We start from the raw sequence: 72089 nt of genomic DNA on the forward strand, positions 1-72089 counted from the left end.
GATGTTTGGGAGTGTGGAAATCTTGCGTACAGATTTATGACACAAGTGACACCCAATCACTTGACATTCAAAGTCTGAGTTCCGCGGAGTGCCCCACTCTGCTCTCTCACGATGTCTAATGATTACTGAGGTCTCCGACATGGAGTACCTGGCAGTAGGTGGCAGCACAATGCACTTAATATGAAAAAGATATGTTTTTGGGGGCGTCTGGATACTTTTAATCACATAGTGTAGGCGCATGTGCCACCAACTACAGCTGTTGCCCCTAAGACTGTGCTAATGACGCCACCCCTAGAAGAACACTGGCAGAAACAATATATTGCACTGAAAGACTATCTTCAAACACTCAGGCCAGCTGCATCAAATAGTGTAGTGTTTTGATGTGAAATAGTACACAGTTCCATGTCCTATTCAAAGAAAAGCCCTTGTCTTTCTAAATCAAATCATCTGCCAGCCTAATTTCAATTCCCTCTTTACAAACACTACTCCTAAACCCAGAAGTACTGGCAACTATCAAAGTCTTGTCAAATTTCATCCTGTGCCCCTCATTTAAACAATATTCTGCTAACACCGATTTTGTCAAACTGTTGTAGCTTACTGGAATGGCAATATTTCTCGCACCTGTCCTGAACTGTGCATACTGAATGTCCGAAGGGAGTCTTCCCACAGACACCGGGTTTTGTATACACCATGCTTCCTAGTCCAAATCACCTTTGACAGTCAAGTAGTGCCCTGATCTTGGAAGGTGGACAGAACACTTGCTTCATGCTGAAACTCCTTATAAGTCTTTCAGTCTTTAACAATACACCCCCAACAAAAGGAAAAGAGGCCACAGATCTAGGCTCCTCTTCATGCACCTCCAGGATGGTCCAGATTACATAGCCCAATGAATCTGCTTCTGAGTATCCATTTTCTTTAAACATGGCTAGCCAGTTTGCCAGTTTCTATGTCAAACTGTCCACACTGGAAATAGCATATGATCTGCATGTCAGAATCCTAAGGATGCCATGCGTTTGCTGGGTGGATGGCAACTCTAAGCATGCAGATAGCGACCGTTACCCTAAAACGAGGTGAATCTGACCAGGTGGTGTGAATCCGATCATTTACTTACTTGCAACATTTAGATATCTGAATGCAGTGTATTGACAAGAACACCTTACTGACCATTGTTGTGAATTATCGACAGATTTATCTGCAAAGATAGCATATTGGAGCACATGGTAATAAATGACAATGCCAGTAGATATGCAATTCATGTACTGCCCTTGTAAAGTAAATACATCAGTATGAAACCTGTTGGCATTATGTATTTCCAGTGTATTATTGCTTCTTGTAATATTTTTAGTTGCCTATGAACATCTCAGGTGCTGCTGCTGTTTCATTTTTAAATGAACTGCTAATGCTGCTTATGCTATGCATGCTAATTACAAAACTGCAGTTTTGTAGGGTCGATCCAATCATGCAAGTATAGCAAGGATGTTCTAAATCCAACCCAGAAATTCAACTATATGTCGTGAAGACTGTAAAATCGGGAAACTTAAGGATTTGTAAAGCTTCAGAAAATACGCAGTTTTTTATACAATATTGATACAAATATAAAATAGACGGCCAAAGAGCAATAACTAATAATGGTGAATAAATCCAGTTGAAAGAATATTGTAATGTGCACAAAGATGATTTTGTTTAAGGAATAATAATGTTAGGAACACTGTACAGGCATCTCTTAACCAAGCAGGGCAAACTGGAAAAAAAAAAAAAAAAAAAAGAGTTCATGATAATCGATAGAGTTGTGGGTCGGTAAAATGTTTTCTGAAATGAAATAACAAACCAACAGCTAGAGTAAATGAAAAATGTGAAGAGGGAAAAGGCAGCAGTTACTAAAGAAACAGTGAGTGATTATATCAAGTTCCTTGAAGTGTCCTTTAATTGTGTTCCTCCCTTCAACATCGTAAACTATGATGAGACCAGCTTTAGTGATGACCCTAAACAAGTGACTGTAATGGTGAAGTGAAGTACAAGAGATCCTGAAAGGGTTGTGGATAGTATTAATTCAAATATCAGGGTAATGATAGCAGTGACTGTCGACAGCACAACCCTCCCACCATACACAGTTTATATGGCAAAACAACTCTATGACTCTTGAACAGATAGAGCTTCAACTGGTGCAGGTTATAATACGAACAAAAGCGATTCCCTTGATCTAACAGTGTTTGAATCATGATTTATTCAAACTGTCTTCCATTACATCTGGCTTTTAGTGAGACCGAAAGTTATTATAGGTTACAATCTCTCAAGGCATCCATCACTTAACATGATTAAACTGTGCCTGGAACATAACATTCAATTTGTGCTTCTATCACCTAAGCCAGCCGCTTGATGTGACCTTTTTAGACCCCTAGAAATTGCCTGGAGAAATAAGCTAGATGGCTGTAAAACGAATACTAGACGGTGGCAACAAAATACAAATTTCCTTGGTTGTTGAAAGGTGCCTGTATGTTATATCTGGGTTTTGAAAAGTAGGAATTTCTCCTTCTGTCCTGATAAGGTCATTTCACAGATTTCAGACGAAACTAATACATAACACAACAAGGACTCACCAGAAGTTTTTTGGACAGCAGACTTCAGAATGTAACTGAAACGCATTCATCCTAATGAAAGTATTATTGGCAGATATTTCAATGAATGTGACGGCACTGAAAGTTGTGTGTCCCTATCTTGTGATTCTGATTCTATCTCCAGAATATCTAACAATAATGTAGAACAGCACCAGTCAAATGAAAATGAAGGAATAGGCAAAAAGAAGGATAGGGATGGCCAAGAGTTCAATAAAAATGATTTTACCACAGTGAAATTTTTTATGAAATGAAGGTTCAGGTTTTTACTGATAAACTTGATAACCTCTGTAATGACACTTATGGAATGATGTTTCCGAGATAAATTTTTTGATAGTAACATTTACTTTGTCTTCCTAAAAATTAAAGACATAACTAGGTATAACAAGCCCAAATCATTAAAAAAGTTGAGACAGAACATAGAAGGTGAGGTAAATATATATTTGAATGCATAGATATTTATGATACCGAGTCAATATCTTTCATGCTGATTCTGAAATCTATTTTCCAACTTTCCTGAATGCAAGTGTTTTACAGCATTAATGTTGGAATTTAATGTACCTTTGAAAACTTATGTGGATTAGAAAATTTAATATGTTGTTGTAAATACACCAATGTATTCTAAAATAGTGATCTGATTAACTACACAGGACAACTGATCTTGTTTTTGCATAAGAAATAAATTAGTGATCAGATTCATGCCACGGGCGAAGTGAAATTGATCAACAATTAAATTAATATAATAAATGCAATTGTGAATTAAAAATATACTAATACTTGAATACACCATCGTCAAAGTTGTACAGTTAACACTTCAGATTCGTATTGCAGTATCATTACAGTAAATGGTTGACATCTCAAAAACTGCTTTTTTTTGTATGTATCAGCTTTAAGTAAACACTATGTCCCAAAGTACCATCACGTTTCCTGTAAACCATGACAATAAAAAATGGAAGTCTCCCATAAGAGAATCACTTCCCCATGGCCAAACAAAAAATGTATTGTCAACATGTCTCCAGAAACATGTTGGTTGCAAAGCTCCATGAATAAACTGGCAACTATCAGCGATAAAGGACTACCCATAACCACTCCACCGTTCTGTTCAAAAATGTTTCAATTAAATGAAAAATATGTGGATGTCAATACATGATGACAGATAGTTATCAACTCTTCATCAGTTTTTCACTAATAAAACCCAAGGAGCCTTCAGAAGGGCTTATGTGAAGAGAGATACCACATCAAAGATCACAAGCAAATCTGAAGGTTCCAACTTCAAAGACTTCAGCCTTCAAATAAAATCTACTGAATTGTAGATATGGTTTTCACACTTGCCAATGTATGGGTTAAGAACAAATGTTTTGTATTTTGCCCAGTTATACGTGGGTGCACACAAATTATGAACTATAGGACGTAAGGATACCCCTTCCTTATGTATCTTTGGTAGACCATACCAGCTATGCGGAACGACAGCATCAATATGTTGTTTTTTGCGGAACTCTTCTAAAAATGTACAGATTTTCACAACAGAGAGAGTCTTGGGCTTAATCTTTTCTGTAGGTCACTACTACATCACCACCACCACCACCACCACCACCACCACCACCACCTGTAATTCAGGACACTGAGTAATGAATCCATTTTAAGGATGTAATCATCTCATGTCGAAACAACTTTGGTATTGACAAACTGCCTATTGGCTAATGTCTCGGGTTCTTCGGCCGACGTTCATCTAATGATTTTTCTGACGTTTTGCCAGCACGAGTGGCTGGCATTTTCAAAGCTTCACCCTCCATTGCCGGTGGTGAACTGGAGCCGAGCTCGCGGCTGCAGACTATATGTACCTGGCGCGCCAACGTCCGAGGGCTTCTTCGCGGTCATTTCCGGTGCGGTTCTCCTCTTGCTACCTGCGACGGTCGTTCGCTGCAGTACGGGAAGCCAGGATCCGTTTACCTTAAGGCTTTCCTCTTTCTTGTTCAAACTGTTGGTGTGTTTTTGTATTTCTACAGCTTCTCTGAACAAGCGCGTGTGATAGTGCTTCTCTACAGCCAGAACTTCCGTGTCGGCGAATTTTATTACGTGGTCGGTCTCATTCAGTGTGTGCTCTGCCACGGCCGATTTCTCCACCTGCTTCAACCTGCAATGTCGCTTATGCTCTTTGATCCTGGTGTCAATGGATTGTCCAGTCATTCCGACAAACTTTTCCGCATGTGCATGGTATATAGCATATTCCCGACATTGCGAGTGGGTCTCTTTTCTCCTTCGCCAATCGAAGACACTCTTTGATCTTCCCTGGCCGTTTGAAAATCGTCTTTACACCATGTTTGCGCAATATACGGCCGATTCTGTCTGTCACTCTGGGAATGTATGGCAGAAAGGCCGTACCCGACTTTGGTATTCCCCTTGTGAGCTGGTAAAACTACATCATTCCTAACGGAACAAATAGCTGTTCTCTCTCCACAGAAGAGATGTTATTTCATGGTGGCGAAGACCGATGGAACATGCGGAACACTTCTTGCCCAATTTCTTCTTCCTAGTCTTCAGAGAAGCTGTGTAGTGCTTGTTCTAAATAACAGATAAATTCTGTAACAGGAAGTCTCCTTGGAGTGAGAGTAAAATTTAAACGTTTCTCCAACACCACCACTGTGGGCCCCCACATCTCCTTATTTGAAAGATTAATCACGGGGTATCAATGTGTATCCCTTTCTGGCACTGTAGGACGAGGTTAAATAGACTTTCCCTGGGAGTGTATGAAGGGGAACATTGATCAATGTACTTCATGCCTAACACTGGGGCATGTTGTTTAAGACAAATAATTTTAAGGAGTTTTAACATTAAGAATGTTTTGTATCCAACTTCCGATATTTGGGGAATACTTAGCTCTGACAAAGATGATTTCAGACTTAGAAAGCTTAGCATATACAAAATTCCATGTCAATGTGTAAAGGCTTAGATCAGCCACTTGAATTGCACAGCACTGGATGGGCGTGTAAAATACTGCTGTCACATGATACTACAATGGCCTGAAAAATCAGCAGAAGTGAAACATTTTTTAAATGAGGCACATGGGATGAAATTTGATGAGACTCTGGAAGTACTGGCAACTACCTGACTCTCATCAAATTTCATCAACGTACACATGGGTTAAGAGGCAATTGAAATTTGGCTACCAGGCAATTTGATCAATAAAGACAAGGGTTTTCCTCTTAGTAAGATGTAGAACCCTGTCACTGTACTCCATGCATGAAAACACAAAACTCTTTGATGCAGCTGGACCAAGTGTGAGTGTTATGTATTGTTGGTACCAGTATTCTACTATCAGTGGCACCACCAGCTCAGCCCAGTCTTGGGGACAGCAGCTGTGGTGGGTGGCACATGTGCCATGTACAGTATAAAGGGGTATACATGACAACTATTTGCAGCACTGTCACTAATTTTCAATGGGACTCAGCTGCTGCAGAATCGTCTGAGCCTCTGATCTAGACAGTGCTGTATTTTTATGCAACATGACAATTTAATGTTTCTGATACTGTTCCTGGGACTTATTTATTCATTGTCTGCAATATTTCAAGTCATCCTTTTTATGAAAGAGTTAATATTCAAGATAACTTCTCTAAACACAAAAAAACAGGCATTTTAAGTTCAGTTATGTGTTCAAATATTTCAGAAGTGTAGTCTTTAGATTTACAGAACCTCTATGAGATAGGAGAGCACTCCCAATAAGCAAATGTCTGGTTAGATCAGAAAAGTGTATACAAGGGTATTTATGACTGGCATATTTTTTATCCTCTTTTTAGAAGATAAATGTCAGAATTCAGTTTTTCTTGTCATACTTTCATGCACCAGAAACAACATTACTACAGTCTATACTTACTGGATAAGGAATCTCAATCTCTGAGCAAAGTTCTTGTTACTTCTTAGATTTTCGGAAAAAAAATTTTATGTGAAGCAAAACAAGAGAATTAATTTTAAAAAAACTTGCATGTGATATTGAGACAACTACAAAGTACACAGAAATTTATTTTTTCAGTTTCACAATTCACAAGATCTCTGGATTTTAAAAATTTAACATAGTCCACTAGATACTATCAAGAGCATTGTTTATTAAAAGCAAAAATATTGCCTTTTTTTTAAACATTAGAATCACACTGAAAGTACAGTTAAGAAACCATTTAAAGTAACATTGACACTGGCAGCCAGTTTCAGCTACAGAAGAATACTCCATCACAAGTCAAAAGCAGAATATTTCAGCCACTTAAGTACACTAATTTAAACACCTCACAATGTCAAGTTCTTACATTAAATGAAAAGACAAGTATATTTGTTTGACTATTATTTTTAGTCTGATACCAGTGATCACTTCTTTTCTTAAAAACGAATTTATTTCAACATTTGTTTGGCCAGTGAACCATGTCAATTGTATCCTATGATATTACAGAAGACGATACTCAGTGGCTATAAGAACTATACGAGGGTTGAAACATGCACAATACAGAAACGAAATTTTGGAATTGCAAGATCAATGGGCGATTTAGGAGCTGCAGTAAAAAAAGAAAAAACGAAGAGGGAGTGAAGGTAACCACATGATGCTCAAACAGTAACTCAAAGAAGAAACTTACAGAAAATATAAATACAGCAATAAATGAAACTGAGTCCTGTACACATGAAAAACATGCTGAAAGAATAAGAATCGACTGCTCATTTAAATGTGCATGGGGGAAAAACAGTTCTGGACACAAAGTGACTTAAACAGGTAAGCTGAACCAAATTAATAAAAAGATATAAATATAATGACTAAATGAAGTGAAAATAAGAAATATAATTAAATACAGAAAAATGGGAATATACTTTTTCACAACAAGGAAGGACAGTCATTACAGTTGTGTGTGAGTAGCAGAAAGAAGAACTCTTCAAACTGCAAAATAAATGAAGCATACATCAAATTATAATCAGAGATGTAGAGTAAAAGGGAAAAACAAGCTGAGAAGTGGGGAAGAGTCATTAGTAATAGATGAGTTTACTGAACATTGTAATTTCAACATTCCTGTAAACACAAGTTATATAATGGCTGTGGAGTCACTTATCAAGAATTTATTAGATAAGCTTATGTTACAATCAGGTGAACAGTAGCAGCGAAGTTGATGTTCAGTAATTGGCTTCCCTCTGCAGAGCTCCAAACAAATGGTACTACAGAGGGAAACAATGGATCTAACAAGGCAAGCACTCTCTCCTGTCTACAAGATACTATTGTTCTGTCAAAACAGGATGTCTCAATGACAACACATATACTAGTCAATAACTTTATGGCCATAATTTCAATGTAGAAAGACTATTTGTAGAATAACAAAGTGACAATTTGGTAACTTATGAGACTCCATCTTATTGGAAGAAGTAAAATGTGGATTAAAAAGGCACAAGGTACAGTGCTCAAAGTCATGGAAATAACGCACAAGGACAGAAAAGTGGGCACATATAAGTAAGAATGGCATTAACAATAGAAATATGGAAGAAGACATTGGGTAGATCAATGTTTATAAGCAATGCAACCTCTATAAAAGTAGTTAGCTAACTTATTAGATGCATGTATTTTTATCATGAGTACAGTGGCAGTTTGAAAAGTGGGAAAAGCCCAGATATTTACATATGCAATGGGATGATCTGATACCTGTGTGGGACAACCCAACAAGTGAGATTATTCCTGCAACAGGATTCTGTATCTTTAGTTGGTCCATCTATGACTTAAGGGAGAGAACAATTCTTATAAAACAATTTAAAATTGTCACTGAAATTCATTAACCAGTGGTTGCCTTCAATACTGCCACAGGCTCTAAAATGAGTATTCCAAATGTCAAAGAGCATGTAACTGCTGTTTAGTTCAGAATTTTCAAAATATTTACATTTAGTTTTCTCTAAGTTTGTAGAACATAGACCTTTTAAATTTGACTTGCATCTTAGGATATAAAAGCACATTTCACATTAACACAAAATGAAAGAAATAAACAGTAGCATACTAAGTTGCATTATAAATAGTGGTCTAATAAAAATTAGTTGCACTAAAATTGTAAGACACTAATAGTACCCAAAAGTAATACTAATATTTCTCAGAAATTTTTAAGTTTTTCAAAAACATTGTTCTTCCTCTAAAATCTCATTATCACCATTTTTGTGCTTCTTACATGTGACATTGGATATAACCACAGCTAAACATGCAGCCAAAAACCCCAAATGAGGCTTAGTTTCCAATAAAATCACTAGCAAAGATTAACAATGAAAATTCCTCTATCAAACTCAGACCTGTCCTCAAAACTCAAAAATGCTTGAATAACAGTATGAATTCCTTGACTCTCACCCACCCAATCCTCAAACACAAGTAATGTCACTTGCACTTGTGGCAGAGACTGAAAGAAATTTTCTATTGGAGTTCTATCCTGGCCTGTGTAAATAAGAGACAAGATTAATAAAATCTTGTGTCAACTTATCATGGGCACTGGTAGTTGGCACTACTACTTCATTAAATTTAGATCTGTGATATAATACATTAGCAGACAGTCTATCCGTTAAGAGGGTTGCTTTCTTATCTGATGATGTTTCTGACAACTTTATGCTACTTGTACACTGTGCTGACATATCTGTGGATTGCTTTAACCTTTGCTTTCTTTCTAAATAAGATGAAAGTTTGGTATATGCTTCCTTTGCTTCCCTTTGACCAAGTGATGCAGCATACTTGAAAAGTTCTTGAGCATGAGAGAGGTCCTTTGCAACACCACCTAAACCATACATATGAAAAACACCAAGATTGTATATTGCAGTTGGATGTCCTTTCTCTGCAGCCATTCTGTAATATGAAGCTGCCTGCAAAAGAATTTTATACAAAAATAAGTTAATGAAAGAGGATAATGGTAAATGAGTAACAAAATAAGTTATTTATATAATGTGCGGTGTCTGTTCTTTCAGACATGTCTGAAAGAACAAACACCATGCATTCATATAACAGGTTCACCTCAATGGTCAATAAATCCACCACCTTCAGTCTGGATGCACAACTACGTTCGATTTCCTGTGGGAATATCAAAACAGCGAGCCTGGAGGGCATGGACAGGGACTGCGGATAGGTGGTGCTAGGTGGGAATGTGGGTCAGCCAAGTGACATGCCAAGATATTCCATGTAACTGCGATCAACACTGTGGAAAGCACAGTGGCTAATGCGACTGCCTAGTAAGCAGGAGATCCAGGTTTTGAATCCTGGTCTGGCACACATTTACACTCGTTGTTACAGATTCCACATAAAGTCCCAATGCAGTTGAAATCAACAGTTCCTTCCTTCCCCCCGCCCCCACCTTCATTTACATAAAACCAATTATATATTAATAATTAATAGGGTTGAACAAAGATTTTCAAAACCAGTGCCCTATCTTTTCTTAAAACTTCCAGGCTGAGAAGCTGTATCAATGCAGGAAATTACTCATTAACATTACCTCCTTGTCTTCATTTGTGAAGATGTCATCCACAAATGTGGATGAAACATTAGAAAATATTCTTACATATAAACCTCAAGTTTCAACAGAAATCAGTTAATGAAAAAGGCCTTTTTGTAAAAATACACCATTTTAGTGTTTGAATCCAGTTTCCAGCACTGTTGTGCTGAATTTGGTGGGACATTCTGTTCCAAACAATAATCTGCCAACTTCAAATTACACTTCTGAGAAACTGAGCTGCCCCCCCCCCCCCCCCCCCCCCCAGCCCACATGCATGCACACACGCACACCTAGTAGCATGTAGCAGGAAATTTGTCCTGATGGAGGTAACTAAACAGAAAAGTGGCAGAATATATCTACTTGCATGATTTTTTCCCTTTTTTATGTTGGACTGTAGCTTACTTTCAAGTTGACATAACCGTGACAAATTTTGGGCCTTTTTCGCTAAAGGTGGTACAGCAATGCTAGAAATTGCTTGGATGTAAACAGAAAATTTTTAACATTATACCACAGTATATATATATAATAAAGGATGCTCCAACCCACCTGAGTCAAATCCTTCTCTACACCAAGGCCCATTTCATAGCAAATGCCCATATTAAATATAGATGTTCTGTTGCCCAGCTTTGCTGATTTTAGAAAGTATGTAGCTGCTAGCTTCTTTTTTCCTGATTCCATGTGCTTCACTCCAAGCTTATTATCAACAGCACCAGCAAGTGCTTTCTGAATTTGTGCTAAATTGTCTGTAGCTTCATCCAGAGCCTAAAATGTAGAAGAAACTTAATATAACATAAAACTTAGTTATTTCACAGTTAAAGTATGCACAGTGTTTCAGGAGGAAACATACAATAATTAAAACCTGACTGGCTGATTGTATGTTATTTCCCCTTCAGACTGTTCCACATCAACATAAACACTATTCACAATAGTTTATGATATAACACTTTTTGGCTTTTAATGCATACTGATATGACACAGAAATTGGGAAGAGACCATATTCATGCAGTGTTTAATGTCTTTGAATACATTGTTCTGCAACAGACTGTTCCAACAGTGCCCCACAGAGCAGAAGCACTCCAGAGAGTTCACTGCAGCAGATTGTAGTTCACATGGGGGTGGAAAGTGAATTTACTTATCCCTGGTTGCATGACGCCATAACTGATGCAACAATGTGCATTCAATAACAGCAATGGCTAGTTGTGGAAACCATGTCTCAATTGGAGGCTACATTTCTATTTACTGATAGGGATGGATGTCCACAGTGCCTGTATGTCACAAAATGCATAATTCTGCTACAAAGTACAACATACAGTGTCAATGTAAACATCCTCATGTAACACGTTACAAGCAGGTAGAAGGCAAAGCACATAGTGTGTTAGTAACCAGGCTTACGAACAACATACCAGGAGACTCAAATTTAAAAAAGGAATTTTTAGGACAGAATTTATAGTAATATATGAGATTAGTTCACATACTGTATTGTGTTTATACTTTTCAAGTGAATGATAGTGAAGGAAATGTGAATGAGGCAGCAGTTTGAGCAAGCTAAAAAGTCGCCACATTAAAGCAACAAATGACAATTCATTTTCAGTGGGACCTCTTGTAAAATTGTATATGATAGCAGTTGAAGAATGTTTGTTTTTGAGGGAGCTGCAGGCAATTCAATGGGTTTGCCTTTTGAAGCGAACAGAACCTCATCAAATCCTGGATACGGCAGAAAATTCTGAGATGCAGCTCAGGAAATAAAGCCGAGAACTTAATTGTCTTTTCGCTTGCACTTGACAAAATCACTGATCTATACAACAGTGCTCAGATTTCAGTAACTGTGCATGGTGTAGATGGAGCTGCAAGTAACGGAGAAACTCTGGGATGTGGTACCGCTCCATTACACTGCTCTAGGACTTCGCATATTTGTGAATCAGTGGACAATATGAATTTACCGTAAGATAAACTACAGTCTGTAGCCACAGACTGTGGATCACAAATGATCTGGCACCTTCAGGGTTTTGATTCTGATTTAAAATATACTCCTAAAAGTGAATTCGAGAAACATGTTTTGACGGTTCACAGCTTCTTTCACTGAAGCACTGTGCGCTAAAACAGTAGAGCTAGGAGGCATAATGAAAGCTCTGGTCGAGTGGGTGAATTTTGTGTGGTCTCACATGGCAAACCAATGTCAATTCAAAGGATTCCTGCAAGATACGGAAACAGAGTAAGGAGACATATCTTACCACAGTACAGTTCATTGACTTAGTCAGCAGAAATTTCTTGATGTTTTCTTTGTCATTAATAAGGACAATAAGAGAAACTAAATGTAGAACAATTTACTGAACGTGATAAGAAAATATGTGCTGTTACTGAACGTGGCATGCCATAACCATCAAAAACAAACAGTTCTTTTCCATGGAAAAAGTACCCATCTGTCCAAAGTAAACTACTCTATGTGAAATCGGATGAAGGTAATTTCCTTCCAACATAGTGAATGGAAACATATTTTGAGAATGGCCACATGACTACCTCTTTTATCTCTTGGGCAGAAACTTCATCAAGGCAGTTTTAGGTGGAAGGCGTTTTGAACATAGGTAGCACGGAATACCAACAGAGGTCTGTTCTGCATTTACGGCACTGCCAATCTCAGCAAGAGATTGGGGTAATCATTACCAAACAGTCTGTGTAGTCCACTTTACATTGTGTTGTGTGTTCCTCACTGCTTTCTTTTCTTATTTCAAAATGAGTGAAGAAGATACTCCAGGTCCATCATGGGGTTCTGGTGCTACTTCTACAACCCTTAAAATAATCAGCGATTGTTACCATCACGATGTGACAGCTTCACTTTTAGAGAAGCATAAACCACAAATGTAGGTTGCTAGCTGTGTAAGAGGCAGGTGGGATTTATTCCCCTGAATTGCTCCTCTTACCACGGCAGATTAAGTCTGCATTTGTTCATGCTAGTGGCCAGCTTATGTTGAAGTGTCTACATTATATCACAGTTTACTGTTTTCAGAATTCACTAACTTTTCTTCTCAGTGATACTCTATTGATCTTTTTATCAGCAAAGAAGTGATTCTCTGTTATTGTATACACTAAAACTTGTCTGTTGAGGTGTCATGTGGTAACCTACCAACGTACATCACCATGACTTGTTATTTGTAAACACTGGTGCATAACCTGGATAATTATGAATTATTCTGAGAGCTGGGTATTTTTGCTGGACAGACTGTAATGTACTAAGTGAGCTGGAAGAGGAGAAACTGGCTTCTTGTGATGTCTCCATCAGAGAGCTCGCAATTTTTTTTTTTTTTTTTTTTGCTACATTGTTATACTTTTACAGTCTAATATAGCTTGTTGTAAGACATCTCCAGTCCAACAGGAAAAATTTTACTGAAGAACACTGGCAGAGCAGGACTTTATGGGGTTCACCTCATTTGACATCAAGCATACAACTCTATTCAGTGACAGGAGGCTTGTTACCACCTGAGAGTGGAGTAATGTGGCTGCAAAAATGTGACAGTGAATGTTGACCATTACAGCTACTAGGGGTAGAAAGGCTACTGATGTCATGCTCAAACTGCCAAAAATTACTGACAACTGTTAACTAAAGCCAATGACAATGTAAGACAGATACTACAGTGAAACTTAATTTGTTTATTAATTATTACACAATGATATGCAAACATTATTACTTCAATATTAACTAAAACAACCATAAAACAAATTATTTCTGAATGTTTGTGAAGATGTGCACAAACTGTTATTCAAAGTATGGAGAGTTCATAAAGTTAGAAAATGCCACAGCAGTTGTCCTTGTTAACATATACACATAAGGTTGAGTTTTAACCAACACTAATGTGGAAAGCAATGAGCAATGCTCCATATGTGCTCGTATTAAGTGACACATCAGTGTCACATCTCATAGTACTTTCTTCCAAATTTACTATGATTAGCAATGTTATGTTTTTATATGTTGAATGTTGCAACTAGTGTTTGGACTTTTCATGGGCACATGCAGAGGATGTGCAAAATGAATGTGACATCCTAAATCTAGTCCATGTCATTTGTATGGTAGTCTATCTGCAATCTTTGTAAAAGCCACTTACTTGTTTGTTTTTATGCATAACTAGGCTGCAGACAGCAATGGAGCTTATGTTGAATAATAAGTGGGCAGAAACAGACTAATAATGTGCTGCATCGTTTGCTCTTAATCTCAACTTCCCCCATAGCTCTATTTCATCCAATGTAGTTTGTACAGTGTAGTGAGAGTAGAAGTCAGTATTCCTATAGTGGATTCTACATGAGAGGCAGGTTGCATCTTGACAACCTCTCATTTTGTTAAAATGTACTCTCATATTGTATGAGAGTGCTTTTAATACAATACACAAGTCTTATGGTAGTTAAAGTCTGATGATACTCCAACTAAAACCAAGGATTTCTCTCCACACAGACATATACAGTCAGGTTTAAGTTAATTTGAGATTTTTACTTAAAATGAGTTTAACTAAACCAAGATTTTAAAACTAGTTAACAAAAAGATTTATTTCATTCCACATCCAAATCTGTGTTTCTTGGTCATCAGAGAAGTGACGCCAACCACAGATCATCAATTCATGACATAACATCTAATGCTATGACCCATTGTTTTGTAAAAATCTTAAAAGGGTTTTGTCAATTTTGGTAGATTTGTACACAATGCAACAGAGGTAAGTGTTTATCTGGAACTTTTCAGCTTTTAATACTACAAGGATCAAGCATTAAATAGTTAATCATGATTCATTTGCTGAAAAAATAACTAATTATCAGTGTCATCTTTCCATGGTACAGTGGCCCATGAAGTATCATAGTTGATGAGATAATAAAGTGAGACTTAAGAGGAGAGCCAACACCTCTTCCACATATATTACCACCTAATTACGTCCATTACTGGCAATGTTACTGCTGTGATAGTATTACTTCTGTAAAAAAGAAAACCAACATCTTCAGTCACAAATATTGAATTTTATTGCAATACACAATGCATTTTGAACCCTGGGAAAGGGGGGGGGGGGCAGCTCAACTACAGCCCCCAAGGGCTTGAAATGCATCATGTATTGGAATAAAAATCAATTTGTGACTGAAGGCAGTTTGTTCTCATTCATTTTCATATTAACATTAATAACCACAGCTGAGGGAGATGTACCTTTAATGTACTTTTCTGAAGAATATTAATAACCACAGCTGAGGAAGATGTACCTTTAATGTACTTTTCTGAAGAATGTGACTATCTTAACTGTTGTTGTGGTCTTCAATCCAGAGACTGGTTTAATGTACCTCTCCATGTGTGCTACTCTATCCTGTGCAAGCTTCTTCATCTCCAAGTAACTACTGCATCCTACATCCTTCTGAATCTGCTTAGTGTATTCATCTCTTGGTCTCCCTATACGATTTTTACCATCCATGCAGCCCTCCAATACAAACTTGGTGATCCCTTGATGCCTCAAAACATGTCCTGCCAACTGACCCCTTCTTGTCAACTCGTGCCACAAATTCCTCTTCTCCCCAATTCTATTCAGTACCTTCTCATTAGTTACGTGATCTACCCATCTAATCTTCAGCATTATTCTGTAGCACATTTCGAAAGCTTCTATTCTCTTCTTGTCTAAACTATTTATCATCCATGTTTTACATCCATACATGGCTACACTCCATACAAATACTTTTAGGAAAGACTTCCTGACACTTGAATCTATACTCAATGTTAACAAATTTCTCTTCTTCAGGAAACACTTTTCTTGCCATTGCCAGTCTACATTTTATATCCTCTCTACTTTTACCATCATCAGTTATTTTGCTCCCTAAATAGCAAAACTCATCTACTACTTTAAATGTCTGATTTCCTTATCTATTTCCCTCAGCATCACCTGATTTAATTATACTACATTTTATTATCCTCGTTTTGCTTTTGTAGAATTTCATCTTATATACTCCTTTGAAGACCATCCATTCCATTCAACTGCTCTTCCAGGTCCTTTGCTGTTTGACAGAATTACAATGTCATCAGCAAACCTCAAAGTTTTTATTTCTTCTCCATGGATTTTAATTCCTACTCTAAATTTTTCTTACATATCTTAATTACAATGACAATACTCTCAAACTCTCTGTTACTCATTATGGAACCATCACACACAAGGGCCAACCTGCTGTAGAGCTGAAAACATGTAATATAGCTCTTAAGTATAAAAAATCTTTTTGGCTCTCTGGCAAAGTGTCACACTACAGATCCAAATGTCTTAGTTTTGACCCCCAGTCAGTTCTACGAGTTGTGTGTCATTTTTCACTTCTTTCAGCTCTAGCAATTTTTGTTAATGCAAAAGATGCCAAGCTGTACAGCAATTCAGAACCCACATTAAACTGCAAGTCCCCTTGTAACTGGCTGAGTAAATCGTGCCATATACATACAAAAATCATCAAATAATTGTCTTTATTTGGACCACATTATACAAAGTAGAATGAATGTGAGCAAAATTACTTTTAACTCTTAACCGATTCCAATCTGCTTATAAGATATAATGACTATGGATTTCATTAAATATATGTAAAGAAACAGATTATGAACATAGTGTGCACTTTCTTACCTCTTGCACTGTTAGTGTACTGCATGCACTATTTTCAACTCTGTGAGCTGTAGTCTGAGTGGAGAGACTGTCTTTTTTAGCTACTCCAACAATTGGTTGTGCAATGGTACTTCTTGTCACTTCATAACTGAAGCTTCTGTTAGTTTTATTTATTTCAGTACTCGGCTGAGCAAATACCGTTCTTGTCAAATTGGGAGCAAGTCCTGCTTTATCAAATTTATTTCCATCAGACGGTAGAATGCACTTTCGGAAAAATGGCTGGCTCATGCACCATCCTATGGCCAATGCTGTACTCTATAAGAAACAAAACACAATGCATTATTACATGATAAAATTAAGAGTTTATTCTCCTGTATAAATTTAATTTTACTCCATTTCCACATTAGATAAGCTACTCCATCTTCCAGTTGCTTAATTCTTCCTTCCACAGTGAATCACATTCACGATCTTATAAATGTATTTTGGATTAACTGAAGCATTCAATACCACTTCACCAATTAAAAAACTGTCAACTTACAACCTAACCTAAACTTTGGACCATGTTTCCCAACAGTACCAGTTGCATGTCAACTATCATTCCTTTTTGGCCACAACAAAGCCCTGGCTAATTGTCTAGAGGTCATAACTTGTATAGTAGTATGGGCATTACTGTGTTGCCTGCATTCAATATGCAAGGCAAAGCAGGTCTAGTCACGGTGTGTGCCTGCAACCACTAACCACCTTGTCAGTCGTATAATGGGGATCGAGTGTGGGGCGATATATTGCACAGAACCTAATGAGGGCATCTTCAGACTATGCTGGTTTTGAATGTCCTTTATTGCCATTTGATCTCTGTAGATATGGCCACTGTACCACAGCTGCCACCAATGCTGCAGGACAGTGTGCCAACACAGTAACTGCCACCCACTATTCCAATGGCACTAGTGGAGATACATGCATCCATCAATACAGATACCATCCAGATCACTAGCAACCCAATGGGCTGGTTATAAGGGGTAGGTATCTAATTGCTTTGACATATACAGATATGTGCTTCGGAATAGGTGACACTGATGATAATATCTAGGTAGCACCCCCTTCAAAAAGAGCAAATTCCACTAGCAACCAGATTTTCACTCTACAACCTCTGATGTTGAACCTGCATTAGAGCATCAGCACTGCCTGTGCCCAGCATCATACAATAACATCAGAATCTGCTACACAGAGATACACTAGATCGTTTATCTGAAGCCTACTGGTATCACTGATGAGTATAGGAACAACTGCACATACTATGGCCTCGGCTGTTACTCGGAGTCCCCTCGGAGTGGATTAGTCTTCATTTACGAGACTTCATTTATTGCACTAGTTATTATTGGGCACTCTGTTTTTCACAGATTATTTGACAGCCTATGACAGTTCATTAATTACAGAACTTCAGATTTGTCGTAGTTTGGCTGCACCGAGTACTTCCATTCCTGTCGGGTATATAAATTAGAGTCAACCCTAATACTAAAACCATCAACGATATGAAACTTGTCCTACATAACTACCACACATGACCTATTACATGCCAACCACATTATAGATGGTGATTCAGCTAAGCTGATCAGCTCCAGTATTCCAGGAACCATTTAATAGATTTTAGTTTTGTTTTCACCTGGATGAATTGTGAGGTGGTCCTCATTAAAAAATATGCAGTTTCTTTGCATAAATATATTTATTACAGAGATATCAGAATTAACTTCACTTTTTAAAATGAAAATCGTAATATTGTAATTCTAAGAGAGACAAGCTCAATGGTATTTTACCCTTCAAAATCTGATTACCAGTTTTGGAGCAATTAAAACATTTAGAACTTAAGATTTGACCATTTTGAACATTAAATCGATTGCTATTTTATGTGGAAGTTGGTAACTTTGTACCCAAATAAGGAAAACCGTCATGCCAGATATTGAAGAAACAGACTGTTTGCACCACTACAATACCTGTGTAAAAGCAGCACAAAACAAATATCACTTTCATTCTGTATATGCCGTTCACATGTGTTGAGTGTTGGTTGTTTGAAAAAATAGCCTTTCAAAAACCAAGAGAAACTGGATATACTACTACTTTAATGCAGATGGAACACAATGCAAACAGTTAAGTCGTATGTGCAAAGATATCCAGACTGACAGTGACTGACAAGAACGACAATTCAGCGAATGTGCAAAAAGCTTATGTTGGAAGGGCACTGTTCTATTAGGCAGAGGGTAAGGAGAAAACAAAATGTTCCGGCATCTGTTGCTCATAATCCACATCTTAGGTGAAAATATATTGTGAGTGCCTCCGGAGTAAGTCAGACTAGTGTTTGCATTTTGCACCCACACAGCTTCCATCTGTATCACGAGTCACTTTATCAGCAGATTAAGCTGCAGAAAACACACGGAATTCTGTAAGTAGTTGAGAACCCATGCTGGCCGAGACAGGTTCAACATCAGAGGTTGTAGAGTGAACATCTGGTTCTAGGAAAGCATTCAGCTAACTCTTTTCTGGTCAATGGATATGACATGTGGGTGTTATCAGATGGCCTGCTCATCCTTACATGATACATTCTTTGCATTCCCATTCGTGTGTCAGTCGAATCATCATAGCCTTGTGTTATTAGTATCAGTTTTAAATCAAACTTTTCTCCACTATTCCAATTTTTTAAGTAGTCTCCCTTAGATACATCAGGCCAAAGCACACCATCAGCCTGACATGACAGTTCCGTATAACGACGCGAACTTCTACATGAGGTAACAACTGGTTTCCAGTGCAAAACAGAAATATCCTAAGTTCCAAATATTGTAATGTCTCCAAAACTACTAATCAGATTCTGAAGAGTGAAGTGTCACTGAATTCATCATTTAGAACTATGAGACTAGCAGCAGAAATTAATATAATTCTACCTGAAAAAGAAAACAGTTATGCAAAGAGAATATGCATCCTTTAGTGAAGACATTTATCATAATTCATTCAGGGAAAATAGAATTATGCTATCTTTAACAGTTCAAGAAACAACTGGGAAGAATAGCTTAGCAGTATCACCTTGTATACTAGCAAACACAATGTTGTTAAGTTCACTATGATAGTCATAACAACGCCCAGTCTGTTGGTACGAATGAGGGGGATAGTCCCACAGTTGCAGGAATTTCACTTCAGAGAAAGATAAGAAATTGCTCAGTAGCCTTGATTTCAGTTGTGTGTTCCACCAGGTACCATTTCTAATGATCTTGCTGCCAACAGTTAACTCCTTTCTTTGAACATGTGGAAATCTGGATTCTATCCTCACTTCTTTTCTGCCACTCTGAAGTGTTACTAACACATTGCGATTGTCTTCTATGACCATTCAAATTAGTGACTTGAGATGCAATGTGTATACAGGGAGTGTTCATAAAGTATTTCAAGTGATTTCACTGTGAAGTGACCGTGTGTAGCAGTGCATTTGGATCATTTGGGCTAGACTCTGAAGGGGAAGGAGGAAGAGAGGAGGATGCATCAGGTTCACAATGCACCCCAAGTCAGTCTGGTCTGAGCAGTGGTTGTGTCAGCGTCTTTTTCATTCAGTGAAACTCATCTCTGAGACTGTGTCTTCATCTGTAATGGAGTAAATGATTGAACAATGGTATGTGTTCAAGTTCTGTGCCAAACTTGGCAAGAGTTACACTGATACAAATCAACTGATTCAGCAAGCCTTCTCTCTTTTAACTGCATTGCAGATCTAGATTTCAATTGACAGTGCAGCTGTCATCAGTGCTATAAATAAGAATTAGGCATAGAAACAGCACACTGATCAAATGCCATGTCACAGTTGTCAACAATTACAGATCCACAATTACATACTGTTACAAGTAGTCACGTAGACTGAATGTAATTATAATGACACATATTCCAATCTAACTCGGGCATGTACAAGCATTAGTCCAATTTGACAGATGACATTACAACCGATACAGACTGCCTTTCTGCCCTGGCTTTGTAATTATATCTTGAATAATTTTTTCTTACAACACCACTTGTGTTACTTTATGAACACACCCTGAGCCTAATCAGTGATTTTAACACTCAACTGATTCTAGTAATAGCACTACCATTTTCATTAAGAACAACATAAAACAACTTGCTCTATGAAACAGATACTATTCTTTGGCACTTTAGATAAAACTGTGTTTCAACTTATTCTATCAGCCATTTAATCTGAATTACTTGGTGGATCTCACGATAGTATCTCCACCACCATTATTACTGTTACCATGTCTTAGTGAGAATGCCACACAACTTGAAGTTTGCAATAGAGTTTCACACAATTCTCAAACATTGTTTTATACTTGTCTTCGTTAGAGTTGGTCACGAGAAGTCCAAATTTTAGTCAGCCACAATCTTTTGCATCCTTCCTTCAGGGATACTCCACCACCTCTCCAATCTACAAAATTACCTAGGCCATCTTTATGCTGCATCGACTACCAATCTCTTGCCACATAGGTCATATTTTGTGGAAGACCCAGGTGCAAGACTGTCCTATACATCTATTCAGCACATATTACTGCAGCCCCATCACAGGCACATCTTATCCTATCAGAAGCAGTGTCACCTGTGGAATCAGTCTTATCACATAACAGTACTCCTGTAACTTGACAGTATTTCATGTGGACAATACCACCAAACAGCTGTCCAGCAACCCGTGGCTGAGGACAGAGTTGAGCATTCAATGACAGAAAATGCTGCTCAGAACTTGCTTTGATTTCAATGACTGTTTTTCAACCTAAGCCATTTTGATCATCTCCTAACACCAGCTTTTCTGAATTACATAGATGGGGATTGTCTTTGCAACATATCCTTCAATCCTCTAAACCCCCAATCTCCCTGTCCCACACAGACCCCTGCCCAGTAACTGTAACTTCACTCAACCTGCACTCATTCTCTCCTCTTTGGATTTTCCATCTTCCTGTTCTACACTGCCTGGCAAAAGGAGTTAAGCACCCAGAAGACATGGTCTGATATCAATGTAACTTCTTACTCATACACACTATAAGCAGGTATGTAAATGATTTAAAGTTACAATTCTCTGTGATAGGTAGAGCAGCCACTGGAGTGCATTAGTGTTGTTCATGTTTACTATTGTTACCAGGCCTCGTAGGGTAAATAAGGGGAGTGAACAGCATCAGACTTAGCGACCACTGAAGCACACGAAGATGCCACGTGCGCCTGTGACACAGCATTATCAGCACCTGATAAGAGTCTGATAGGGACCTCATTGTGTGTTGACATTTGGCCAGCTGGTCACATCGTGCAGTATCCAGATGTGTGGGGCATTCAGGTGTGACAGCATTCCAATGTCGAATTGCATGGGAATGTCGGATTGCATGGGAATATGAGGGCAGGCATATGCATCATCAAGATCCCAGTCGATCATGTCTCGACACCACATGGTAGGATCACCATATTGTGCATGGAGCACATCATGACCCCTTCACACTGTGCCTACCACCCGAGAACACGTAATGGACTCCCTGGAATATTCTGTCATCCCCCACCACTGGTTGGAGACTAGTGGCAGCCAGACTAGGGAATTACACACACAGGCTGCCAATAACACCACAAAAATGGCCATGTTTCGAATGGTGCTGTGGCCAGCAAGTACGGATGCTGATGAATGGCACTGTATTGTGTTCAGCAATAAATTGTAGTAGTGTAGTATGCTGGATAATCCTTGGCAAGTATAGCTGCAACCTAGCGAGAGGTCCAGTCTTCAATGTTTTGTTCTGGCACAGTACTTTTACTCCTGGTGTCACAGTGTAGAGAGACAGTGTGATTTAGGTCATGGCTGGTAGTGACTGAAGGAAGTCAAATGGAACAATGCTATGTCACGGACGTACACAGTCTTCACGTGTCACCTCTCATGTGACAGTATCTCGGTGTCATTTTCCAACACGACAATACTTGATCATACATGAGACGTGTTTCCACAAACTGCCGGCATAAGGTGCTCACATGGGCAGCAAGATCCCCAGACCTACCCTAATGAAACATGCAACAGACATCAACTCTGATCCAGTGCCAGTACCAAGGACATCACGAACCAGTTACAAAAGTTGTGGGCCGACTTGGCTCAGGAAAGGGTACTATGGCTTTATTATACCCTTTCCAATGAATTAGTGCATGCATCCAGGCCAGATGGAGTGCAGTGACATACTGATAGGTGGGCTCCTACTGTCAAGTTCTTTGAAGTTTGACTATTTGGTAATCATTGACGTAACATCACAAACCCTCTCAATTTGTGGAATTTCATTTCTTTCTCCCTTTCTGGGTGCTTAACCTCTTTTTTTGTCAGACAGTGTACTTCCCTATTCCATTCTACATCATGGAGCACTGAGCACAACTCCACTTCCTTGTAATCGACGCAAGCTCACGAGTGCACTGATCATGGCGCATGTATGTTATGAGTGTAATTAGGAACAAAAACTGCGATCTTCAGGTTGAAGACTGGTTTGATGCACCTTTTTTTTTCCATTTTCTACCCTGTTAAGCCTTTGCATAATTATTGCAACCTACATCTAGTTTAACCAGCTTACTGCAACCAAACATAGGTCTTCCTCTACAAATTTTACTCCATAACCAAACTGACTATCCTTTGATGCCTCAGAATATACCAAATCAACCGATCTCTTCTTTTCGCCAAGTTGTGATGTAATAATATCTTTTCCGCAGTTCAATTCAGTACTTTATCATTAGTTATGTGAGTGGCTCATCCTATCTTCATTATTCTTTGGCAGCACTATATTTCACAAGCTTCTATTATTTTCATGTCTATATTGCTTACTGCCTACTTTTCACTTCAATATAGGGCCATGCTATATACAGACAAACATTATCAAACAGCACTTCCTAATAATGTTTTCTTTGTCAGAAATGCTTTTCTTTCGACAGTCATTCCACATTTTATATCCTCTTTATTTTTCTGCCCAAATGGCAAAGCTCATCCATGACTTTTAGTGTATCATTTCCTAATCTAATACCCTCAGCATCACCCTATTTAATTCAACTCTACTCCACTACCTTTGTTTTAATTTTGTTGACATTCTCTTTATAAACTCTTTTCAAGTCACTATCAATTCTGTTCGACTGATTACCAGGTCCTTTGCTGTCTGACAGAATTAAAATGTCACTGGTAATCTCAACTGAAGCTTAATTCCCTTTCAAATCTCCCCTTGGGTTCCTTTATTTCTATCTCAACATAAATGTTGTGAAACACATGAGATAGGCTACAACTCTCTTTCACCATCATCTCAGTTACTGCCTCCCTTTCATGTCCTTCGGCTCTTAAAATTATAGTCTGGTTTCTGTACAAGTTGAAAATAACCTTTTGCTGTCAGTATTTCATCCCAGTTAGCTTCTGCATTTCAAAAAATTTATTCCCGTCAACACTGTCAAAAGTTTTTTTTTTTTTATTTTTTTAAATTCTCCAAATGATGTAAAGGCAGATTGCATTACTTCCTTCTGCCTTTTGAGTCAAGTCACAGGGTTGGTATTGCTCTGTGTGTCCCAACATGCCTCTGGAACCCAAACCTGTCTCCAATGTTGCCTTCCACTTGCCTTTAGATTTTAACATAAATAATTTCTTGTAGTAGTCTGCAGTCATGGCTTAGTCAACTGATGGTTCTGAAATATTCACAACTGGCAGCACCTATCATTCTTGGAACTGGGATTATTACATTCTCCTTTATGTTCTGAGGTTATTTCACCTGTCTCATGTATCTTGCAGACTAGACAGAATAATATAGCCATGGCTGGCTGTCCAAGAATGTCAGTAATTCAGAAGGCATATTATCTACTCCAAGAAAATTGTTCTGACTTAGGGCTTACAGTGCTCTGTCAAGTTCTCCTAGCAGTACATGCCCCATCACTTCATCTACTTCCCCTTGCCTTCCATAATACCAACTTGAAGTTACTTTCCTTTGAACAGTCCTATATATTTCATTCACATTTCAGCCTTCCCTTCTTTGCTTAGTACTGGCTTTCCATTTGAGCTCTTTATATAGATACAGGTCCTTTTCTTTTCTCCAAAGGTTTCCATCATTTTCCTATTGGTGACCTCTATCATTCCAACAATCACACATACATCGACAGCTTTGCATTTCTCCTCTAGCCATTCCTGGTTCGCTATTTTTCATTACTTGCCAACCTCATACCTTAGATGTAAATTCCTCTTTCCAGCCAGATATTTATATTTTCTCCTTTTGTACAAAAAATTCAGTATGTTTGTGTGTTATACAAGAATTTCTACTGGAAATTGGATTTTGCCTATTTGACTTCCTGCTTTCATAATTTTCTTTGACTTGTATTGTATTTACTCACCTGTTCCAGCCAATTGTTGCTTAATTCTCTTTTTGAATCTTTTAGAAACCTCTAGTTCTTTTAGTTTATCCCAGCCCTATCTCCTGAATTTCCCAAGTATATTCTTCAGTTTTAATCCGGAGTTCATGAACAAGAGCTATGGACTCAGTCCATGTCTGCTTGAGGAAAATTTCTGAAGTTAAAAAAAAAAAGTCTGATTTCTAATTCTCTTTCCTACCATTATGTAATCTACCGGCAGCATTCTGGTGTCTCCAGGATTCTTTCACATATACAATCTTCTTTCATGCCAATCCCCCCCCCCCCCTTCCTACCTTCCCCAGTATTTAATTTCAGTCCCTCATCACAAATAAAAATTCATCTCCCTTAACTATCTGAAGATCTTATCTCATTAAATATTTCTCCCCAAATCATCATCTGTGGAGTTAGCAGGCACATAAACTTATACTACTGTTGTGAGTGTTGGGTTCTAGTCTATGTCTGTAATTGTAACGCATTCCCTATTCATATTGGTTCCACATATTCTTATTTTCTAGTCCTGTATTACCACTACTATATTTTTTGCTGATTATCATGTACTCATCCATTCAAAAAGGGTCAATGGAAGTGTGTGATTTCACCCGTCTGCTCTGACCCTTGACATAATAGTGTTGTGGTGTGTGACGTCACTACAGCACGGAGTTTTTGAGTTGGTTGTGTTTGTAGATGTTGTGTTGTTATATTTGATGGTGCCCTCTGGAGGTGGAGGTGGACATGCTGAGTTTAACACGTGGTATTGGGTTCATTTGAGTTTTCGTTGTCATCATGCTAACGTGGTTCTGAGTTTATGTTTTTGTTGCTATAACAAGTGTTGAAGAAGTGTTTTCAGTGAGTTATTAAGGATTTTTTTGTTTATGCATTTGGCGTTTTTCTTGGGCCTGATTAGTTTGGTGTTTGTTGTGGGGAAAGAACTCTAATTTTTTTATTGCTTTTTTTGTTAGGTACAGATAAGGCAGTTAAGTTCATGAGTGTATTGCTACATTTTGAGATAGGTGATGGTACAATGACTATCATCCAGATTCTGCAGATTTTGGTCACCATGGACATGTGGCATTGTCGGTGTGTGTGCGTCTCTCAGAGGCATTTGTTGGTACGTAATATTTGTTTTGGTTTTATTCTACAGTAATTATGATGTTTTGTGTGTTGTATATTTATGGAAAGTCAGTTGTGTTTTAATTGATGTCGTGAATATGGGGTATTTGGGTTTTTGAGTTGGTTTTGGTTCCACTTTTCGGAGTTGTGGCTGTTGGTTTTTTGGTATTGGAAGCTGTGGTTGAGCTGTATACATCAAAGGAAGTAGGAAGTTTCCAATTCGACTTTTTGGGACTAGGTTTTTTTTTTTTTTGCCGAGCTATATACGTCGAGGAAAATGTCCAATTCCTGTTGGTGTAGTGGAATTTAGTAATTTAATTCTTTTTATATTATTTGTTTTGAGATTGTGCCGTCTTTTTTCACTGGTGTATATTTAGCTTGTCCCCGCCCTAAACGCCCAATTTTCCATGGTTGTCCCATTAAGTTTCATTTTATTTTTGGAGTGAGTCATCATCATGTCATTTTTATTATTGTTCGCGTTTATTGGTGTGTATATGTAGTGACATCATTGTAGTCATTTTGTATAAGCTGGAAGTAGCCATTTCCGCCATATTGATGGCATCATGGGTCAAAGAAGACAGGTGGAATCGGACACTTCTGTAATGCCTGCAAAACTATGGTTCTTCCAGCCACTATACTTAACTAATACCCACTTAAAAATAATTGCATTTTGATCACACTTTCAATGAATACATGACAGAGTTGACAGTGGTGTCATTCCGTGTCAAGTGTCCCAGTTTAGAACATGCTCCCAGCACAGCCATCTTCAATTTTGATGAAATTTGTACAGTATATACCTGAGGGCGCTACATGAACTTATGCAAAGTTTCAGGCTCACCTGTAGCTTGGTTGAGGTGCTAGAGCCACTTTTGTGAAGACCACTTTTACAGAGACCAAAAAGTCGTGAAGAAATCTTCAAGTTTGGCATTCCACTGTTCCTAATGTAAAAGAGCTAGACTCTTGCTTCTGGGTATAGTGGTACAACTTCTTGTGCTCTACACACAAATGATGGAAGTAGAGTTCAGAAAGCAATGCATTTGGCATAATCTAAGTTCAAAGAGGGCACCAAATCATGTCACGAGAAATTTGTCCCATATTTTAACGAGGCATAAGTAGTGGAGAAACTGTGTTATGTCCCTAGTCTTTTGCCAAACTACTGTCTGTCTGGGTGTTTAGTACATCACACATTTGGGTCTGGCTTGTGTGTTTAATTTCTGTGCTACCATCCTGTAAATTTGCTAAAAAACATGAATGTATCAAAATATATGTGTGTTCAAAGTCATGTGCCTCAAAATGGACACCTACCACATTACATTCATTAACACCCCTCAACAGAGCATATTTCATTCTATTAGATAAACTTATTTTCATTTTGGTGTCTCTTTGGGTAAGGTGCAAAAATTGCACCTAAAATTTGAAATTTTGTTGATTATGTCTGCAGTGTTTAAATATCCATTTTGCTTTTTATTTGGTGATTTTAAACCTGTTTGTGACAGGTTCATTGCTCAATTTAACCATTTAACTGTACTCGAGACTGCTACATAATTTTTGTGAAGCTGAATGCTTATTAATTTTATTTCTTTACTTTATTTAGGACTTGACAATGTGATTTTTGTGCCTGAAGCACATCAAGTTGTCGCTAAAATGGAAAAACAAGAGGGTGATTCCACATCAAATCATCCAGAAATTTTAGGAAATGACACCCATCATCACGAAAATCCTTGACATTTTGTGTAATGCAAGTTTATCTAGATATATTCACATTTCCAAAATGTAACTGTTGCAAGTCAATTACTTTTTCACTTATGATAAAAAGAAGTTGTATAGATTCAGGAATTCAGGCTTTCATAGATGAGCTCTTTTATAATTTAAAAATGTAATAGTTCCTACAGTTTTTGCAGTGAAAGCTTGATTCCCCCCAAAGAGGAAGGTTTATATTTTTATAGTCATGCTTCTTGTAGTGAATATATATCATATACATCTCAGAAAAAAATTGTAAATAATTTCTTTTGAACAAAATCCATGCATGGACATTATAATTTTTTAAAGGTAGAACCCCACATGGATACCTTTTGAAAATTTACAATATTATTATAAATATTCCATTATGTCACACAAAAAGAATCAGTTTGTAGAAACAATGGGAAGTGTGAAAAACAACGTTACAATACAAGAAATGTTAAAGTTGCTAATTCATGACTACGATGTCACCACTGAATTGCTGAATTTGGCTACACTGAATTTCCCCAGGAAAAAATAATATCTGAGAACACTGTTTTATTGCCACTACATGTATTGCATCATCCGGTTCCTTTTGTTTTGGGTCATGTATTCACTGAGCATGCAGTTCTGAGCTCTTGTACTGAGTTGAACCCAGAGTCATGTACTGAGTTGTACCCAGAGTCAATTACTGGTTAAAAATTCAATTGTTGCAGTTTTTAAGTATTCATTCCAAACCGAAAGTCCCCTAATGTTACAATAACAATGTGAAATACTTTTGTAATGAAACAATCATCTTTTAAATTGTTTACGACAAATATTGGTTTTATGACTGAAGCAGTATGGAAAGTACAAGCAGGCAGTGTTTTCTTGGAAAGTATCTGCAAGATATGTGTGATAATGTCCTGACTTGTGTGAATGAACTGACTAGTGAAGAACAAGAACTTTTATTATGATGAAGCAATAGTCATTCATTCTGTGATTTAAGTGTTTCATGTGTGTGTGTGTGTGTGTGTGTGTGTGTGTGTTAAACACAAGGACAGGTACCTGCGCAGATTCTCTCTACGTAAGAAAATTTGCTGTGATCTCTTCAAGTGCCATAAATGATCTGTTTCATCTGGATTGCGTGAAATTAATTTAGGAAAGGCAAAGACCTTCAAAATGAGAGGCTTTAGCATTATTCCTGGGGAGAAAATGTGGCCAACCTGTATAAAACTTATTAATGAAAAACAAGCAAGTGACGACTCATCACCAGACTATATAAATGACAGTAATGTGAAGGTGCAGACTCCAGAAAAATCTGTGCTCAATACTAGCTTAACTAGCTTAGGAGTATCTCCTGCAATGCTGCATTCAGTTGCTCAGCATAGTCGGTAAGCAACAGCCAAACAAAAACTGGAATCAGCAGCTGGGGCTTTGAAAACTAAAATTTCACATACATATGAAGTTGAGCTGGCTGCTAATGCAAGCACTGTCCTTGACAGTGGTTTAATAGAACTAGAAGAAAAGGTAAAACATCATGATGAACTCATGGACAAAATCAAATAGAAAATTGAATATGCAAATAATGGTGAAAAAATTCAGTTACTTACTCTTGTGCTGCCAACTTGGCCTCAACAAAAAGTCAGTTCCAAATTTCAGGTTTCTGAATATTTGGTATGACAAGCAAGGGCTCTTTTAATGGAGAAGAGTTGGTTGGTTTAAAAGAGGTGGGAAGGGACCAAACTGATAGGTCATCAGACCCTTGTTCCCATTAAAATAATTCCACAAGGGTGGGAGTAGAATAATCGAGACATACAAAACACAGCTGGAAGAAAAGAGAAAATCACAAGAATGACAGAAGGGCAACAAACACTAAAGTGGACAAAATCGTACAAGGAAACCTCATAGAGATGCAAGAAACATGTAGAAGAGATCAAAACGAGAGCAGATTACCATGGCTGGCTGACCATGAGAATAAACAGGAGAAGCCAGCCACTCTGCAATACATTACAACTTCCACCCTAAAAGCACTAGGGTGGAGAAGACAGAGGGACCAAGGACATGTGCTAAAACTTAGATCAAATGATAAAACCTACCCTCAGGAATAAAATGTAAAACTAAAGCTTCTGTCGAGGCATTTTCACCCGACACCGAAGGTAGAGTGCTGGGAAAGTTAAAAGTCTGCCGCAGAGCGGCTAAAAGTGGGCAGTCCAGCAAGAAGTGGACAACCGTCATTTGTGAGCCACAGTCACACCGAGGTGGGTCCTCGCGACGGAGGAGGCAATCATGCGTTAGCCACGTATGGCCAATGCGGAGCTGGCAGAGGACAAGTGATTCCATGTGAGAGGACTGCATCGGAGACTTCCACACATTCGTAGTCTCCTTAATGACACGCAGTGTATTGTGTTTACTGTTATGCCATCCCAAAGTTGAAAAATCCTGTGGCCTAAGACAGAACACAGGTCAGTTACAGGGATGCCGATCTGCAGAAGCAGTTTCTGTGTAGCCTGTTGGCAAGTTCATTTCCTGGGATTCCGACGTGGCCTGGGGTCCACACAAACACCATTGAACGACGGGACCGTTCCAGGGCATAGATGGACTCCTGAATGGATGCTACCACAGGATGATGAGGGTAGCACTGGTCGATAGCTTGTAGGCTGCTCAAGGAGTCAGTACACAGGAGAAACACTTCCACAGGGAATGAACAGATGTGCTCAAGAGCACGAGATATGGCCGCCAGCTCTGCAGTGAAAACACTGCAGCCATCAGCAGGAGTGCTGTTCAGTATGTCCTCCATGAATATACGCAAAGCCTACGTGACCACCAGCCACTGAGATGTTTGTGTAAACTGGTGGGCCAGGTACATGTTGAGAATCAAGAGGAAATGACAGCGAAGAGCCGCAGGGTTAATGGGGTCCTTGGGGCCACGTGAAAGGTCCAGGCGAAGCTTTGGCCAAGGTTTACACCATGGAGGTGTAAGTGAATGGACCTCAAGTGGAGGTGGTAAAGGGAAGGACTCCAGTTCAGACAGAAGGGACTGGACGTGAACCACTATCGTAAGTCCTGACCCGGGCCGCTGATGGGGGAGACGAACTGCAGTGGTTGGGAGAATGAGACGATAATTCGGGTGCTCAGGAGAACTATGAATGTGTGCAACGTAACTGGCCAGCAGTTGTGCACGCCTGACTGTCAATGGAGGGACTCCGGCCTCCACCAGGATGCTGGTCACTGGACTCACCCTAAAAGCTCCTGTTGCTACGCAAACACCACAGTGGTGCATTGGGTCGAGTAAACGCAACGCTGGGGGTGCCGCTGAACCATAAACCAGACTACCATAATCAAGACAGGATTGAAAGGCGTAGAGTGATCTGCACCCCAGTTGGTGTTGCTCAGGCAGCAGAGGACATTGAGGTGTTGCCAGCACTTCCACTTAAGTTGACGAAGGTGAGGAAGCCAAGTCAATCGGACGTCGAAAACCAGTCCTAAGAGTTGATATGTCTCCACTACAGTGAGTGGATCATCATTAAGGAAACATTCTGGTTCCGGATGAACGGTACGATGCCGACAAGTGCACGACACAACTTTGCAGCTGAAAACTGGAAGCCGTGGGCTACAGCCCATGACTGCACCTTGAAGATGGTTCCCTGTAGGCATCACTCAGTACTGGAGGAGCAGTACGAAATGCAGACGTCGTCTGCATACAGAGAAGGTGAGATGGATGGCTCTACAGTTGCTGCTGGACCGTTAATGGCCACTAAAACTAGAGATACACTCAATACAGAGTCCTGGAGGACCCCATTCTCCTGGATATGGGGGGTACTAACTTGGACACGGAAAGTATGGAGCGACAAGAAGTTTTGGATAAAAATCGGGAGTGGGCCCTGGAGACCCCACTGATACCATGTGGCAAGGATATGATGTCACCAGGTAATCTTGTATGCTTTTCGTAAATAAAACACGACGGCAAACAGGTGTTTGCATATGGAAAAGGCAGTTCGGATGGCAGACTCAAGGGACACAAGATTATCAGTGGTAGAGCGACCCTGGCGGAAACCTCCCTGGCATGGAGCCAGTAGGCCACGTGACTCCAGGACCCAACACAACCGCTGGCTCACCATAAGCTCTAGCAGCTTACAAAGAACATTGGTGAGGCTGATGGACCGATAGCTATCCACATCAAGTGGGTTTTTACTGGTTTTGAGCACTGGGTTGATGGTGCTCTCCCGCCTTTGCAATGGAAAGACACCATCTAACCAGATTCAGTTGAAGAGGACAAGGAGATATTGCTTGTAGTCGGATGAAACATGTTTAAGTGTCTGACTGTGGATCAGATCTGGTCCATTAGCTGTGTCAAGGCAAACTGCAAGGATGCTGAGGAGCTCTCACTCTGTAAACAGGGCGTTATAAGGTTCTTTGTGGCGTGTAGTGAACGCGGGGACCTTCCCTTTCATCTGCCGTTTGAGGTTGCGAAAGGCTGGGGGTAATTTGCCGATGCAGAGGCTCGAGCATAGTGCTCGGCAATCATGTTTCCTTCGGTACAAAACACGCCATTTATGGTAATGCCAGGGACACCTGTTGGGGTCTGGTACCCAAAAACACGTCCATTCTATGTCCCGACTTGGGAAGGTGACATATCGCACCCAATGGTCGAGACATACTTCTCCTGTTTCCGTCTTTTTATAAGGTGGCGAACGCAGGCACAGAGCCATTTAAGATCTTTTAAGTGCTCTATGGAAGGGTGCCGCTTATGTCACTGTAGAGCCCCTGCACTCCTTAATGGCTTCAGCAATTTCCAGTGACCAGCAAGGTACTGACTTTCACTGGGGGCACCCTAACGAACAAGAGACCGCGGTTTCCACTGCAGAAACGATCTTTCGAGTGACCAGCTCAACCACCATATCGATGGTACCATGTGGGGGAGATTCAATGGAGACAGCAGAGGTGAAAGCTTCCCCGTCTGTCTTGTTTAAAGCCCATCTGGGTAGGCGGCCATGGGCATGACGCTGCGGGGAGTGACAGGAAGATGGGGAAGTGGTCACTACGACACAAGCCATCATGGGCTCTCCAGTGGACAGATGGGAGAGGTCCTGGGCTGCAAAGCAATAAATCAATGGCCGAGTAAATACCATGAGCCTCACTGAAATGTGTGGCGACCCCAGTATTCAGGAGGTAGAGGTCAAGTTGAGACAGTAAATTTTCGGTACCTCTACCTCGGTCAGTAAGCACGGTGCCACCCTGCAAGGGGTTATGGGCGTTAAACTCTCCCAAAAGTAGGAAAGGCGTAGGGAGTTGATGAATCAGTGTAGCCAATACGTTCAGGGGTACTGCATCATCTGGAGGGAGATATACATTGCAGACAGTTATTTCCTGCATCGTCCGTATCCAGACAGCCACAGCTTCAAGAGGCATCTGAAGGGGGCACAGGTTCACTACATACCGAGTTCAGGACATAGACGCACACTCCACCTGACACTATTATATTTGCTACGGTTCTTGTAATATCCCCTATAGCCGTGGAGGGCAGGGGTCCACATTGAAGGGAAACAGGTTTCCAGGAGGGCAATGCAGAAAGCAGATATTAAGCTTAACAGTTGCTGTAGCTAAGCCAGGTGGTGGAAAAAACCGCAGCAATTCCACCAGAGTATGACGTTATCGTGAGACTGGGAAGGCACGAAACATTCAATGAGGCAGTCTATGCCTCAGGATCACCTGCTGCCACCGGATGAGTACCTGCGCGATCAACATCCATTTTGTCTAAGGGCCCAGTGAGATCTAGGTCCTCAGCAGACACAACAATCACCACTTCATCCTCAGATGCAGGGCTTGTAGGTAGCGGTCGCGTGGGTACTATCTCAGTGCCTTGGTTCTTGCGGGTCTTTTTCTTTTTTAGTTTCTCTCACTGCTCCTTAGGTTTTTCGGGCTGGGAGGGCTTCACTGGTTCAGTCTCAGGGACTGAGGAGGACCGTGAAGCCCTACAACCAGCTACCTGTGTGTGCTTCAGCCACTGGTGGGTGTCCGCTTTGCAACTGGTAGGATCCTGGGAAGGGAGTGAGCCAAGGGACCACTTCACAGCAAGAGGAGCTGAAGAAGACTTACAGTTCCCCATCTGCGAATGTGGGACTAATGCCCCCGATGGTGGGAGTTGCTCGGGAAGTAGGTGTGCAGGAGCAACAGGGAGGGAAGTGCCCCCACCATCAATGTAGCAGGTGTAGTTTTACGGCTCTGAGATCCGACTGGAATTGGCGGAACTGATGGGGCGATAACTGTTCTCGTAGCGGCGGCAAAGGAAGGTGTCATAGGCACAGGGTGCAGCATTTAAATTTCCTCTTAGCCTCAGTGTAGGTCAGTCGTAGGGAATATTGGGACATGAAGGTTTGTCCATAACCTCGACAGGTGACGCTGGAAGTACAGTGGGAAGACATACTGCTGAACTTCCAGCACTTAAAGCACCACATCGGGGGAGGGATATATGGCGTAACATCACAGCGGTAGACTATCACTTTGACCTTCTCGGGTAATGTGTCGCCAGCATGAAGGCAACGGTGGCAACCTGATTATACCTCGGACCCCAATGGACGCGCCAGACAAAATGAACACTTCCCCACTGTAAATTGGCGTGCAGCTCGTTGTTAGACTGCAAAAGAAGATCCCTGTGGAAAATAATACCCTGGGCCATATTTACGTTCCTATGGGGCGTGACAGTAACAAACAGCCTCAGCTTGTCACAAGCGAGTAATGCCTGTGACTGTGTAGAGGAGGCTGTTTTTATTAAGACTGACCCTGCCGCATTTTGGACAATCCTTCCACCTCCCCAAAATTGTCCTCCAAATGTTCTACAAAAAACTGGTGCTTCATCGACACAAAAGATTCCCCATCAGCTCTCGTACATACTAGGTACCGGGGTGAGTAAGATTCACTGTCATCCTTAGCCTGGCGTTCCCCCCATGGCATTGTCGGGGGGAAACGAGTTGTGGTTATACTTCCATGCATTAAATTGAGCCCTTGAATGCTTGGAGACTGCTGGTGGTTGACCACCAGCAAGAGGTGATGTAGTATGCTTCATGGCGTGTCAACCGCCCTGATGCCACCCACTTTGACCAGGGGCCCTCCCCACGGGCGCCACCTAGCCGCAGCAAAGGCCAGCTGGCAGGACAGCCATTACTGGGAGTTCCGATGCCCCAGGGTGACGGGCATCTACTCCTTGGCATACATGGGGAGTTAATGGCAAAGGCATCAGCAGAGAACCCCTGTGTGGTCAGGGGGCTACAACCAATAGGATATGTGGCAGCCCCACCACAACGGACTGGCTACCAGGTGCAAACAAGTAAACAAGTCCATTATCACTGTCAGCACAGAGAACGTTCCTGCACAGTGGATGGAGGAAAATGCACCCAGAAGGGTGACCTTGCCCAACAGCTGGAGAATGAGCCGAAGTGCAGATCCACGTCAATGAAGGATGTGAAAGGTCTCAGCACACGATGGACATGATGCCCTTCCCCAACTGGCTCGCTCTTTGGAAAAATTTTGAAGAATGGAGGTCAAACTCTACAGGGGGCTACCACGTGAAGTCCAAAATGTGAGACTTCTTTTAGTTGCTTCTTATGACAGGAAGGAGCACCTCGGGCCTATTCTAACCCCGGACCTGCAGGGGGTTATGGAGAAGGATATTTTATCGATGTGTGAGCAGAAAAGAAAAAACATTGCCAGATGATACAGTGCAAAAAGTAAAGAGTTTTTATTTGGATGACGAAAACACAAGAATAATGCCTGGGGAAAAAAAAGACAAAGTGAGCACCAGCAAAAATACCTATAACAAAAGTGTCTTGTTTTAAGTAATTTAACTGAACTGTATTCTCTCTATTAAAAAAGTATATTGAAGACAAAGAAGGATTCTCAAAATTTGCTTCTCTTCGACCAAAACAGTGTATACTTGCAGGATCATCAGGAGTACATACTGTATGTGTGTGCATTTACCACCAAAACTTTAAATTGCTTCTAAATTCCATTTCTACTAAGGAAACATACCAAGATATAATTAAAATAGTAACATGTGATATAAGTAACTGAACCTATAAGTTTCATCTGTGCGAAAAATGTCCCACCAGTAACTGAACCTATAAGTTTCATCTGTGCGAAAAATGTCCCACCAGTTCATTGCATCAAACACACTTACAAAATGCAATGGAAGACTATGATCCTAATTAGGTGGTTTAGTGCAGCCAATGGGTATCAATCGATAGAATGACAGTGTTCAAATTGCTTCTGTATCAAAATTCTGTAAAAACTAATTAATAAAATTGAAAAACTTACTCCACACTCTTATTTCTCAATAAAAATCCGATTATCTGAAAATGAAGAAGGAAACACTTGATGAAGGATCAGTGTTAATTTTAACGGATTTCAGTGAAAATCTCAAGTTTGTTGTTCAAGATGAAGTACAGGGGTACTAGTGGAACAATGGCAGCTGCACTGTTCACACTGCCCATGTATATTACAAAAAGGACAAACAGCTGAAGCAAAAAGTATTTGTATTTTTTCTGATGATCTAGAACATGATGTTGCATTGGTGTACCAGACTCAGAAGACTGTACTGAATTTTTTTTAAAGTGTGAATTTCCAGGAATTCATCTTGGGTATGTTGAATATTTCGCTGTTGTTGTGGTGCACAATATAAAAATTATTAAGAATTTCAGAAATATCTGCTACCATGAACATGACTTTAACATAAAGTGCAGCTGGTCCTTTTTTGCTACCAGCCATGGCAAATATCCCTGTGATGGTATTGGTGGCACTTGTCACAAAAACAAGTTTCCAAAGAGTTTAGAAAGATCAAATACTTACAACTTCACAGGTAATTGAATTCTATTGCGGGAACCTGCAAGGCACCTCAGTTCTCAATATTTCAAAAGATGAAATGCCATAAGTCAGACATTATCTTTCTCAGCACTTCACAAGTGCAAAAACAATTCCTGGAACACGATCTATGCATCACATTGTACCAATATCACCAACCAAGATTGGAGCAAAAAGGCTGAGCTGTGATACGGATTTTAGCACCGTGCATGATTTCTCAGATGCACTTCCACCACTAATGCCTTGTGCAGCCCAACTGCTACGTTGCATGTGCATATGACTGTTCTTGGTATTTGGGAGCTCTTGAGAAGGTGAATTGTGAAGGAGATGTTACAGTAGGGTTCACGCATCCTCGTGGACCACTCCCATTCTATTGAACTGATAATTATGTTTGATGTTTCTTTCTCTCATACGAGGTGTGACAATAAAGTAACGAGACTGATTTTCTTTGTAAGATGTAGCAACCCTGCAGGCTTGCGTAGGCACAATATCTTTGACCTTGGTCTATAAGCTGCTTCTAGTCCAAGCGGCACATCGATGCAACTGCTCAGTCGTGAGTTGTGCTGTAATAAGTTAACACATGTTTGTGTCGTTCGTCGTGGAAATTGAACCGCATAATATTGCACAACGGTATGCCATTTCTTTTTGCATTAAATTGGGTGAAAACGCTACGACAACTTATGGCAAGCTTCAGAAGAGTTTTGGAGAGGAGGTTATGTCAAGAGCTCAAGTTTTTTTGTTGGCATAAAATGTTTAGTGAAAGCAGAACGAATGTTGAAGATGAAGACCACAGTGGACGACCATCAACCTCACGGACGGATGTCAACTTGGCCAGGGTGCGTGAACTCGTACAATCTGATCGAAGATTATCCGTGAAAATGATTGCAGAAGAACTGAACATCAATTGAGAAATGTTTCGTCTAATAATAACTGATGATCTTGGTATGAGAAAGATTTGTGCAAAAATGGTCCCATACTGCTCTGTCAGTACAGCAATTTTTAACCTCAAAACAAATTTCAGTAATACCACAGCCACCTTATTCACCAGATATCACTCCGTGTGACTCTTTCCTATTTCCAAGAGTCAAAATGGCGGTCAAGGGACACCATTTTCAAACAACACAAGATGTCCAAAAAGCTGTGACGAGGGTCTTGGAGGATATTACAGAAAATGAGTTCCAGAAATGTTGCCATGAATGGTAGAAGCACTGAAAAAAGTGTGTGCAGTCACAAGGGAACTACTTTGAAGGAGACAACACTAAACTTGACTAAAACGGTAAGCAACATTTTTTTCACATCAGCCTCATTACTTTATTGTCGCACCTCGTATTCTGAGCGAAGTTGGTATCACCACTGCAACTTGCCATACTTATTCTCTGAGCAAAGAGTCCTCGAAGTTGATGGAACAAAAGTGGTTCTCAAAAAAATTATATATATCTGAGCATCAAAGTGTTATGTCACATGTGTAATTTCGAATCAACTTTAATGCAGACGGCAGCACCACCATTTTGTGCAGTGTTGACAATATTGGCTTTTGACAAAACACTTAAATATTATAAACAAAATGCTATGTATTTTTACATTCACTTAATTTGGTTATGGCACAAGTAAGAAGGTGTTCATATGTCATGTAATGTACTGCAATTTATGTTCAATTTGGATATTGTTATGTGTACTTATCTTGTTAATGTCTCTTGGGTAGTAAGTGTATTTCTCTCCAGGACAGTGCCATTCATTTTTCAAAACTGATTTTTTTGGGCGGTAAAACTATTATTTTTTTTGGGGGGGGGGGGGTGACAATTGTCCAAAATATTTTTATAAATTAGAATAACATTAATTAAAATTAATTTACAAAAATTTAATTGGGCAACTCTAACATGTTTTCACAAACTACATGTCCGAAAGGATATTCAGGGAAAAAAACTGTCAGCATACCATATTTTCTTTAAAAACTGCAGCCAATTTTCAAATTTTTACAGTTTGCTTTGAAGTAATGCATTGCATCAAACTTTCAGCAATTGCTACCAACAGAATGTATATAAAGCAAAATAGAATAGAGAGACAAGTAGGATCTAATATAGAAGAGTACCAAGCCGGATTTAGGAATGGTAGATGTACAGAACTGATTCTTAATTTAAAAACAATTATGAGCGTTGCAACAACTCTTTTACGAGATTACAATTTTCTCGAGTACTATTGTTCTCTTTGCGAAAGATGATGTCATCAAACAAAGTCTCCCAAATATTCAAAACACGTACAGGGACCTTGTGCTATAAAATGAAAAATACGCACTGGGAGAAACCTGGAGGATGAATAGTTTTTACTTCATACGAAGAAAAGCAACTGTGTAATTGTGAGATTCAAATGGGTGCCTGGGGGTACCGATTCGATTTGTTTGATCGAAGAGCGAGCAGTAAAATTTTGTTGGATAAAATGAGACGGAAGGTAAATAAGTTTGGGACTTCCCACCTTCCTAGCTTAGACTGGGCTAAGTCATCCCCAAGCATGCACAAAACACTTATCAGTGAGGCAGTGTAGTAACATTGCTCCAATGAGAGTAGTTCTGAGTAAAGAGATTGTTGAGAAGTATTCTGAAACTCTTGATATCTCGCTAGATGGTATACTGCCAGAAAACATTTCAAAATTTAAAAAGCAGCATACTATGGTTACTTCCATTCCTTTGGTGGCATATAAAATTATTTTCTGGGGAAATCAACCTCTTGCAAAGAAAACATTCATTGCTCAGAAGCATGTTGTAAGAGTGATGTGTAGTGTAGACCCTAGATGCAGTTACATAAGCCTATTCCAGAATCTGGGAATTCTTACAACTACTTCTCAATACATATATTCACTTATGTGTTTCATAAGTAAAAACACTGATTTATACAAATGTAACAGTGAATACCATCAGTACAACACAAGGAAGAAACATGATTTCCACACTGAAGGTAAAAATTTGAAGGTTGTGCACAATGGTGTACAGTACTCTGGTATAAAGTTATTTAATGCTCTTCCTCCAGAAATCAAATGTGAAATAGCCAACAAATCTACATTTAAAGAGCTTCTGAGGCAATTTCTTTTAGCCATGTCATTTTACAGTTTGAAAGAGTTTATGAAACACAGTGAGAAACTGCCTTAAAATAGATGGATTATCGTATAAATTGAACATTAAGCTGTACATTCTTGCCATATATGTAACACTTTTAGTGTTAACTGCTTATATTTAATTATCTGGGTTATATGACCTTTTTCATATTTAATCTACTATGTTTTATACTTTGTAATCTGGAGGCGTAAGGTTTCTCATTTCATCATATTGTGTTATGGATCATTGTAGTAGTAACGTAACTTTCTAATCTTTACTTGTAAACAGTGTATAAGTACTTGCCATTGACAATGTAAAAATTGACACACACTACATCCACGAAGCCCACACCTACCACAGTAGCACAAGTTTGTATGCCAACTAGCTCTGCAGATGAAGAAATTGAAGAGATGTATGATGAAATAAAAAATTATTCAGATAGTGAAGGGAGATGAAAATTTAATAGTCATGGGTGACTGGAATTCATCAGTAGGAAAAGGGAGAGAAGAAAACGTAGTAGGTGAATATGGATTGGGGGTAAGAAACGAAAGAGGAAGCTGCCTGGTAGAATTTTGCACAGAGCAAAACCTAATCATAGCTAACACTTGGTTCAAGAATCATAAAAGAAGATCGTATACATGGAAGAAGCCTGGAGATACTGACAGGTTTCAGATAGATTATATAATGGTAAGACAGATTTAGGAACCAGGTTTTAAATTGTAAGACATTTCCAGGGGCAGATGTGGACTCCGACCACAATCTATTGGTTATGAACTGTAGATTAAAACTGAAGAAACTGCAAAAAGGCGGGAATTTAAGGAGATGGGACCTGGATAAACTGAAAGAACCAGAGGTTGTACAGAGTTTCAGGGAGAGCATAAGGGAACAATTGACAGGAATGGGGGAAAGAAATACAGTAGAAGAAGAATGGGTAGCTTTGAGGGATAAATGGTGAAGGCAGCAGAGGAGGAACTAGGTAAAAAGATGAGGGCTAGTAGAAATCCTTGGGTAACAGAAGAAATATTGAATTTAATTGATGAAAGGAGAAAATATAAAAATGCAGTAAATGAAGCAGGCAAAAAGGAATACAAACGTCTCAAAAATGAAATCGATAGGAAGTGCAAAATGGCTAAGCAGGGATGGCTAGAGGACAAATGTAAGGATGTAGAGGCTTATCTCACTAGGGGTAAGATAGATACTGCCTACAAGAAAATTAAAGAGACCTTTGGAGAAAAGAGAACCACTTGCATGAATATCAAGAGCTCAGATGGATACCCAGTTCTAAGCAAAGAAGGGAAAGCAGAAAGGTGTACATAGAGGGTCTATACAAGGGCGATGTTCTTGAGGACAATATTATGGAAATGGAAGACGATGTAGATGAAGATGAAATGGAAGATATGATACTGCGTGAAGAGTTTGACAGAGCACTGAAAGACCCGAGTCGCAACAAAGCTCCGGGAGTAGACAACATTCCGTTAGAACTACTGACAGCCTTGGGAGAGCCAGTCCTGACAAAACTCTACCATCTGGTGAGCAAGATGTATGAGACAGGCGAAATACCCTCAGACTTCAAGAAGAATATAATAATTCCAATCCCAAAGAAAGCAGGTGTTGACAGATGTGAGAATTACCGAACTATCAGTTTAATAAGTCACAGCTGCAAAATATTAACGCGAATTCTTTACAGATGAATGGAAAAACTGGTAGAAGCCGACCTCAGGGAAGATCACAGTTTGGATTCCGTTGAAATATTGGAACACGTGAGGCAATACTGACCCTACGACTTATCTTAGAAGAAAGATTAAGGAAAGGCAAACCTACGTTTCTAGCATTTGTAGACTTAGAGAAAGCTTTTGACAATGTTGACTGGAATACTCTCTTTCAAATTCTGAAGGTGGCAGGGGTAAAATATAGGGAGCGAAAAGCTATTTACAATTTGTACAAAAACCAGATGGCAGTTATAAGAGTTCAGGGACATGAAAGGGAAGCAGTGGTTGGGAAGGGAGTGAGACAGGGCTGTAGCCTCTCCCCAATGTTATTCAATCTGTATATTGAGCAAGCAGTAAAGGAAACAAACGAAAAATTCGGAGTAGGTATTAAAATCCATGGAGCAGAAATAAAAACCTTAAGGTTCACCGATGACATTGTAATTCTGTCAGAGACAGCAAAGGACTTGGAAGAGCAGTTGAACGGAATGGACAGTGTCTTGAAAGGAGGATATAAGATGAACATCAACAAAAGCAAAACAAGGATAATGGAATGCAGTCGAATTGAGTCAGGTGATGCTGAGGGAATTAGACTAGGAAAGAAGACACGTAAAGTAGTAAAGGAGTTTTGCTATTTGGGGAGCAAAATAACTGATGATGGTCGAAGTAGAGAGGATATAAAATGTAGATTGGCAATGGCAAGGAAAGCATTTCTGAAGAAGAGAAATTTGTTAACATCGAGTATAGGTTTAAGTGTCAGGAAGTCGTTTCTGAAAGTATTTGTATGAAGTGTAGCCATGAGTGGAAGTGAAACATGGACGATAAATAGTTTGGACAAGAAGAGAATAGAAGCTTTCGAAATGTGGTGCTACAGAAGAATGCTGAAGATTAGATGGGTAGATCACATAACTAATGAGGAAGTATTGAATAGGATTGGGGAGAAGAGAAGTTTGTGGCACAACTTGACTAGAAGAAGGGATAGGTTGGTAGGACATGTTCTGAGGCATAGAGGGATCACCTGTTTAGTATTGGAGGGCAGCGTGGAGGGTAAAAATCGTAGAGGGAGACCAAGAGATGAACACACTAAGCAGATTCAGAAGTAGGTTGCAGTAGGTACTGGGAGATGAAGAAGCTTGCACAGGATAGAGTAGCATGGAGAGCTGCATCATACCAGTCTCGGGACTGAAGACCACAACAACAACACATCCATGTGAAATTCTCGCAGTTGGATCCATGGTGTAAGAAATAAATAAATAAAATTGGCCAAAGTTCAATATAAGATACAAAAGCAGTACACAGAATCTCAGTTCACAACTAGGTAATGGGTGTCATGGCCTGGATGACTTGACATGAAATGACCCAAGATCAAGTTATTGTGTGCAGTTTTGGAACTACTGATTCCCCATGCCATTTAATAACATACAGTGTCTTAAAAGGACAAAAAGCTGTAAAGGAACTTTCCTTAAAAGAACAACAACTACTTACTAGACGGAATGGTTTACACCCTACCGAAAATGCTCAACTATGCTACCACCATGACACTTTACTCCTACAAGAATTTTTGCAAAGATCGTGCCGCAATCCGTTTAGTAAGAAAAACCACACCGCACAAAAAAGTTTGCACTCTATCAACATAGAAACAGTTGACCTACTAAAAAGGAAAACTGTGTCTGGTATTAAACCAAGCCAAAAAAAGTGCCCTTACTGTTGAGAAGAATTTGATACACTGTAATATTCACAGATGGAAGTTACATCTCAGTCAGATGAAGATGACGAGACTAATGTTGCTCACAATTTGATTACAAGCTTAACAGCTGTTGGAATATCACCATCAAAATTTCAACGAATTGATGCAAGGGATACAAAAGGATATGCAAAGTGAAAAATACATCAAGCTGAAGGTGCAATTATTAAGAAAGTTGCAGAAGTGGGAGGACATGATCCCAGTGAACTGGAGCAACCATCCGCAAGCAAGCAATGCTTGACTCGTTCAGATTACAGTCAGCTGATCCAAGTATTGAAAGACAAATTACATATATCAAATCATAACGAGGAAATTCAAACTTTGACCTTAGTTCCCCAAAGCTGGTCTATCAAAAAGACTATGGAAGAATTTTGTTTTTCAGAAAGAATGGTAAGTAAGGCTAGAAATTTAAAAGCTGAACAGGGAATATTGGCATAGCCAAGGTAAATGTGGGATAAAGCTTCCCGAGGCTGTGATGGCAAGAGTTACAGAATATTTTTATGATGAAGAGTTGTCAGTGCACTAAAGTTGCTACTAAACATGTTGCCATTACTGAACTACAGCCTGGCCAGTATGTCACTTGCATTTATGGTGGAAAATGGTGGATAGAAAATATTTGAACTTTCATGTGAAGAAAAAGATGCCTTTATTAATTTCATGAATCCTCATGGAGCTGCTCAATCATTTCACTGGCCAGTTAGAAGAGACATATGCTGCATTCCAGAACAACAGATAATTACAGTCATAACAGTTCCAGATGCTTCAATGACGGGGCGGCAATACAGTTTGCTGCAACACTAGTTTTGGACATCAGCAACAAATTTAAAGCATTTAATGACTGAAAAATTCTGCATTATGGCTTGGGAAACACAAAGAGACCCAATCAAGGCTCGGGAACCTGTTTGATACCCACATTCACATTTGGGAACCTGCTAGATACCCACATTCAGGCTTGACAACCTGTTAGATGCTCACATTTCGGTTTGGGAACCTGCAGTAAAGAAACCTACCTGTGGCTGACTTTGCATGGCTATTGGGCAAGGTCCCTTGGCAATGGGGCTACCAATCACTGAGATTGGTAATGGCGTAGCCACCATGGAGCAATGCAAGGATTTTTCTCAAATTACAAAAAAATTCAATAGTTTAGGTGCAATTTTTGCACCTTACCCAAAGAGACACCAAAATGAAAATATGTTTTTCTAATAGTATAAAATATGCTCTGTTAAATGCTGCTAATGAATGTAATGTGGTAGGTGTCCATTTTGAGATACACGACTTTGAACACAGATATATTTTGATACATTCATGTTTTTCAGCAAATTTACAGCATGGTAGCACAGTAATTAAACACACAAGCCAGACCCAGATTTGCGATATACTAAACTCCCAGACAGACAGCAGTTTAGCAAAAGACCAGGTCCATAGCGCACTTTCTCCGCTACTTATGTCCCATTAAAATACGGGACAAATTTCTCGCGACATGATGTGTTGCCCACTTTGAACTGAGACTATGCCAAATGCATTGCTTTCTGAACTCTACTTCCATCATTTGTGTGTATAGCACAAGAAGTTGTACCACTATACCCATAAGCAAGAGTCTAGCTCTTTTGCATTAGGAACAGTGGAATGCCAGACCTGAAGATTTCTTCACAACTTTTCGGTCGCTTGTAAAAGTGGTCTTCACAAAAGTGGCTGTAGCATCTCAACCAAGTTATAGGCGATCCTGAAACTTTGCACCCTCAGGTACATACTGTACAAATTTCATCAAAACTGAAGATGGTTGAGCTGGGAGCCTTAGGCAACTTCATGTGGAATGACCCAGTGGTGGTCGTGCTGTGGGGTAATTGTTCACCATTTTCCTCTCCAAGTTTATCCACTTTACCTAAATCGATGCAGTGAGCTTGTGATACTATTGTGACCTGTTTCTACATGAAACATTCATGTGTGTTTCAATTTCTTTTACAGCTTCCTTCACTTTATTTGCAGCATGAAAATAAAACTGATGATACACAAACAGTGGATGTTGTTGACGTTGCTCTGTGTTTTGACTTAAGCAGACTCTGCTGCAATAGGACACGATATTCTTATATATCGTGACTGTGTAAGTCTGAAACATTTATAGCTAATAGTTACTTTTTAAGACTACCATGCGTCTTATTAAATGACAACATGTGACAAATGGAGGTAGTTAACCTTCTAAAATGGCAAATTTGAATGGACTGGCATAGTATATTATCAAACCTCTTACTTATTAGATAGTTCAACCCATGTGTGAGTGTTTTAAGCCTATATTCTGATACACAACACAACAATACTAAAGGTTGGCCCATCACTGCAATGAGGAAATTTCCCCGAAACAAATATAGAAAATGAAATACTTTCCTCGTGTAATTCCTAGTGCTGTCCAATCTAAACCTGAAAGGATGGTCGAAAATTAGATTAAATGTACCTTTTCATTCAGAGATCCATAGGGAGGAGATCCTGAAGCATGCAGGCTATGTCAGGAAACAAGCTTAAGTAATACATATTTCTAAAAAAATAATAACATGCCTTTCACAGATGCTACATGAAACGTCCTTGCGGGGGAAAAAAACACCAATTTCATGCAAAAGATAATAATGTATGTAGTTAGGCAGTGAACCATCGGAGGGTCAATAGCAAAATTAAGTGGGGATGGAAAGTCGTGTTCTACCCCTTCCCCTGGCTAATTTGATTATTTTTCATTGTTTACGTAATATAGAACTATATGTAACGGTACATAATCTGCATCAAACTAATCTTCCAGATTTATGTATTATGTAAAACAGGTATTCTGAATTAACTTCGAAACTTTGGTTTTTAAATCGCATTAATTATAGAGCTAACTTAAACCTTTGGACTACACTTAGAATTCATCCATTATTACAACCTTAATTTCAAAAAATGGTTCAAATGGCTCTGAGCTCTATGGGACTCAACTGCGGAGGTCATTAGTCCCCTAGAACTCAGAACTAGTTAAACCTAACTAACCTAAGGACATCACACACATCCATGCCCGAGGCAGGATTCGAACCTGTGACCGTAGCGGTCTCGCGGTTCCAGACTGCAGCGCCAGAACCGCGCGGCCACTTCAGCCGGCCTTAATTTCATATGAATCCCCCCCCCCCCCAGAGTTATTACATGCTAACCTAACCTAGGCTTTATGTAACTTACCGCTCAGTCTCTCATCTCTAACACTATTCCAGTGGAAGACACTATCACATTTTCTGGCTGATGGTGTCTAAATTTGGTGAACAGCTCTGACTCAATGTTATTATATGTTTTAAACTTAGTATATTTAAAAGTTCATAGTATAGTAGGGGCAAATTTGTTTTTGTTTTAGAAAATATTAAAAACCTAAGAAATTGTCAGTTCAACTGACACGCAGAATGCCTGAAAGACAAAGAGCACGCTTTCTGAGAATGGAAGACTATTGGTAATATGCAGAATATCATAAAGCCAGCGCTAACATTTTGTCTTTACCTCTTTAAAATATTTACACGAATTTGTTACTCACACTCGAAATAACGATTCAACACTGTTATATTCAAAAACAGTAAGCATAGAAAACTTACCCATCCCAAAAATTCAAGTGCAGAATGCTCCAAGTGTATGGAATCTGTCCATGAATCTTTTTTATTTCGTCCAAATCCATCTTCGCTATTGGTATTGACGCCTGCATCACCAAGGCGGTTGTTGACGTATTTCCTATTTTGTAAACTATCTGCATAATATGAAGTTGCTCCTCTCGACTTGATTATACATGAACTGACCTTGCGTAGCTCACAGGTATTCACCAGATTTTTAAAACTAAATTTGCCAAATATGTCTCTAGCATTTTTTGTAAGATGTCTCAGCATTTCTTATAATGTAATTGTCTATCACCTACCCGAGAAACGTTGTTTGTCAACCTAATTAATACCGCACATTTTATCCACACAAATTAACCGTACGAGTAAATTAACGCTGAACACCAGCTATAGTTCAAGCATTTTAAGCCACCCTCTCCCAACGGAAACCAAACTGTACCACACACACTACACAGGGCAGCCAGCCGGTGTATACACAACATTCAGTGTACTACTGTACACTACACAAACAACGACCATCAAAGAACTTATAGCAGACGCAACCGAATGAATGACTACCAAAGCACACGTTCAATATTTATTGATAATACTAGTTTATCGAAACTAAATATATTGAAGCGACCTCACACTACCAATAATATTAACAAAAATTGTCAATTAACAAGGCGATTTTAAAGGTTAAGACGTCTACGCCGCCAGGTAGAGTTTTGCACACAGCATAATTTAATCATCGCTAACAGTTGGTTTAAAAATAATAAAAGACGGTTGTATACGTTGAAGAGACCTGGAGAAACTGGGAAGGTTTCAGATTGACAATATAGTGGTTAGACAGAGATTTAGGAACCAGATTTTAAACATTCCCGGGAACAGATGGGGGCTCTGACTACAATTTATTGGTTATTAATTGTAGATTAAAACCGAAAAAAGTTGGAAGAGAGGTAGGCACTTATGGAGGAGGGAACCGTAGAAGTTGAAAGAACCAGAGATTGTTGTGAGTTTCAGGGGGAGCATCAGGCAACGGTTGACTAGAAGAGGGGAAAGGAAATAAGGAGTACAGTAGAAGACGAATGGGTAGCTTTAAGAGATGAAATAGTGAAGGAAGCAGAGGATCAAATAGAAAAAAGACAAGTAGGAATCCTTGTATAACACAAGAGATATTGAACTTAATTCATGAAAAGAGACCATTTAAAATGTAACAAATGAAGTAGAGGAAAGGGAATACAAACATTCAAAAAATGAGGTTAACAGGAAGGGCAAAATTGCTATGCAGGATTGCCTAGAGGACAAATGTATGCATTCAGAAACATTTCAGCTGGGAAAGGCAGGTACTACGTACAGGAAAATTAAAGAGGCCTTTAGCGACAAGAGAAGCAGCTGTATGAATATCAAGAGCTCAGATGGTAAACCAGTCCTAAACAAAGAAAGGAAAGTGGAAGGGATATATAGTGGGCCTATACAAGGGACATGAACTTGTAAGAAAAATTATACACAGAGAATTGGACGTAATGAAGATGAAATGGGAGATATGATAATGCGAGAAGAATTTGACAAAGGTCTGAAAGATCTAAGTCGTAACAAGGCCCTGGGAGTAAACGATATTCAGTCAGAACTACTGATAGCCTTGAAAGAGCTAGCCATGACAAAACTCTTCCATCTAGTGTGCTAGCCTTGAAGAAGAATGTGCTAATTCCAGTTACAAAGAAAGCAGTTGTTGGCAGGTGTGAAAATTACCGAACTATATTGTTAACAAGTCATGGTTGCAAGATACTAACACGAATTCTTTACGGAAAATGGAAAAACTCATAGAAGTCGACCTCAGGAAAGATCAATTTGGATTCCAGAGAAATGTAGAAACTCATGAGGCAATACAGACCCTACGATTTATCTTGGAAGATAGTTTAAGGAAATTTATTTATTTATTTATTGCCAAATTATAGACCTGTTACCTGATGTTTAAAACAGGTCGTACATCTTACAATTTTCGTTTTTCATCTTTTTACAGTTTTCTTTCCTTTTGTTTTATCTACAACATTTACAAAGAATGATCCAAAATCACAATAATTTGAGGTTGAAATATAAATAAAATTTTGTTGTTTTTAAGAAGAATATAAAAAGAAGATAGGATAGATGAGAGATATGTTAGTACCATCACCGAGTGTGATTGACGGTGAATACCTTGGAATGGTTTCATCGAGCCGTTGACCGCCAGTCACACACACACACAAATGGTTAATAGTAGAGAAATAATGTTTCTTATCCTATTTGTTACTAATCCTATGTATTAACTACATTAGGTGCGCATCCTTGTACAGCATTTGGTGTTTTCTTGGCTAGATTGCCAGCAATTTGCTTATTTACTGTCACATCTCAGCTTCCTCCTCCTGTTCCTCCTCATTTTCACTATTTTCGCTGTCACTGTGGGTATCGCTGTCCATCCTCTGAAGATTTCTGTTACGCTGCACATAGGCATGTCTGTGATGTCGTGTCCGCATATACTCTTCATGTGTTGTTTTTGAAATACTGTTTGTCAGTGCGTTTAATTGTGCCCATTGTTCTTCGTCTCTTATTGCTGTGTATATATCTATGTCTGTATCTGTGTAATCTAAGTGTAGTGTATGTCTATTGTTCGTGTATTGCCCACAGAAAAAGACAGTGTGTTCTGGGGAACCTTCTTCCCCGCATGTGCACGTAGGTGTCTGCCTCAGACTCACGCGGTTTAAGTGCGTGGGTTAAGGTCCGTGCCCGGTTAAGAAATGTACCATACCGCGGCTGGGATCGATATGTCTCATTCTCAACCGCTCCCTTATGTCAGGGAGGAAGTCGTGCAGCCTACGTCCCTTATCACTTACATCCCACTCACCTTGCCATGTATCCAAACGCCAACTTTTAAGGTGACGTATCGTCTCTATGGGCACACCGGTTATTGTGTGTACCTTATCTAGTCTCCCCACCTTTAACCAGTACCTCGCAGCTCTGTATTTGATCGTGATATCTATGGGGCATATTCCGAGCACCACACACAGTGCATCCGCTGAGGTGGTAACGAAGGCTCCAGATAGCCTAAGTAGGACACTTCTCTGCCCTCGTCTGACGGATGCTTTGTTGGTGACCACGTTCAGTCTATGTGCCCACGTGCTAGTAGCAAAGCTGAGTACTGATTCGAAGAGCGCACAGTGGTATGTACGTATGACTGGTAGAGGTAGTCTGTACTGTTTTGAATTTAGCCTCGCCAGTTTGTGGAGTATTTTTTCTGCTTTGTCTGTTGGCAGCCTTATGTGTTCGTGGAAATTCAAATTTTCATCTATGTGTACCCCAAGATAGCGCGTAATGCATGCTCGTTTGATGTTTGTGTCCCCAATTTTAACCGAAGGATTCCTTTGGAGTGATCCTTTCAGTAAAGTGAATGTTGTTTTGTTTTCGGCTATCCTGAGTTTGATGTGACACCACTGAGTAATTGTAGTAATCCACTGGATGTCTCTTCTAACTGGGCTCTGTTGTTTGCAGTGACTACAACTAATAGGTCATCTGCGTAGGCGACAATTCCGTCTGACCTGTCATCCCCATCCAGAAGTTGTAGGAGGGGTTCGATTGTTATGTCCCAGAAGATGACAGCCTTTGGTAATTCTTTTAATTACTTTCCGGCTGTCCATCTGCCATTCGACTACTCGGTCTTTACAGTAGTCCAGAAAACTGTTGTACGGTGATTGCGGTACCTCCATATGTCTTAGCCTCTGAAACAGTGCTAGCCACCAAAGATTATCAAATGCTCCGGCTATGTCAATCATTATTGCCACGGCATATTTCTGTTTTGTGGTGTTAACTATGTGCAGGGCCTGGTTGATGGCATCATCTATTGATCTGCCAGATCTGAAACCGAACTGGTGTTGGCTCATACCCCTGAGAGCTCTGTGTGTTTGCAGGCGCTTACACAGTAGCTTCTCCTGAATCTTTGCTAGGGTGTTTATTAGGCATATTGGCCTGTAAGTCTTTTGATCTGAAGGATCCCTGTCCGCTGATTTCTTAATAATGACTGCTTTGGAGGTTTTCCATACTGTAGGTACCCTGCCCAGCCGTAAGGCATCGTTCAGTAACGTTGTTAGGAACGGGGTGATCTGCGGTGCTAGTTTTTTCAGTGTTTCCGAGTGGATACCATCTGGCCCAGGTGCTTTTTTGTTTTTGAGCTCTGAGATTGCTAGCGCAACCTCTTCTTGCGCAAAAGGATAGGTGACAGTTGCAGTGTTGTATGGTGTGTGTAGGTATTCTCTTAGTGTTGCATGATATTGTGTGTCTGTATCGATAACGTCGTCAGGGAGCAGTTTATACAGCAGAAACTCCGCTGTATTCCTCCATCCCCTCGTCATCGTGCCGTCATCCTGTCTTAGCGTTCCCAGAACTAGTGGGGTTTTTATCTTCTCTGTCAGTATTTTGTGTGGTTCCCCCCCCCCCCCCCCCCCATATATTTTGCTCTGTTTGTGTTGTTACAAATAGCTCCCATTGTTGTCTACGCGTGTTGTATAGGGTCTGTCTGTATAAGTCTTGTGCATGCCTATATGCTTCAAGTCTTATTCGTCGGTCCCTATCGGCTATCGCCCTTTGATATAATTTACGTTTGCGTCTTGCGTCTTGTTTGAGTCTCGTAAGTTCGTTGGTCCATGGTACTGGTGAGCAATTTGTGTTCTTTGCTGTCGGTATTGATGTGTTTTGTGCATATTGTATCACCTGTGTTAACTTGTGTGCTCTATAATCGATACTTCCATTGATGTTTTCTAGATCGTGTCGTTGGATAATTTCCGTTAATTTGTTCCAGTCTGCTTTGTGCAACAGCAAGTGTCTGGTGTGTGATTTGGTCATTGTGTTCTGAGTGTGAGTTAGTGTGTATGTTATGACATTATGATCACTACTGGTTATGTTGTCGTGTACAGTCCAGTTTGTTACGTATGCCATTGCTGTATTATTTGCTAGCGTGAAGTCGATATTACTGCGCGTACCATCGAACCCTGCATATGTTGGTATAGGTCCTTCCGTATTCATTACATGTAATTGTGTTTCTTGTATTAGATCGGTGATTATGCGTCCTCTGTAATCTGTTCTGTCCGAGTTCCAGAGGGTCGATCTGGAATTAATGTCAGCACTTATCACTAATTTTTTGCCTCTGGCATACATTACTAGGTCTCTGATGTAGTCTGCATATGGCTGTATTTGATGGCTGTATTGGGCGTACATGGATGCAATAATCCATGTGACGTTCCCGTTAGTTATCTCTATGGTAACCAAGTGTTGATTGCATAACTGTGTTACCTTAACTATGTTATAAGTTCTATTTAGAATTACTATTGCAGCCTTACAGTCATTGCTGCCTGTTATTGTGGTAGCATGTTTTGGTAGACATATCAGTTGCCCGTTTCTGTTATAGGGTTCTTGTAAACATATGATGTCTGCCTGCAGGTCTTGTGCTATTTTAGGGATTTCCGCGCTGACTGTCGTACTGTTTTTTGTATTATGTTGTAAGATATTCATTTTTTTGTCTATGTGTTCTGGGTGTTTTACGTGTACAAAACATTTACTGCCAGTCCTAGAGTAATCAAAATATGTTCGTCCGTGTGCTCTTACATGATCTATATATATTTTGTCCAAGTCGAAAGATTCTGACCTCCGCAGGCAGACCTGGAGCATGAGGTCGAGCAGCGGCTCTGCTGAAGTAGGAATATTTTCTGTCTTTAGGATGATTCTGTCTGTTTGCTCAGTTACTGGAAAACAGAGAGAATCTCCCTTTGGGTGGCACTATCTAAGTAGCATCCGCTGTGCTGTCTGCAGTATCTCTTTTTTCTCTAGCCTACTTAAAAGTAAGTTAAGTTCTAAATTATCATAATTAGGTGTAGCTGGCTTGCTGTTGGTGCTGGTTTCTGTTGCGGTCTCTGAGGTGGTACTGGACGGATTGTGGCTTGGTGTTGGCCGCTGATTGGGGGACATTTTAAGACCTCTTTGGGATGTCACACGGTTACTTTTCGTTTTGTCACACGCCTCTTCAATGCTGTTTGCCATCACACGTTTTTCACTGATGTTGGTGGTGCTTGCTGGCGTGGTGTCGGCGATGGTGATGATTTGTATGGGACTCACTGTTTGTCTTATGTTGTCTTTGTTTGTGTTTGGAGTGGAGGTTGTTGCTAGACGCACGTTGACATCGTTGCAAATGTCACATGTCTCTCCCTCAGATTTGTCCTCATCTAATTGGTCTACTTTTATAAGTCTGGGTCCAGTAGTTTTGAGTTTTGTATTGGTCTGTAGCCTGAGTGTTTCGATGTGTTTTGATTCAGGGACTGCATGCCTGTCTGTTCCTTGTTCCTTTTTCCCGGGGTGAAGAGTGCCTCCCGAGACAAATTTGACTGGTTTGATGTACTGTTCACATTTACGTGTGTCCTAGGGTTTTCCATGTGATGATGATTCTGGTTTGTGTTCATCCTGTGTATGGGTGGTGTGATGTACTTCGGCTGGGAGAAATTGTGAGGGAGTATGTTGGTTTTGTTTGTACATTTTCTTGTGTACAATATATGTAAGCTCATCTTCCAACTCATCTATCCTCTGCATTAATGTTATTTGGAAGTTTATCCAGTGGTGTAACTGTCTTTTAATTTGCTTTGCCACCTCGTAGTGGATGGAACCACAGATTGTCATGCCATCTATATATTCTATCGTATTAATGCAGCTATCCTGTAACGTCGTGATTGTGTTAGGGGCGGGATGGGTTCATTATCGACGTAATCCTCCGGCAGAAGATTCATTTGTCTTCTCCAGGAAATTGCATTTTGGTAGCTTCTCTGTAATGTTGACTGTGATTTGTATTTATGTGTTTTGGGTGATTGGCTTTGGGCGTTCGTGTTTCTTGCGTGTGTGCTGATTTTAGCTGCCATAGTCTATACTGTCCAGGAGCTGGTCATGCAGCTGTTTATAGGTCTGACAATCACCTTGTAACGGAACATATTAAAGGCTTTACTTTCCCGAAGTATGCGATACCCTCCAAATTCAACCAGTTTAATGAGTATTTATGATTATAGAAAAGTTATTGTGTATGTTAACAATGGTTGCACAACATGTCTCCATAAACAGTCAACCCATTAAATTATACTGAATAACTGACCCACACAAAAGTTAATATCACTTGATCACTGATACAGCAAATGTCATCATGTAAAAACACTAAGTTCATCTTAAATAATTAATATGAAGTACGAAAAATAGTGGCCAACTTAGGTATTTTGGATCTCCTTAAATAAAAATCACCCAGAGAAACCTATTTGTTCACTAGGAGCGTTTTCACTCAGTATTCACGTAATCAATCCTATTTTAGACGAAAACCAATGTAATTCTTAATAATTCATGTTACTTACTTATTTATGCAAATTAGAGAAGTCAGTTGACAAACTTCTAAAAAACGGCCTTTTTGTAACAAAGAATTATTCTGTCAAGTCAACAAATCTGTCTGTTATTTTAATAACATGTTAAATTATGTCACTCAATGCAAATTAATAACTTTTCTGCACAAATTATGATAACAGATGTACATGTGACTTATAAACTATATCTCTTTTTAGTAGTTCTTTGATAATGTTATAAATACAAGCAGCGAGAAGGGTCGAAAGAACAGTCGGAGGCAGTCGGGGCAGTCGGAATGTCACTTTGGTGAAGTGTGTTTCTGTGTTATTGTTTGGCAAAACAATGCAAAGAACATGTAAAGGAAGTACTTCTTTGTGTTGTGTTATGGTCTTTGGTGGACAGTGGAATTAATATGGCCACTAAAGTAATAAATATTTGATGTTTACATATGTGTTGGTTTCGCTCGTTCTTTATCATCAAAAGCACATGAAAAACACGGGACCTCATGTGTTTACCCTAGACAACCAGATTTAGAGCCAGCATCAGCATCGAGACACAGCAGCGATCCAGCAAGCAGCAGCGATTACCACAATACAATGCATGTTAATGGCGCCAACCTAACATCAAGTGCTAACAAGCTCCGTAAATTGGAGTGAAATAGTGCGATTACAGCAATTAGCAATATCTACGACCAGGCGGACCATTACAACCTCCTTTTGTTTTATTGCAGACGCGGCCTCTGTATTTGCAGGGGATACAGACGCAAACTGCGGACCTGCACTCACTGCGCTTGTGTCCTTGGTTGCCGCACTTGGCACACGTGACGTCGGTTTTTCTGCAGGTTTTAGTCGTATGTCCTACGTCGCAACACTTAAAACACTTGTTTACTACTGTATAGTCTTTCACAGAAAGTGATTCGAAGTCTATGTAGACTCTCTGTCTTCTTGTAAGGACTCTGTACAGGTGTGGGCTGACCTCCAGTATCTGGTGACTGAAACCCCTTGCTCTAGGCCCTATTTTGAATCTTATTTTGACCTCTTTGTCGAAGTCTTCTTTCGTGGTGTCACCGCTTGGATTCTGCTCGTAAAGGCTTTCTAGAAACTCTTCGTCGGTAAGTGTATCTGGCACGTGATATACTGCCACGAGTGGCTTGCGTTTTCGCGGTCTTTCACAGACAATGGTGTGCAGGTCTTTAGTCTTTTCTATTATTTTTCGACAGTCCTCCTGTGTTTCCGTTTCTACTATAACTGCAGTCTGTGTGGTTCTGATTGATTTTATATGTATATTCTCTTTCCTGGGATTTATATTCTTGGTGATGGTCTGTCGGACAGCTTTGGCGTCTTGATTTTCTGTCGATTTGATATAGAGGGTTGTGGCCTGTTTTCTTTTAGCCTGTTCTTTTCTTCGAGCCTCTTTGGTTTTGGGCTCTATAGTGAAGGCGGCAGCATATGTCAGTGATAGTTTAAGGAAAGTCAAACCTAGATTTATAGCATTTGTAGACTTAGAGAAAGCTTGTGACAATGTTGACTGCAATACTCTTTGAAATTTTGAAGGTGGCAGGTGTAAAATACAGAGAGTGAAAGGCTGTTTACAACTTATACAGAAACCAGATGTCAGTAATAAGAGTCCTGAGGCATGAGAGGGAAACAGTGGGTGAGAAGGGAGTGAGACAGTGTGGGGCGGCGGATAATTTGAAAATAATTGTTTGCTGTATAAATGTTTGAATGTTGAATCAGTTTCTGGCTTTTAGAATGTTGTTAATGCTGTCTTTCGCCGTTCTCAACACTGGCTCTCTATTTACTTTTTAGCACCCAGAAAGTGATTTAACAAAACGTGAAGCCTGTAATTAGAGTTCCTAGTGCCCACTTCATCTGAAAATACAATTATAGCTGCTGCTTATAGCTCTGAGGAATTAGGAGATTGTCCGGGATTTCTAATCAAAAACGATTTTCCAAAATAGTTGAGTATATTCTCAAAGTCACAGATAAAAAAAAATCACAAGTATCCCTACAACCTAACTATCAGAGCAGTTCAGAGTCTAATGCGCTGATGCAACTATAAATGTCCGAATTAAATGTTGAAATGAATGCTCGCCATAATTTGATGAGAATATTTCATCAAACGCCACGCTAAATAATTGGTAGAATGTCTGTCCCGCGACGGCACGTGAAAATACGACAATACGCAAACTGAAGCTAGATAATGAAAATCATCCCAGAATTAACACTTCACTTGAAAATGATTTCCCGGTTACGCGCATCTCTAGTAACTTAATACGGCACCCGAGGCTGTTTGTAGCAGTGATACCGACGCGACGCGACTCCCGACACAGATGGCGTGTTATTCAGCGTCTGGAGAGAACTGGGGCCTTACTTCCTCGCGCAGCGTTCTTATATATGTATAAAGCCGCGGTGCGGACGGCTAAGGGAACGCCTGATCAAATCGGCTCTCCCGACTAGCCGCTGGGCTGGTAACGCACCACTTCAAGTTACATAATAAATTATAGCTTCTTTTGCTGATGGCCGATGAAGCTCTTAATTTAAATGTGCATTCAGCACGCAGGTAAGTATTGATAATAAATTTTTGACGTGGCTAAGTTAAATATTTTGGGCGAGAGAATTAATTTAATTACACTGCACGCAGTAGATGAGCTCTGAACTGGCCCTTTTGAGATCCGCTATCGCTATAATTTTATAGGTATTCAAAAGAAACTTTTCACATCTTCATAGTCATAGCGGACCTCCAACCTATTTAAATCTAAACATCCTAGCCTTATTTATTAGCCTACTTAATCTATCTTGCTTCCTTCAGTTTCGAGACGAAAACCACAAAATCATGAATTTCCACTAAAATCTTAATTTGTGAAATCCAAAGTACTGTTTTTATTAAATCATTATGAAAGATGAATCTAAATATAAATTTTGAAGTCTCTAGCTCTTTTCTGTTGCGCCAATGATTTTTTCAGAAAAACGTCAAAATTTCGAAAATGGCTGAAGTTATCGAACTGATATTTAACACATATTAATTTAGTATTACTTCTGACATGCCAGAAAAGTTTTAGGTTCTTTGCTTGATTTTTAAAGTATTGCGCAACATTTATGACGTCAGAGCTAGTTACAGCAGACTGGCTGGCACACAATGGAAAGACTGATGTGAATTTACTACAGCGTGAGTAGGCTGCTTCCCTACAACAGGGTTGCAGCTTATCCCTGATGTAATTCAATCTGCACACTGAACAAGCACTAAAGGAAACCAAAGAAAAATTTGGAGTAACAATTAAGACTCAGAGAGAAGAAATAAAAACTTTGATGTTTGCCGATAACATTGTAATTCTGTCAGAGACAGCAAAGGACCTGGAAGAACAGTTGAATGGAATGGACAGTGTTTTGAAAAGAGGATGTGAGATGAACATCAACAAAAGCAAAACAAGGATAATGGAATGTAGTCGAATTAGATCAGGTGCTGCTAAGGGAATCAGATTAGGAAACACGACACTTAAAGTAGTAAATGCGTTTTGCTGTTTTGGCAGCAAAATAACTGATTGTTGTGGATTGGCAGGAGCCAACCCACGGAGTTTGGAGGAAGCCGAAAGGCAAGCGTTTTAGCTCACGCAGGCTGGCGTGAGGTCTGGAACAGGACAAGGAAGTTAGATTAGAAAAAAAGGATGTAGCTGGTGGAATACTTAACTTTAATCCATTAATGTTGTACGTAGCTCTTGTCTGTACATTCTTTACAATATCAATAGCAACTGATAATGGCGCCTTGCTAGGTCGTAGCAAATGACGTAGCCGAAGGATATGCTAACTATCGTCTCGGCAATGAGAGCGTATTTTGTCAGTGAACCATCGCTAGCAAAGTCGGCTGTACAACTGGGGCGAGTGCTAGGAAGTCTCTCTAGACCTGCCGTGTGACGGCGCTCGGTCTGCAATCACTGATAGTGGCGACACGCGGGTCTGACATATACTAACGGACCGCGGCCGATTTAAAGGCTACCACCTAGCAAGTGTGGTGTCTGGCGGTGACACCACACTGATGATGGCTGAAGTGGACATGATTTAAAATACAGAAAAGTAATGGGAAGAAAAGCATTTCTGAAGAAGAGAAATTAGTTAACATCAAATATAGATTTAAGTTTTATGAAGTCTTTTCAGAAAGTATTTGTGTAGAGTGTAGCCATGTATGGAAAAGAATTGAGGAGACAGGAGATTTGTGGGGATCAGTTTGCTAGGACACATCCTGACACATAAAGGGATCACCAATTTAGTATACAGGGAAGCGTGAGGCGTAAAAGTCATAGAGGTAAACCAAGAGATAAATTCAGTAAGGAGATTCCGAAAGATGTAGGTTGCAGGGAGATTAAGAGGCTCATACAGGACAGAGTAGTATGGCGAGCTGCATCAAACAAGTCTTCAGTCTGAAGACCACAACAACAAGATGTCAAACACCCAATTATATTAGCTACTGCTTAGGAAAAAAAAACAAGAAAGAGGAAATGGGTCCGACATTTGTTGAAAAGAAGGAGCAACTGTTCACATGTGAATGTACTGACTGAAATCAGAATCATGGATCCGAAAGATTTCCTAAATTATTTTCCAACAAGTTATTAGCGTTGATACAAAATAAAGAACAGAAGTACAATACGTTAATGTGAAAGGCAGTCACAGGCAGCAAGAGTTTAGGAGAAATTTCGAAATGTCAGGCGACAGACAGGTCATTCTAATGCTCAAAGTTTATTTCTGTAATATCAGCAATCTCAGTTGCTAAAATTCTATGCAGATGTGTGAAGAAATTATAACTGCCTGGCAAGGACCTATTCAGGCAATGAAAGTAAAATATTTTTATTACACTTTGTCATGTGTTAGAGAGACTGACATGCATTTCGCAGATCTCTCCCTAGTAATTGCAGATATATGGCGTGTTTTTCGAAATGGGAGTGTTTTTCAAAACTTCTAAGTAACACTACAATCTACACTATATTTTCAAATTAATGCAGTAAGCAGTGTCACAGATAATCCTATGTTAATCATCCTAAACTGAAATATACAATGATTACTCTTGCATAGCCCTATTACAATTCTTTTGCTTTATAGGCACTTTAAAAACAAGAGCAGAGAGAAAACATTAGGACTACTTTTGTTTCTGAAATTGAACGTCAAAGATGGACAGCTACAAATGAAAATATACACATTAGAAAAAAAAACATAGCAGACTCGTGAAATTCTTATAAGAAAAAGCACTGAAACGCAGTACTTTAACTTGAAATCTGAAGGACCTGCATTGGGAAAGAAGTATTTCAGGAGGAGGGAATATGTTTCATAGTGTTGAAGGGTGCGGGAAGAAAAGATAGGGGGTCTGTTAGGTAGGAAAATTATCGAGATGAAGACATATGTTGGGGAGGATAGTGGGAAGACAGAAGGTAGGAAAGAAAGAGGGTAAAGGGGAGCTTGGTATGTGGATAAGGTAGTGGTAACAAGAGGAAAGGGGTGGGGATGGATGCAGAAGTAAAAGGAGAGAGGATCCCTCATGTGGAGTGAGGTATGGGGGGGGGGGAGTTCCAGTTGCTAGGAAAGATAAATACCAGGGCAAATCTCATTGTATGGGAGAGGGAGTTGGTTGAAGTTGTGTTGGGATAGGATATGGAGTGTGTGTAGATATAAGGATGATGGGGTGCATTTGTAAATGTGTGACAGCATATCAGGGTTGATGATCAGAGTGCAGACAGTGGAATTATTGTACTCTTGTTTGCAGATGGTATAGGAGATGTGGAGGTGTTCAGTGTTGGTAGGAGGGGTGGTAACTTGATGAGTTGGTAGAGGTTCCATGTGGGGGAAGGTAAACTGATGCGGGAAATGAGATGGAATGCATGGTATTTGAGGATCTGGAGAGAATTATAGAATTTTAATGGGGTGGAGGTCTCTGCAGCATTTGCATAACAGAGAATGGGTCAGATCAGTGTTTTGTATGTGTGAATAATAGCGGAGGTGTGTAATCCACAAGTTCAGCCTGTCAGTAGTTGCAGTCTATCGTGAGCTTTCTGTTGGATGGTTAGTAGGTAAGGTTTCCCCATAAATAGCTGGTCGAGGAACAGTCCAAGTTATTTAGTCTATTAGTGGATAATACAGTCATAAATGGATAATACTGTCGTAAATGGTAAGGTATAAGTCATGGAGATGGAAGTTGTGGGCGGTTCATCTTTTAATTATTGCCTGGATTTTGGAAGGGTTGATCTCTAGGAGCCATCAGTTACACTAGCAGATAAACTGACTGAGGTGGATTTGTAGGGATCATTAGTATTTCTGGAATGTAGGGTAGAGGCAAGAAATGCAATGGCATTAGAATACTGAAGAAACTGGACTGGTGGATGTGGTTTGAGTATATGGGCATTGTTGTTGTTGTGGTCTTCAGTCCTGAGACTGGTTTGATGCAGCTCTCCATGCTACTCTATCCTGTGCAAGTTTCTTCATCTCCCAGTACCTACTGCAACCTACATCCTTCTGAATCTGCTTAGCGTATTCATCTCTTGGTCTCCCTCTACGATTTTTACCATTCACACTGCCATCCAATGCTAAATTTGTGATCCCTGGATGCCTCAGAACATGTCCTACCAACCGGTCCCTTCTTCTTGTCAAGTTGTGCCACAAACTCCTCTTCTCTCCAATTCTATTCAATACTTCCTCATTAGTTATGTGATCTACCCATCTAATCTTCAGCATTCTTCTGTAGCACCACATTTAGAAAGCTTCTATTCTCTTCTTGTCCAAACTATTTATCGTCCATGTTTCACTTCCATACATAGCTACACTCCGTACAAATACTTTCAGAAACGACTTCCTGACACTTAAATCTATACTCGTTGTTAACAAATTTCTCCTTTTCAGAAACGCTTTCCTTGCCATTGCCAGTATACATTTTATATCCTCTCTACTTCGACCATCATCAGTTATTTTGCTCCCCAAATAGCAAAACTCCTTTACTACTTTAAGTGTGTTGTTTCCTAGTCTAATTCCTTCAGCATCACCCGACTTAATTCGACTACATTCCATTATCCTCGTTTTGTTTTTGTTGATGTTCATCTTATATCCTCCTTTCAAGATACTGTCCATTCCGTTCAACTGCACTTCCAGGTCCTTTGCTGTCTCTGACAGAATTACAATGTCATCGGCGAAGGTCAAAGTTTTTATTTCTGCTCCATGGATTTTAATACCTACTCCGAATTTTTCTTTTGTTTCCTTTACTGCTTGCTCAATATACAGATTGAATAACATCGGGGAGAGCCTACAACCCTGTCTCACTCCCTTCCCCACCACTGCTTCCCTTTCGTGCCCCTCAAATCTTATAACTGGCATCTGGTTTCTGTACAAATTGTAAAATAGCCTTTCGCTCTCTGTATTTTACCCCTGCCACCTTCAGAATTTGAAAGAGAGTATTCCAATCAACATTGTCAAAAGCTTTCTCTAAGTCTACAAATGCTACAAACGTAGGTTTTCCTTTCCATTAATCTTTCTTCCAAGATAAGTCGTAAGGTCAGTATTGCCTCACGTGTTCCAACATTTCTGCAGAATCCAAACTGATCTTCCCCGAGGTCGGCTTCTACCAGTTTTTCCATTCGTCTGTTAAGAATTCGCGTTAGTATTATGCAGCTGTGACTTATTAAACTGATAGTTCGGTAATTTTCACATCTGTCAACACCTGCTTTCTTTGGGGTTGGGATTATGATATTCTTTTTGAAGTCTGAGGGTATTTCGCCTGTCTCACACATCTTTCTCACCAGATGGTAGAGTTTTGTCAGGACTGACTGTCCCAAGGCTGTCAGTAGTTCTATTGGAATGTTGTCTACTCCCGGAGCTTTGTTGCGACTCAGGTCTTTCAGTGCTCTGTCAAACTCTTCACGCAGTATCATATCTCCCATTTCATCTTCATCTACATCGTCTTCTATTTCCATAATATTGTCCTCAAGAACATCGCCCTTGCATAGACCCTCTATGTACTCTTTCCACCTTTCTGCTTTCCCTTCTTTGCTTAGAACTGGGTTTCCATCTGAGCTCTTGATATTCATGCAAGTGGTTCTCTTTTCTCCAAAAGTCTCATTAATTTTCCTGTAGGCAGTATATCTCTTGCCCCTAATGAGGTAAGCCTCTACATCCTTACATTTGTCCTCTAGCCATCGCTGCTTAGTCATTTTGCACTTCCTGTCGATCACATTTTTGAGACGTTTGTATTCCTTTTTGTCTGCTTCATTTACTGCATTTTTATATTTTCTCCTTTCATCAATTAAATTCAATATTTCTTCTGTTACCCAAGGATTTCTACTAGCGCACGTCTTTTTACCTGCTTGATCCTCTGCTGCCTTCACTACTTCATCCCTCAGAGCTACTCATTCTTCTTCTACTGTATTCCTTTCCCTACCTGAATAATTTCTTTTATCTCATCATATATTTCAACAATTTCTTCATCATCTGCAGAGCTAGTTGGCATACAAACTAATACTACTGTAGTAGGCATGGGCTTTGTGTCTATCTTGGCCACAATAATGCGTTCACTATGCTGTTTGTAGTAGCTTACCCACACTCCTATTTTTTTATTCATTATTAAACCTACTCCTTCATTACTCCTATTTGATTTTGTATTTATAACCCTGTATTCACCTGACCAAAAGTCTTGTTCGTCCTGCCACCGAACTTCACTAATTCCCACTATATCTAACTTTAACCTATCCATTTCCCTTTTTAAATTTTGTAACCTACCTACGCAATTAAGTGATCTGACATTCCACACTCCGATTATCTGTAGAACGCCAGTTTTCTTTCTCCTGATAACAACGTCCTCTTGAGTAGTTCCCGCCTGTAGATCCGAATGGGGGACTATTTTACCTCCAGAATATTGTACCCAACAGGACGCCATCATCATAGAGGAGATAAATGAGAGGAGAGGACAGAGTCTTGGGGCACTCCTGCAGTGGGATGGGATGTACAGGAATTGGTTTTGTTAATGGTGTCAAAGAATTGGTGACCAGATAGGAAGAATGCAAGAAGGTGAACGTAGTTAAGTGTGTGTGTGTGTGTGATGTTTTAAAAGGAGCCCAGAATGCCATACTGGTTGTAGGCTTTCACTAGGTCGAGGGAGACAAAAATAACGGTTTTCTGGGAGTTGAGCTTGTGGGGCAGGAGATGGGCAATGTTCAGGAGCTGGTCATTAGAGGAGAAATTGGGATGGAAGCCACACTGGTTAATGGGAAACAGGTGGTGTTGGTTCAATGGTTGATGGATTCGAAGACCTTGATAAAGAATGAGGTGAGACAGACGGGATGGTTGGAGGGGGTATCAGGTGGAGGCTTGTGCACTTGCAGGAAAAGTAGTATTTTGGAGGTTTCCATAGTTGAAGATAGTAACCTCTGGAGAGAATAGTGGTATAAAGGGTTGTAAGGGTACAGTTCTCAGTCGGGAAAGTGTTATGTTTTTTGTATAGAATGTATTGTATGTCAAGTCCTGTGATTGGTGTATTTAATTCTGTTTGTCATACATTGTCCAAATACTGGAAGCTGGGAACCAGAGGTGGGACAGTGGTGTTTGTGCGTTCATGGATGGTAGAGAACAGGGAATAATTGAACTGGGGATTGTCAGGGATGGAGATGTTCGTGATATACGATGCAAAGTGAACAACTTTTCTCAGTTTGTTAGGTAGGGGATGGTTGTTGTTTAGGAATAGGTAGTAAAGGATGGGGTTATTGCCAGTGAGTCGATAGAATCCTTTCCAATAGTTCAAAGAGTTAATGGGGAATGTAGTGTTGAGTCTGATACACCAGCCCCACAGTTCATTTGCAGTTAATAAATTCCTGATGTGTCTCTGTATTTGGTGGTGGTGTGTAAGTGTATCCCAGTCACGAGTCCACAAGAAGAAGTGGTACAAGTGACAGGATTCTTGGAGAAGGAGTAGGGCTTGTAGGGGAAGGGCGTGGCAATGGGGATATATGGTCTTGGTGATAATGTGGACAGATATAGTGTCTGAGAAGGTATCCTGCAGGAAAGACATGGCATGAGGGACATCCTCAGGTTGCTGGAAGCTTCAGTCTTCAATTAAGTAACATAAATAAATACTATGTTAAGTGACAAAATGTTCTTAAATGGTGAGACAGAAATCTCATTCTAGTTTTCAGCAATTCCTTGTAATCACTTATATGCAGTAAAGTAACACAGACTTGTTTGAAGTGATGTAAAGATTCGAAAAATATTGTACCGGTAACTGAAAGTGGATCTTGCTGAAGTTCATATTACTGCAGAACAGTCAATATTGTAAAAATGTTTTTATATCAGTGCATAATAATAATTTTTTGTTTTAGTCATTTAGTGTAAATACCATGGTGAAGTGGAAATACAAAATTTATTTGTGCCTTTAGAGATTTAAAGTTGCTTTAGACCCTAATTAAAATCCTATACAAACAACAGTGTTTGTGTTGGCAGTCACCCAGTAATGTATGTTCTGCACAGCCATATAAAATTTGGTTACAAAATTAAGCACTGTAACTGTAAACAATGGTGGACTAAGTCGTCTGAGGCCTGAGGTGGTGAAACTAAATGAGTCCCTTGGTCTGCTTAGGAACTGGTATGTTTGTAATGTACATTTTGTAGAAAGTAATATAGATATAATGGCTGAGAAAATCAAGTATTTGTAATGTGTATACTCTAAGTTCTAAGTAATTGTAACACAAAAAGACCCTTTTTTTAGGGTAGGGAGGACAGAAAGAAATCAAATTTTAAGAGAGGTTAGGACTGAGACAAACCTTCTGTTTGAGAAAGAAACCAAAAAACATAATTCTAGCTTATTACACCAACATGAACAGCTATTGGTTAAGAATTTTTAACAATTTTCAACTCTACCCAATTTTAACTAAGTCAATGCGAAATGTTAGCTGCCTTTATTGCACCAAAATATTCGAGGTCTGAGAAATAAAATTAATGAATTAATTATCTGCATAGATGAATTAGAGTCCTCAAACCCAGCTGACATAATCTGCCTCTCTGAACATCATGTGGCCACTGGTACAGAACATTTAAGTGTTGCAGGGTAAATGTTAGCATCGCACTTTTGTAGAGCAGAAATGGAGAAAGGAGGAGTTGCCACATTCATCAGGAACTGTCATAAATTTAAGAACATAGACATTCATAAATTTTGCCTAGTACAGCATATGGAAGCATGTACAACAGAAGTAGAATTTCACAAAAAAACCTTCATAATATTAAGCATATATCAAACACCTGCAGGTAAATTTAATCTGTTCATAAACCACCTTGAAGCTGTACTGGCCCATTTAACAACCAAAAACAAAGAAATAGTGGTTGCTGGTGATTTCAATGTATATTTCCTTAAAGATTCTCCCAATAAGAACTTATTTGAGTTAGTAACGCTATCATTCAACATAATTCCCACTCTGAAGTTCCCCACTAGGATAGCCAATTGCTCACAAATAGACGTTGATAATATCTTTATAGAAAAGTACAATGACCAAAACTATATTACAAAACCAATAGTCAATGGCCTCTCAGACCATGACGTGCAGTTCTTCCTGTTAAATGTTAATACTGAACAGGACATAAAATCTGTTACATCTGAGCTCTAGTGGGTAATCAATAAGCCAAAAATAGATTACTTTAGGACACTCCTCAGAGACATTCACTGGACTGATGTTCACAGTGCTCATGGCATGAATGAAAAATATAACACTTTTACTAATAAAATGCTTAACTTATTTGAACGCTGTTTCCCCACAAAAATAATGAACGTTAGACCAAAGTCTACAAAGAAGCCATGGATTACTCCAGGAATAGGGTTATACTGTAAAACAAAAAGGAAACTATATCTGTCAATCCGAAACAGTTCTGATGTTGATGGTATAGCACATTACAAGAAATACTGCAAAATATTAAAGACTGTAACACAAACATCAAAGCAAATATATTACAAGGAAATGATAGTCATATCACATAACAAAATAAAGACAATATGGGATATAGTAAAGGAGGAGACAGGTAGAACCAGACATGAAGAGGGACAAATAGCATTAAGAGTAAATGATACATTGGTGACAGATGTGTATAGTGATGCAGAACTTTTTAAGACACATTTTATAACTGTTACTGAAAAGATGGGGTTGTCAGGTTCTGTAAATGCTGCTATGGAATACCTCAGACCAGACATTTCATGTAACTTCCATAATATGAATTTGACCCTCACTGCCCCAGCAGAAATAATGTCCATCATAAAATCTTTAAAATCAAAAACATCTCGTGGGTATGATGAAATATCAACAAATTTAATTAAAGAATGTGATTCTGAGTTAAGTAACATATTAAGCTACCTGTGTAACCAGTCGTTTACCACTGGAATATTTCCTGAATGGTTGAAATATTCTGAAGTTAAGCCACTGTTTAAGAAGGGAGATAAAGAAATAGCATCAAATATCTGTCCAATTTCACTTTTGCCAGCACTCTCAAAAATTTCAGAAAAAGTAATGTACAATAGGCTTCATAACCATCTTATCTCAAATAACAGTCAGTCAAAGTCGCAGTTTGGATTTCTAAAGGGTTCTCATATTGAGAAGGCTATCTACACCTACAATGAATATGTGCTTAAGTCATTAGACAAAAAATTGCAGGCATCTGGTATACTTTGTAATCTGTTAAAGGCATTTGACTGTGTAAATCACAATATCCTTTTAAGTAAATTAGAATATTATGGTATAAAAGGAAATGCTGCAAAATTTTTCAAATCTTATATCTCTGGCAGGAAACAAAGGTTGTTATTAGGAAAGAGACATGTATTAAGCTATCAGGCATCACCCAACTGGGAACTAATTGCATGTGAGGTCCCACAAGGTTCTATTTTAGGGCCCTTACTTTTTCTTGTGTATATCAATGACCTTTCATCAGTAACATTACCAGATGCCTATTTCGCTTTGTTTGTCAATGATACAAACATTGCAATAAATAGCAAATCAAGTGTAGTCTTAGAAAGATCGGCTAATAAAATATTTGTGGACATTAATCACTTGTTCCTAGCCAATTCTTTGTCACCAAACTTTGAAAAAACACACTACATGCAGTTCAGAACTTGCAAGGGATGTCCCACAAGTACATACAATGACAAGCAGATAGAAGAAGTGGACAGTGTTAAGTGCGTGGGATTACAGCTTGATAAAAATTCAACTGGAAGGAGCACACCACAAAACTGCTGAAGTGTCTTAACAAATTTCTATTTGCAATTTGAAGTGTATCAGACATAGGGGATACAAAAGGGAAAAAGCTGGCATACTATGCTTACTTTCATTCCATAATGTCATATGGGATTATTTTTTTTGGGTAATTCATGAAGCAAAGCTAAAGTTTTCTGGGCACAATAATGTGCAGTAAGTGTTATATGTGATGTGAACTCAAGAACATCCTGTAGAACCCTCTTTAGGGAACTAGGGATTCTAACTACTGCTTCCCAATATATTTATTCGTTAATGAAATTTGTCATTAAAAATATATCACTTTTTCAAGCCAACAGCTCAATTCATGGAATCAATATTAGAAATTATCCTTATTTCTAATATTGATTCCATGAATTCCATGATTTAAAGTCACTTACTCTTGTTCAAAAAGGTGTGCATTATTCAGGAACACAGATTTTCAATAACTTGTAGCAGCCATAAAAAGCTTAACAACCTATGAAATTCATCTTAAGAGAAGCCTAAAGGATTTATTGATGGCGAACTCTCTACTCCACTGATGAATTTTTCAGTAGAACCAATATATATATATATATGTGACTTACCGAATGAAAGCACTGGCAGGTCGATAGACATACAAACAAACACAAACATACACACAAAATTCAAGCTTTCGCAACAAACTGTTGCCTCATCAGGAAAGAGGGAGGGAGAGGGAAAGACGAAAGTTGCAGCATTAGAAAATTGTAGCGAAATGCAGGAAGATCTGCAGCGGATAGGCACTTGGTGCAGGGAGTGGCAACTGTCCCTTAACATAGACAAATGTAATGTATTGCGAATACATAGAAAGAAGGATCCTTTATTGTATGATTATATGATAGCGGAACAAACATTGGTAGCAGTTACTTCTGTAAAATATCTGGGAGTATGCGTGCAGAACGATTTGAAGTGGAATGATCATATAAAATTAATTGTTGGTAAGGCGGGTACCAGGTTGAGATTCATTGGGAGAGTGCTTAGAAAATGTAGTCCAGCAACAAAGGAGGTGGCTTACAAAACACTTGTTCGACCTATACTTGAGTATTGCTCATCAGTGTGGGATCCGTACCAGATCGGGTTGACGGAGGAGATAGAGAAGATCCAAAGAAGAGCGGCGCGTTTCGTCACTGGGTTATTTGGTAACCATGATAGCGTTACGGAGATGTTTAATAAACTCAAGTGGCAGACTCTGCAAGAGAGGCGCTCTGCATCGCGGTGTAGCTTGCTCGCCAGGTTCCGAGAGGGTGCGTTTCTGGATGAGGTATCGAGTATATTGCTTCCCCCTACATATACCTCCCGAGGAGATCACGAATGTAAAATTAGAGAGATTAGAGCGCGCACGGAGGCTTTCAGACAGTCGTTCTTCCCGCGAACCATACGCGACTGGAACAGGAAAGGGAGGTAATGACAGTGGCACGTAAAGTGCCCTCCGCCACACACCGTTGGGTGGCTTGCGGAGTATGAATGTAGATGTAGATGTAGATGTGAAAGGATGTGGGTTTTAAGGGAGAGGGCAAGGAGTCAGTCTTTAAATATGTCTGCTTGTGTCTGTATATGTGTGGATGGATATGTGTGTGTGTGCGAGTGTATACCCGTCCTTTTTCCCCCTAAGGTAAGTCTTTCCTCTCCCCGGATTGGAATGACTCCTTACCCTCTCCCTTAAAACCCACATCCTTTCGTCTTTCCCTCTCCCTCCCTCTTTCCTGATGAGGCAACAGTTTGTTGCGAAAGCTTGAATTTTGTGTGTATGTTTGTGTGTCTATTGACCTGCCAGCGCTTTCGTTCGGTAAGTCACATCATCTTTGTTTATATATATATATATATATATATATATATATATAAAACTTCTGCACCATTTCAGTGCAGTAATGTGTTAATTGTAAATAAGTATTGTGGTAGTTCTATTACATGTTTCTTACCTTATAAATAAAAAAACTTTTTTATTTTAAATTCAGTGCATTAGTGTTTGTAAAATGATTCTTTCTTATAGTGTTCATTAAAAAAGTGATGATCATTTCACTTGGGACCTGTGGATGGTACATTAACTTATTTGTTTCAGTTGTAAATATTTGTCATGTATTATTGTTTTTCTGAGATGTTCTACATCCTGGAGGACCTCCTCACTACAGATCAGTTGGAATGAAAGTAAATCTAATCTAATCAAAACTGTGGATGGTACATTAACTTATTTGTTTCAGTTGTAAATATTTCTCATGTATTATTGTTTTTCTGAGATGTTCTACATCCTGGAGGACCTCCTCACTACAGATCAGTTGGAATGAAAGTAAATCTAATCTAATCAAAACTCTGCATTTTGCTCAGAAACCATCGTGTACTGTGCAAAAAAATAATAAAGAACAGAGTGAAAAAATTAACTTTTATTTTATATGTCTGGAAACGATGCTTCTACAGTTATAACATCAGCTAGTTTCACAACCTTAATATGAGATAGTAGTTATTATTTATATCATTATAGTAAATGTTGTCACACATTATTTTACTGAAATTCCAAATAATTTTTTTTTTAAATTTCAGTTTCGAAAACATTCTTTTAAACCATGACACTAAAACACAAATGGTCGAGAAGTATTGAATTATAAGTTATGTACCGGGCAGTGAGTCACTGAAGTCTAATTTAATTACAAATTGAAGGATTTGTTGGGCTGTCCATTTAGCAGCAACGTCCACACACGCATTGGTTGCACATAATTGCCTACAATACCTTTTTATTTCTTGCAGCACCTACTCCTACGCAAATTCATCCAAAATTTCTACTGGATTCTCCAGAGCTACAGCCAGAGTGTCAGCAGAGGCTTCAATCATAAATTTTGTTTCAACAACATGGAAAATTTTGGTGATTTCTTTCATGGCTATATATCGTTGTCCACAGTCTTGTAATAATTTGGTCTATGGATTCAAACAATGATTGATGAACTTCTTCTTGAATGGATAATCCAGCGTCACAAGCTATTTCACCCAGATTTCTTTCAATTACGCTCCTACTTTCTCATCAGTCAATGTTAATGTCCATATAATTGCACTTTTTAGTGCCAAAGGTAACAGTAGTGACATTTTCAACTTTTGTAGTCCTGTCTTCCTCAGGTGCGTGTAATATTACGGTATATTGATAATTTTTACTTACGGACCGTCTGACAGCAACTGAATAAAACACAATTTTAGAGCCATACGCGTTTCGCCTTTATTTTCTGCAAGGCATCATCACTGGCAGGTTGCGTGGACAATTTCTTACATATTTCGCTCCTGTTGCATTTTTGGTGTTGTTCTTCTTATTATGAATGCCAATTTGCGGTTTTTTTCTCGCATTCCACAGCACTATGAACTGAACGCTTGTTTCAATGCAATTGCATTTTACGACGAAGGAATTTCCAAGCTCGTCCATCGCTACGATAAGTGCCTTAATTTAAATGGCAACTATGTAGAAAAGTAGTATTTAAGTGTGGCTTTCATCTGTATATAATAAAAAAATTTTCCAATACTTTATTTATTTTTAATTCCAAAACGTAATGTGCTTTGTGGATAGCCCTCGTATGTAAATCAAAAAGATAAAATCATATATAGCTGAAGGAGCAAGCTTTTTGCAGATTTAATGTCAAGGTTTGCCTTGGTTGGATATTACCCATGCTAGGATGTGATAATAATTCTTTCCACATTTTCTTTTTTGACCTTAAATGAATTTTAATGAGTACTCCAGAGAGCTTCACACAATCGTTTCTCTTTTCCATTTTTCTACAAGTAATTCATACCTATATGTAGGAGACAAGATGAATTAATATAACTTCTCTATGGCCCCAAAGCAGGTGATGCTAGAAGGAACACGTGAGAATGCATGAACTCCACATGATTTAAGGCATGAGTAGCACAGGGACTGAAGAGGGCTTTTGGATTGACTGCTAGAATTTTAAGTTGTAAACCTTAATGTACACCTGACATTGATGCAGCATTGTCATTACCTTGAGCCCCGCACAACCCAATATCTAGACCATCTTTTTCTAGCTGCTGTTGAATACCTTTTGACATGACCTCTGCAGTTCTTTCTGACATAAAGAAACCTATAAAAGATTCTCAGACTTCCACAATGGGGTGTTCTATGTAGACGTATTTAGTTATTTGACTTAGTTGGTCAATTCTGCTTTCATCACTAGTGCTTTCAAAAATTATTTCTTAATGTGTATTTTGTTATATATCTGCAATAATTTAGTTCTTAACATGTTCACCCAAAATAAAACTAAATTCATTTTGTATCAATTTTCAGAAATATGAGGGCGCTCTCTTGGACTAACTGGCATACTCTTCGAGCTTTAAACAATGCTCTTTCAATACTGGATCATATTTCGCCATTAGTTGCAATAATTATAAGAAATTTTCTCTGTTTACCAATGAAACATCTTCGCAATTACTGTGTAAAGAAAAGCTTTTCTGGGCTAAAAATAGTCTAATATCTAAAAGGTGATGTCAAATGTTTCTCCAGTTACTGTTCTCATCATTAACAACCTCCTAATTATGCTTGTCAATGGTTTTAAAAGAGAATGTTTTTCTAAATTTCATAAATGTTTAGGTCATCTTTCATGCTTTGATATCTTTG

General features: G+C 39.3%; 1 protein-coding gene across 1 annotated transcript; it reads right to left on the reverse strand.

Annotated features, from left to right (window-relative positions):
* Positions 1–6609: 6609 nt before the first annotated feature.
* LOC126248005 (uncharacterized) lies at positions 6610–47416 on the reverse strand. Its single transcript, XM_049948586.1, has 4 exons — positions 46858–47416; positions 16693–16986; positions 10631–10846; positions 6610–9461 (listed from the first exon to the last, which is right to left on the reverse strand). The coding sequence occupies exons 1-4, from the start codon at positions 47140–47142 to the stop codon at positions 9033–9035; spliced, it is 1224 nt and encodes a 407-aa protein (XP_049804543.1). The 5' UTR covers positions 47143–47416; the 3' UTR covers positions 6610–9032.
* Positions 47417–72089: the final 24673 nt, after the last annotated feature.

This window comes from Schistocerca nitens, chromosome 3 (assembly GCF_023898315.1).
Source record: "Schistocerca nitens isolate TAMUIC-IGC-003100 chromosome 3, iqSchNite1.1, whole genome shotgun sequence".
Lineage (NCBI taxonomy): Eukaryota > Metazoa > Arthropoda > Insecta > Orthoptera > Acrididae > Schistocerca > Schistocerca nitens.

What these genes read in the sequence shown, in the direction of transcription:
- LOC126248005 (XM_049948586.1), bottom strand. Translation starts at nt 47,142, where the DNA reads ATGCTGAGACATCTTACAAAAAATGCTAGAGACATATTTGGCAAATTT. An exon ending in GTACACTAACAGTGCAAGAG is followed by an intron (nt 10,847 to 16,692) that starts GTAAGAAAGTGC and finishes TCTACATTTTAG; the next exon opens with GCTCTGGATGAAGCTACAGA. An exon ending in TAGAGAAGGATTTGACTCAG is followed by an intron (nt 9,462 to 10,630) that starts GTGGGTTGGAGC and finishes ATTCTTTTGCAG; the next exon opens with GCAGCTTCATATTACAGAAT.